The following is a 72,089-nucleotide window of genomic DNA, read 5'->3' on the forward strand; positions in this document are numbered from 1 at the left end:
GAATGCCCAGGAACTATGTTTGGTTCCCAGTGTACAAATACCTGCTAAATTCAAGGTCCCTGACTTTGAGAAGTACAAAGGTAGTTCTTGTCCACAAAGCCATCTTGTGATGTATGCTAGGAAGATGTCTACTTATGCAGATAATCATCAGTTGCTTATCCATTACTTTTAAGACAGTTTGACTGGTACCGCACTGAAGTGGTACACAGGTTTGGATAGCACCAATATTCGGACTTTCAATGACCTAGGTGAGGCCTTTGTCCGACAATACAAATACAACTCGGATATGGCTCTAGACAGAGATCAGCTTCGATCCATGGCTCAGAAAGATCATGAAGCTTTCAAAGAATATGCCCAACGATGGAGAGAAACTGCTGCTCAGATTAATCCACCGTTAAAAGAGAAAGAGATGACAAAGATCTTCTTGAATACTCTTGGCCCGTTTTACTATGAACGCATGATTGCTAGTGCTCCAAGTGATTTCACCGAAATGGTAAACATGGGGATGTGTCTAGAAGAAGGAGTCCGAACCGGACGTCTAACTAAAGAAGGTGGATCTTCAAGTGGAACCAAAAAGTTTGGAAGTGGTTTCCCAAAGAAGAAAGAACAAAGTGTTGACATGGTATCCCAAGGAAAGCCAAGAGGAAACGTCAATCATCAACGTCAAATTGCTGCTATTGCGCCAGTTGTTAATACAGCACCAAATCCGGGATTTACCCCGCAGTTTCAACAACAACAGCCTCGACAGCAAGCTCAACAGTTTAACAATCAGAATCGTGTGCAAAGAGCTCCACAGTTCGATCCGATTCCAATGACTTACACATAATTGTACCCTGCTTTGATTGAAAGAGGTCTTGTTCAAACTAAAGCACCACCACCCGTACCTGAGAAACTCCCATGGTGGTACAAAGCTGAGGTCTCATGCCCTTATCATCAAGGAGCACCTGGCCATGATCTTGAGCATTGCATAGCCTTGAAATATGAAGTTCAGAGGTTGGTTAGATCTAATCTCCTCTCTTTCAGAAATTTGAATCCAAATGTGCAAGCAAATCCGCTGCCCAATCATGGAGGGCATGTTGTAAACATGGTGTATGGATGTCCTGGTCCATATCGAGTCTATAATATCAATTTCTCAAGAGCAGATTTGGTACAAATGCACGCTACTCTCTGTCAAGGGAAGAATTTTCGCCATCATCACTACAGTTCCTGTAGCATATGTTGTGTAGATCCTCACGGATGTTCGATTGTGAGAAGAGATCTCCAAGTTTTGCTAGATAATGGTACTATTCAGATCTACAGAAATAGGAATGAAGATGAAGTTAACATGATAGAATGTTATCCGCATGAGCTTTTAGTCTCAGATATCAACTCGGAAATGCCTAAAGTTAACGTCATCGTTCCTCATTTCAACATGCCCGGGCGCATAGAAGTTACTTACAATAAACCAAAGGTTCCTATTGCTCCTTTGATCATTTGTCTACCTGGACCTGTTCCTTATGACTCTGACAAGGCAGTTCCATACAACTATAATGCAACAATGATAAAGGATGGACAAGAAGTTCCTTTACCTACTCTTTCATCTGTCGTGAACATCGCTGATGTGAGTCGAGTAACAAGAAGTGGACGTGTGTACACTCCACTACCTCCAAAGCAGCCTATTGCTCCCGCAACCAGGCAAAATCCTGTTAATACACCAGTGGGGAATCCTGTGGAAATTCCTATCAGTAATACAAGCACTGATGTTGGTCAATCCAGTGGAACCAATGTCAATCCTGTGGAAATTACTGAAGATCTCGGATTCAATGCATCTACCAAGATTTATAATCCTGAAGATGGTTATTATCACATAAACGCCATTTTTGAAGATGAAGGGGAAGATGGCCCCGCAGTTGACTCGGAAAGTGTCTCTGACAATGAGTCTCTTCATCTTGAGGATTGGGAATTACATCCTGAAAATTCTGAAGATTGTGATTCATCTTATGCTCTTCAAGAAGTAGAAGAAGACCGTTTCAACTCTACAAAGAACAAGGGTGACAAACCAGGACCTTCAAATCCTGCTCGACCAGCGGTCAATGTCAATACTGAGGATAATTCTGAGGAGAACTTTCCTGAATACATAATACACAGAGGAGTTCGTTGCTACTGGAAAGCTGTCGACGTTCCAAATGTTGTTCGCCGCTCAAAGTAATCACCTCGCTGTTATTTTGACCTCCTGCCTTGCCCAAAGCAGAGAGATGTTTTATAGGGCTTTGCTTTTAAATGTTCCGCCCAAATAACTTTGTGTATAGGGCTTTGTTTTAAAAGTTTCCCTCTTTGTCCTGCCCGAGACAAATGAGTTTGTGTTTAGGGCTTTGTTTCAAAAATGAATCATAAATAAAGTGTCATTTTGAATTCCCTACACTATGTGTTTTATTTTTTGCTTTTTTCTGGAAATGGTAATCCTAAAAAACCAAAAAAAAAATTTCAAAAAAAATCTGCATACACTCTTGCATTCATAAATTTTCTAAAATAAATATAAATCATATGTGCAGATTTATTATTGATGAACCCATTGAATGCAATAACCCTATGCCCTCTCCCAACTTTGAGTTTCCTGTGTTCGAAGCCGAAGAAGAGGAAGAAGAGGAGATCCCGGACGAGATCTATCGATTACTTAAGCACGAGGAAAGAGCCATTCTGCCTCACAAAGAGCCTTTAGAAAGAATCAACTTGGGTTCTGAAGAAGACAAAAAAGAAGTGACCATTGGATCGCTGCTTGATACTGATATCAAGAGTAAGTTGACAGACCTTCTCAAAGAATATGTTGACGTGTTTGCCTGGTCCTACCAAGACATGCCTGGGTTGGATACCAATATTGTTCAGCATTACTTGCCATTGAAGCCAGAATGTCCGCCAATTAAGCAGAAATTGCGAAGGACTCACCCTGATATGGCTAACAAGATCAAAGTGGAAGTTCAAAAGCAACTCGACGCAGGTTTTCTTGTCACCTCAAAATATCCTCAATGGTTGGCCAACATAGTGCCAGTTCCGAAGAAAGATGGAAAAGTCAGAATGTGTGTTGACTACCGTGACTTAAACAAGGCCAGTCCAAAAGATGACTTTCCATTACCTCATATTGACATGCTGGTTGATAACACCGCTAAGTTCAACGTCTTTTCCTTCATGGACGGGTTCTCCGGTTATAATCAGATTAAGATGGCTCCTGAAGACATGGAGAAGACATCTTTCATCACCCCATGGGGTACCTTTTGCTATAAAGTGATGCCGTTTGGATTAAAGAATGCAGGCGCAACTTACCAAAGGGCAATGACTACTCTCTTTCATGACATGATGCATAAAGAAATTGAAGTTTATGTGGACGACATGATAGCCAAGTCCAGCATAGAAGAAGAACATATTGAATACCTTTTGAAGTTGTTTCAACGACTGAGGAAATATCAGCTTCGCTTGAATCCTAACAAATGTACTTTTGGGGTTAGATCTGGAAAACTCTTGGGTTTCATTGTCAGCCAAAGAGGAATTGAAGTAGATCCCGACAAAGTCAGAGCTATTCAAGAGATGCCTGCACCAAAAACTGAAAAGCAAGTAAGAGGATTTCTCGGACGATTGAACTATATCTCCAGATTCATCTCTCAAATGACTGCTACTTGTGGGCCAATTTTCAAGCTTCTCCGCAAAGATCAAGGGGTTGTATGGACTGAAGATTGCCAGAAAGCGTTTGACAGTATCAAGGAATACCTGTTAGAACCACCAATATTGATTCCTCCAGTTGAAGGAAGACCACTAATCATGTACCTTACCGTGTTGGAAGAATCCATGGGTTGTATGCTTGGACAACCAGATGAAACCGGTAAGAAGGAGCATGCTATCTATTACCTGAGTAAGAAATTCACAGATTGTGAGTCTCGTTACTCCATGCTCGAAAAAACATGTTGTGCTTTGGCTTGGGCTTCAAAACGTCTCCGCCAATACATGATCAACAATACTACTTGGCTAATCTCCAAAATGGATCCAATCAAGTATGTCTTTGAAAAGCCTGCCTTAACAGGAAGGATTGCCCGATGACAGATGCTGTTATCTGAGTATGACATTGAGTACCGTGCTCAAAAAGCGGTCAAAGGAAGCATTCTCGCCGATCACTTGGTGCATCAACCAATTAATGAATATCAATCTCTCAAGTTCGACTTTCCTGACGAAGATGTCATGTACTTAAAGATGAAAGACTGTGACGAACCATTACCTGAAGAAGGTCCTGATCCTGGATCAAGATGGGGCCTAATTTTTGATGGAGCAGTAAACGCTTTTGGCAATGGAATTGGGGCAATCATCATCACTCCCAAGGGTACTCATATCTCGTTCTCTGCTTGATTGCTATTTGATTGTACCAACAACATCGCAGAATATGAAGCTTGTATCATGGGTCTCGAAGAAGCCATTGACTTAAGGATCAAGATCCTCGACATATATGGAGATTCATCCCTCGTGATCAACCAAATCAAAGACAAGTGGGAAACTTACCACCCTGGCTTGATTCCTTACAGAGATTATGCAAGACGTCTGTTGACTTTCTTCAACAAGGTGGAATTGCATCATATACCTCGAGATCAGAATTGAATGGCAGACGCCTTGGCTACTCTATCTTCCATGTTCAAAGTCAATCATTGGAATGATATGCCTAAAGTCAGAATTACGCGCCTTGAAAGGCCCGCCTATGTGTTTGCAACCGAAGCAGTCATCGATGATAAACCATGGTTCCACGACATCAAGCGCTTCCTTCAAACTCAAGAGTACCCGCTTGGGGCATCAAACAAAGATAAGAAAACTCTAAGGAGGCTTTCTGGCAGTTTCTTCCTGAACGGAGATGTGCTATACAAAAGAAACTTCGACATGGTTTTGCTCAGATGCGTGGATAGACACGAAGCAGACATGTTAATGCATGAAGTGCATGAAGGGTCCTTTGGAACTCATTCAAATGGGCATGCAATGTCCAAAAAGATCTTAAGAGCAGGATACTATTGGTTGACAATGGAATCTGACTGTTACAAACACGTGAAGAGGTGTCACAATTGCCAGATCTACGCAGATAAGATCCATGTGCCACCGACTCTACTCAACGTTCTATCATCTCCGTGGCCTTTCTCCATGTGGGGTATCGACATGATTGGAATGATCGAACCGAAAGCTTCAAACGGTCATCGTTTCATCTTGGTAGCAATTGATTACTTCACCAAATGGGTCGAAGCAGCATCTTATGCCAATGTTACAAGACAAGTGGTTGTGAGGTTTATCAAGAATAACATCATTTGCCGATATGGTGTTCCCAGCAAGATCATTACTGACAATGGTTCAAACTTGAATAACAAAATGATGTAAGAATTGTGTGAGGAATTCAAGATTGAGCATCATAACTCTTCTCCTTACAGACCAAAAATGAATGGCGCCGTTGAAGCCGCTAACAAGAATATTAAGAAGATCGTCCAGAAAATGGTCGTCACTTACAAAGACTGGCACGAAATGCTGCCATTTGCTTTACATGGGTACCGTACTTCAGTGCGTACTTCAACAGGGGCAACTCCCTTTTCTCTAGTATACCGCATGGAAGCCGTGCTCCCCGTAGAAGTTGAAATCCCATCAATGAGAGTCCTCATGGAGACTAAGTTATCAGAGGCTGAATGGTGTCAAAGCAGATACGATCAGTTGAACTTAATCGAAGAAAAACGTATGACTACTCTATGCCATGGACAGTTATACCAAGTAAGGATGAAACAAGCCTTCAACAAAAAGGTTCGACCTCGTGAATTTCAAGAAGGCGACCTCGTGCTTAAAAAGATCTTGTCTTTTCAACCAGATTCTAGGGGCAAATGGTCTCCTAATTACGAAGGCCTGTATGTTGTCAAAAGAACATTTTCTGGCGGCGCCATGACTCTTGCAACCATGGATGGTGATGAACTCCCACATCCTGTGAATGCTGATGCAGTCAAGAAATACTTTGTCTAAAAAAGAACAAAAGAACAGCTCGCTAAGTCGAAAACCCGCAAAGGGCGACTTAGGCAAAAATGAGCGTCTCGGTGGACTGAAAACCCGAAAGGGCGGTCCAGGCAAAAATTAGAGACAATAAACAGAAAAAAATTCATCCTAGTAGATTGAAAACCTGAAAGGGCAATCTAGGCAAAAATTAGGGATTTATGACAAAGTAACTGCATCAGTCCGTACTTCGTCACCTGAGGAGTCTTTTTCATCAAAGGATCTTCAATCAAATCATCGCCAATCTGAAGCGACAAGCACAGTTGGAACTTAAAGTTGTTAGGGAAAATAGTGGTTATTGCTTTCAATGTAGCCTTTTCCGCATAATTACCATTTCTAACTTTTGTAAATACTCCATGGAATCACGCCTTTAGCTGATTACCATCCTATTAAATAAATTTGAGCCTTGTGCCCATTTGTTTGCATTCTCTAAATTCTTTTAGCTTGCAAAATGACGCTTTAATTGTGTTATTCGTTTTTTAAAGAAAAGAAAAAAAGTTTTAAATGAATTTACTTTCCTTTTTTCAAAATAAAAGCGAAACTTTCCTTTGAGTTGTGAACAACAGAAGGAACATCAACAGCTATCTCCATAGGATGAATCAAATATTATGATAGGAAAAGCTCTTCTATCCCCAGTGAAGAAGGTCTTTTATCCCCAGTGAAGAAGGTCTTTTATCCCCAGTAACGAAGATTTTCTATCTCCAGTGAAGAAGTTCTTCCATCTTAGTGAGAAAAGATGCTCGTCTTCCCCAGAGAAGTTTAAAGCATGCAACACCATTCATCACCTGTGTTATCTACACCGTGTTGAAGAACATTTGCCAAGTATCTGGTTATATTGCGACGTCGGTCCCTCTCCAGTATACTTCTTTGTCAGTATTGTTAGCATGCATGCGACATTCATGACATTCATCATTCATACATATTTGCATCATTTATGCATCATTGCATTTTTCAAATGTCTGCCTAAAATCACTTGTTCAGGATATATCTATCCCAAAAAAAAGAAGGAAAAAAGAAAAAAGAAAAAGAAAAACGAAACAGGTATGGGCGTGTCATCTCTCTAGTAGGTTGTCACCCATAAGCAGAAAGAACATCTTCTTTCTCCATTTCCCCACTGAGATTATTCCTCGTGGAAGAAGGTTGCTTTAGTTTCTCCTCTCAAAACAAAGGAGAAAATTCCCAGTTGAGTTCATTCCTCATTGGGTACAAAGTCTTGTTTGACTGTCTCTTTCCAATTCATTCTTGGATAGAACCTTGTCTTTACCAAAGATTCAAGTTCCGATTCCTCAAACAGAGTCGTGAAAAGTGGAACCATAAGCAATAGCCTCATCATCTGAGCAGCTTATGTCTCTTTTAAAAGATTTTTCCTTTCTAGGAAATCAATCGTGAAGACCATTTGACAATCAGGGCCTTATTACTATTCACAAGGCTGAATAACCAGTAATTTCCCTAACAAAGTCTCCAGGATCATTTTATCACTCGGCTGATAATTGATCATGTCTTCAAAACCACTATCACGAGGCTGGTAGTTGGAAACCTTCTTGTTCTGGTTATATTATTTAACATGTCTATCACAATGCTGATAGTCGGTAATATTAACCGAACCTTTGAAACTCTTTTACCTTGTCAAGTCTATCACCATGCTGATAGTCGGTAATACAGTTTCATACCTTTCACCTTCGCATTATTAACAAGTCTATCCATGTGTTGATAGTCGTTAATGTCGATAGGTAAGCTTTTCTTACAAAGCTATCATTCCCCGGTGAAGCATACACTTGCTTTCCCGAAAAGAAAAAACGGATTCTCTTCCTAAAACGGATTGAGACATCCTTCTCGATCTCTTGTCCCCAGTGGAGTCAGTTTTGATATCCCTCGGTAAAGATATCCTTGCATCATCCGCAATTTTGGTATCTTAGGTCCAAAATTCGCGTCTTCTGATATTTAAGTCTCTTCCACTCTATCAAAACGAAGATTTTCAATCTTCATGTCTCAGGTTGAAGAAACTTAAATAGGGGCATCTGTCATACCCCAATTTTTGACCTAAGATACCACCTCATATCATAGCATATGCATCATTTGCATCTCTAACAAATTGCATAGTTTGTGTTTGCTACTTGTGACTCAGCAGGATTAAATCAAGAAATCACTCATCAGTACAAGCAACAATCAATTAGGGCTTTGTTCTCACTTCATCTCAAATGAATGATCTTCATCAACAATCAACATTTGGTCCTCAAAGATTCATTTCAACAAGCTCAGGGACTTTGAATCAACCAAATTAGGGTTTTGACTGAAGATAGCATACCCCTGATTTTTGCTCAGGATTTGACCTAATGACTTGGGACATGACCTCAAGACCCCAAGTGCATCATTTTGACCTAATCCATTGGCTCAAGACATCTCCTACACAAGGATTGATCAACAGTGAAATTTCAAATCATCGGAATAGGGTTTTAAACTATCAGGGACTGAAATCAGGGATCACATTTGGGAAACCCTAAAAATCCCCAGGAAGTCAATCAAAGATTTCAATCATCTTCAAATAATCCCTATGACAACATCCAATGGAAATTGTGTCTCAATTCAAGATCCACAGTCATCAATTTCATCAGGTTGACAATTAGGGTTTTTTGACCTAAATCACCTGAACAACTGACTTTTTAATCAGAACATGGTGCCACAACTTAAACCATGGCTCAAGGTCTTCCAATAACTCAATGTGATCCATTCATACCACTCATTTGATGGGGATAGCTTGATTCATTTGAAATCTCCAGAAACGCGATTCGTCTGAAAAAGTCAACTGTACAAGATCACCATTGACTTTTGGGGAATTTTGGTCAACCTTGACTTTTGAAGTTTTGAATCATCAATATATGATATATGAAGTCATTTGATCAAGAAAAATCAAGAAAATCAATCAAGAATCAAAAAGTCAAAAGTTTGACTTTCCATACTTATAAAAATTCTAAGTGTTTTTCAATGGTTTTTTCCAAACTTTGGAAGGGAATTTCTCAAAATTTCACCTACAAACTGAAAAAAAACTTCCAACATGAAAGTTGTAGATTTTGATCCAATAAACAACTTTGTCACATATGATGATTTTCCAAAAGATCAACCATTTAAGAGATATGGAGCTTCAAAGTTGGCATCTTTTGAAAATTTCACTTAAAATCTCATTTTCTTCAAAGTTCATGGATCTTTTTCACCCATTTCCTTAAAGGTCTTGAAGAAACTTTCAACTAGGGTTTTGAAGTACATAAAATGAGCTTTCCAAAATGTCCAATAGCATGATAAAATATGGAGTGTAGCTATGGTTTTGAATTTTGACATTAGAGGTCATTATGCATGAAATTACAAGCCATTTTCACTAAGTTCATACACTATATGGCCTATAATACAAGTGATGACACACCAATGCAATAATTGGAAGATATTTTTTTGGTTTGAGATCAGAATGGAAAGAGATAAGAAGCTTGGCAAAATAACCATGGTTAAGTCACTTTTAACCATATGCATTAAATGTGAAAGATTCCATTTTATCTCTTAAGCCAAATCATCACTCTTTGATCCACTTGCAAGGGCTTTGTATTCAGAAAGCTTGGCCTATAAATAGAGGTCATTTCCACTCTCCAAATCACACCAAAACCTCACAAATTATAGGTTTTCTCTTTCTTTCTTAAGTTGCAAGTTTCATGAGTTTCAAAGAGGTAGAAATCTCAACCTCCAAACCCTTGAAGTTCTGGCCAAAGTAATGATTCTAACATCTCATAAACATCATATGTGATATGTTTGATCCATTCACACACCCCAAATCACCCCAAAACTCAGAATCATCATCTCACCTCCATGTTTGCATAAAGTGAACCTTAACATGCCAATTCTCACATCAAGCCATATCTGCCCAAACTATCACTTCTAACACCCTCCATATACTTCATATGAATGATCCAAACACTCACATATGACCTGTAACCTCATAATTTTCAAATTCGATTCACACTCCAAAGGCTCTGCAGATCGGGTTCCATAGCTTAGCACAGGTGAATTCAAATTGCTCCAAGCATCCAGACACCTTCCATAATCATCATTGAAGCTATTCAGATTGATACAAAGCACCTGTAACACCTCCAGATCAAAATTCAATTCTCAGTTTGGCCGTTTTTGAGGTAAGTACACTTGAACTTCAAACTCTATGAATCATGCATCATAAATGAAATATTGCTTTGCCATCTTGTTTCTGCACTATCACTGATCAATAACCCTCAATCAATTTCATAATTCATCAATCATACACAATTTCAGATTGAATCATAGAATTAGGGTTCTTCGTGTTCATCAGAAAATTGATAGCCTTAGAGTGAAAATAAATGAAATTAAAGGTCACCATCATGTTCCTTATGAAAAAACGAGTGAGATGGACCCTTTACTTGATCAATTTCATTCAGTTTCGAAGATTTTCAAATTCTTGTTGAGGGTTTGTTCTTGGCGCCAAATTTTGTTCAAAGGTTTTTTTGAAATTGATTGAAAATATATTTAATTGGGCGCGTGTTATTTACAAGCCACAAGCTTGGCTCAGTTGGTTGTTGTTTTGGCTGGTGAGAGTGAGGGCGTGAGTTCAAGTCCTTGTATTTTTCTTATTTTTCTTCACAACTTCATCAATTAATTTAACCAATCAAATTAACTCATTTTTTATTCATTTTTTACACACTTCTTATTTTATATATGTATTTTATGAATATCAAAAAAATCACAAAAATATATTTATTTAATACATTTTTAATTAAGTTTAAAATGACATATTTTTAAGTGTTTTTAAATACTTTAAATATTGTTTTTTTTTATTTTGATTTTTCAAACTTAATCATTTGTAAATATTTTGTGATCAAACCCTAATCATCTAGGTGTTAATTAAGTATAATCTTTGTGTTTATTAATTTGATTTCTTTCAAAATTTCAAACCGTTTCAAAGCGAACGATCACCGTTTTTCAAAATGATAAACCATTTCTTTTTGAGTTTTTCTTTTCAAAAGAAACTATTGATTAAATCTTTTTGGGTTGATCAATTGATTTCAAAAATACCATGGGCCTCCATGTAGGTATAAGTCCCAAGCCCCTTTTTGTACATACTCTTTCCTTTTGCTTTATACAATTTTTCTTTAAACAGAAAACTTCTTTCAAAACAAACTTTCAAACAGTTTTTCAAACGACGCATCTTTTAACAAAACAATCAACCATGTTTTATAAAATAAAACATGGGCCTCCACATAGGTATAAGTCCCGAGCCCTCTTGTAAATATTTGTTTGTATAACTTTTGAATAAACTCAATGGGCCTCTCCGCGAGTATAAGTCCCCAGCCCCCGTGTATACAAATGGATCATGCTTACAGGTATATTTCCTTCATAAACTCCATTATATACACATACTTTGTCATATATATGTATAACTGTTCATATTTGTTCATGTTTGTCCATGTTTGTTCATACTTGTTCATATTTGTGATTGTGTTATATATACTTGTTCAACTTAGTACAACACTAGGTTCCCCATAGCCTCCTATTGGGCTTCGTGCAAAGAATCTCCCTAGTTTAGGTTAGGACATAGAGTATGGTTTCCCGGTGAAATCGCTCTAAGAGCTCAAACCAACTATACCACGCCTCCTCTTGGGCTTTGTACAAACGACTTGTCCCTCCCATAGCCTCCTCTTGGGCTTACAATGCAAGGACCCTCGATAGTCCCTCCCATAGCCTCCTCTTGGGCTTACAATGCAAGGACCCTCGATAGTCCCTCCCATAGCCTCCTCTTGGGCTTACAATGCAAGGACCCTCGGATAGCCTCCTCTTGGGCTTCGTACAAGGACCCACGGGCTTCTTATAAGCATCCCCAATATCCAAATCAAATACCCTAGGAGATTAGACATTTATCATCTCTATGATAGGAGTATCTCATCTATATCATCACAAACAATCAATCAATCAAATTTCTTTTTTTGCCACAAGGCTGGCTAATCAATCAAACCTTTTTGCCACCATACTGGCTAATTAATCAAAGTTTTTGTCACAAGGCTGACTTCATTGAAACTTTTGCCACAAGGCTGGCTGATTAATCAAAACTTTTTGTCACAAGGCTGACTTCATTGAAAGTTTTTGCCACAAGGCTGGCTAAAAAGCATCTTTATCATTCTAAGCACCATAAGTGGCATGGCCCAGGGCTTATAATGAAAAGATTTTCAAACAAAAAACAAACAGATGTATGTGATGATATAGATTAGATACATCGAACATTTAGATGACATTTGTCTCTTATCCTTTGCTTCCATTAGCATAAGTGGGAACTACGATTGCTCTGACTTTCTCAACATCCCTTTGAGAATACGTAGGCACAAGGTCGTATCCTTGGCGAGCAAAACTTCTCCCTCAAACCACTCAAACCTTAGCACCCGTAGACCCCGAGCTACAGATGCTCTGATTCCCTCTAAGGGATATGTATGCAGAGGATCGCGATGATCTTTGCGAGCATAATCAAACAAACACCTTAGGTCCCACCTATTTCACAAGAACCTCTCAATAACAAGGAATGAAAAACATAACAAAGAAACCTATAGAGTACTATAGATACGTTGGGTGCTAATACCTTCCCTTCGTATAACCAACCCTCTTACCCAAAGATCTCTCCCCCCACTTTTAAGGTTATTGCATCTTTTTTCCTTTTCCTACTTTGGAAACAATAAAAAGTTTGGTCGAAACAAAGAAAAATCATTTTTTGAGCACTCGAGCCCAAAGAAGGCATCAGGTGTCTCATCCCGAAAAAAGATACGATTTTTTCCCGCGACAGCTATCAATCTTCTTTAGCACAAACTTTGGAAGAGGGAAGCAACTCATCCAATATTGTGCAATGGCAGCTATGATACTCTTTACCAGTTGAACTCTTCTTGCATATGTCAACAGTTTGCTGGTCCAATGGTGGATACGAGCCATAATCTTGTCAATAAGAGGCAGGTAGTGTTGGAGACTCAGCCTCTTATGGGTCAGGGGAACTCCAAGGTATTTAACAGGGAAAACACCTTCCTTGAACCCAGTAATAGCATGAAGTCTTTGCTGCATATGAGTGTCAACACCACAACAAAACATAGTGCTCTTGGTGGGATTAGCTATCAGACCAGTGGAGTCAGTGAAAGTCTTGAAAGCCTTCTGGATCTTCTGGGTCTTGAAAAAAAATATTTTTGATATTTTGATGATTAATTAAATAAATTAAAGAGAAAATTATTTTTGTATTTTGAATTAAACCTAAATATATGATTTAAACTAAAAAACATAATTAAAACCTAAATGGAATTGACGTAGATGAAGTTAACTTAAGTGAATTTAATCTAGTCCTAAATAAAATTACACTAAATGACATTAGCTTAATATTCTCCTAAAAACCCTAAATAAAATTAATTAAAAGGGGACTAAAATATGAGAATAAATGAAAAAAGATTAAATTAAATAAATAAATTATTCAACTTTATAGAATAAAAAAAAGTCATATTTTAGATTTTTTTTAGTAAAACGAAATAAATGGTTTTAGTTACTTTACGAAATGAAAAAAATCTAATAAAATCTAAAGTTATTAACCAAACTTAAATAAATAAAAAATGAAAAGAATATTTTTTGATATTTTTAATATTTGATATATTTTTCTAATGTTAATAATAATAATAATACTAACAATAATAATAATAATAATAATAATAATAATAATTATTATTATTATTATTATTATTATTATTATTATTATTATTATTATTATTCTAAATAAAAAACAATTAAAATAAAGAAGATGATTAGGAAGCGGTAGGTTAGTAAAAGTGTATAAATCCCAAATTAAATAAAATTCTAATTTTAATTCATTTTAATAATAAAACAATAATTTAAATAATAATAAAAAAGTTAACAAAATGGGGATCAACCCCTCTTGTCTCACTTGAAAGAAATTGGCACTAAATATGACTTTTCAAAGGTTATGGCTTCCCATAAATAAATGACACACTGGATAAAAAATAAAACAAGAAAAATAAAAATAAAACAAAAATGAATTTTTATTTACCCATTTTAAAGAGTTGAGTAATTTTATCCATCTGAGTTGAGTAATTTTATCCAGTTGAGTAATTTTTATTTACCTTAGGTGTTCTTTTTGATGTGTCATATTTTTATTTATAAATAGTAATATACTTTTATTTAATTATATATTTACCCCAAATATATTTAATAGTAATTTTTATTTTTTAAAATAAAACAAAATCTTTTCAACTTCTGTATCAATTCTTATTACAACTTTTTTCTATTCTTCTCCACTTTGATTCCTGAGAAAAGAATTTTTTTTTATCTCTTCTCTCTCACTCATATTTTTTATTGATTGCTACACTTATACTTTGCTAGATCTCTACTCATTCTCATAAGGTAATTTCTCTTGTCTTTTCTTTAATTTTGTATTTGCTTTCTGTTATTAGTATTCATAGAAATATAGTTTGTTGGACGTACCTAGATTTTTTGGAAGGAGATTTTTTATTCTGTGATTTGATTTCTACATTTTTGTTTTTGTTAAATGTACCTGTTATTAGTTTTGTTTTTGTTGAAATATAGTTTGGTGTATTTGATTTCTACTCTCTCATATTTGTATTTGATTCCTACTCATTGGAAGGAGATTTTTTGTTCTTAGAATTTTATAAACATTAAACAATTAAAGATGGGAAAAAACAAATTATTCTGTGAAATTATTTTTGTTATGTGAAATTATTAAGATAATCAATAGGAATAAATTGGGTCACTATTATTTTCTCTTAATCACGTGGAATTACTAAAACAATTAATGGGAATAAATTATGTTTAATATAATGAAGAATATGTGAAACAAATAATTTGGGTTTAAATGGCAATTTGGGTGCAAGAGGAGTTAGGGTCCGTTTAGTTCAATCGAAGGGAGGAAAGGGAGAGAGATTTTTATAAAGATGAGGGGAGGTGAGGGGAAGGGAAGGGAGGAGAGGAATTTTAATTACATATATGTTTGGTTCAAAATATGAAGGGGGAGGGGAGGGAAGAAATTTTATTTACAAATATGTTTGGCTCACAAAGGGAGGGGAGATATTTTTAAACTAATTTACATTTTTATCCTTGTAATTTTATCATTAGATTCACGATACTATTTATAATTTAAATATAAATTCATTGACGAAATATAAATATTCAATTCGATAACATAAAAAAAAATTATAAAAACGTAACATTTATAATATACAATTTTAAAAATATTATCGAATGCAATAAAATCTAAAAACATTACAATAATTAAAAGGTAGCACAAAAATAAAAAAATAAAATAAAATATTTAAATACATATAATAATAATAAGATAAATTTATAAAAATACAAGAAATATAAAAAAGATAAAATTTGTTCAAACTAGAACTTTTAACATTTTAATAAGTTAAACTTATATTTAAATAAATAAATAAGGGTAAACATGTAAATATAATTATAACTAAAATGAAGCACCTCCTCATCCCTACGAATCCCTCCAAATTAGGGGAAGCAAAAGTGGCTCGGGAGGGATTTTGGTCCCCTCCATCTACCTCCCTCCCCCCTCTTAAAATCTGAACCAAACACATTAACCATTAAATATTCCCTCCCCTCCCTTTACCCCAACCAAACAGACTTTAATGTGTGAATTTATATGGAACAAATCATGTGAAATGTACATTTAGGCTCTGTTTGGTAAGACATGTTTTCGAGCTTATAGCTTATGTTTTATGTCTTATAAGCTCATATGATAATTTAGTCCCGTTTGATAACGGTCTTTTCATCACGAGCTTATAGCTTGTTTTACTAGCTTATAGCTTATTTTTCAGACGCTATTTCATATAGCGTTTTAGCTTATGTCTTATAGCTTATTGTTTTTTCTTTCTTTTTTATCCTTATTATTTTAGTAAAAATCCATTTTTAATCCTTATAATTTATTTTAATTTAAAATAAAATAATTATATATTAAATATCTTTTATGTCATTTTACATTTATAAGTTAATTGAACCGCTAATTTTACCAAGCACTTCAATTAGCTTATAAGCTATCGGTCCCAATCATCTGCTATAAGCTATAAGCCATCAGTCATCAGCCATCAGTCATAAGCTATAAGCTATCAACTAGCTTATCAGTTAACCGCTATTTTTACCAAACAGAGCCTTAGATGTCTTTCAAACCTGTAGAGGCATTCTGTCAAACATAGATGTAGTTTGTAACTATACTTTGGTGGGGTGAGTATGGTTTTCTTGAAGTATTTATGATTGTTGCATTCTATTTCAATGTTATATGTTGTAACATTTCTAATTTGTTTACTTGATTTTACACATGTTATGTCAGTTTAACATTTATCTCACAAGCCACATAACAATTTTATAGCAAATACTTCAAAATCTAAGCAGTGAAAAACTTTCTACTTCTAAAGGAATGATAATTGGTTTCATTTTTGCCTATTTGTTACTTTCTGCTTCGGAACAATTGGTAATTGGTTTTGTTTTATTCATTAGTCTCAAACAAATTCAATATCTATTTATTATTATTATTATTATTATTATTATTATTATTAGTTTTTTTACGACTTTGTGACTTTAGCGTAACATTTTTGTGATGTTGGCTTAACGTTTATGTGGCATATAATATTTACATTTGCTTGAATATTTTTACTAGATTCAAATGGATGTAAACTCTGGAGATGTATATTGTGAAGAATTGGCTAGTTGTAATAATGTTGGTGATGAAGAAGGAATACAGGATATAGATATTTACAAAAAGATTAATGACCTAACATATGATGATATAAGAGGTTTAGAATTTTCTTATGAGGAAAAAGCAATAGATTTCTATGAAATATATGCAAAATGTCACGGGTTTGCAATAAGAAAAGATGATGTAAAACGTGATTACGAAGGGTATAGAATTATTCGTCAATTAGTTTGTAACAGAGAGGGTAAGAGTGATAAGAAAAGGGGATGATATAGAGGTCCAAGGCTGATGGCTAACCGATTTGTAAAGCAGCCATTTTTTTCATACTTTGATATAGTTATGGAACTTGTGATTTATGATGATAATATAGAATAGAAAAAAACAAAATTACAAGTAATATTTGCTTTTGGGCAAAATTGAAACAACAAAAGTTTTAGAAATAAATTGATGGAAAGGGATAGAAATGAGGCGCCACACTCTTTCTATGAATAAGAAAGGATGATAAACCTTAGTGAAGATCACCACAAGAAACTTGGTTTCTTGATAAGATCAAAATATGGTCCAATCCATAACCAAAGGAGTAAAGCTCTAAAAACCACTCAAAGTGTTTAACAAAATTCAACTTGCCTCTTTCATTCATATTTAGCTCCCTATTTATAGGTAAAAGGTAGCTTACAATAATAACTCAAGAAATTCTACAACTTCAGCCCACTAACTAGTCAATAATGGTTTGGAAAAGAAATGTCACACACTTAAAGGTAGTGGAGAAAGTGGATATTAATTACCTTGATGAATAATAGCTATTTATAGCCACTTTTATTAATGCATCCCACCTTTCTCTTTCTCATTCCTTAAATTCTTGACCTATTGATTTCTTGAGCCTATTATTTACTTATAAATATAAAGACCACGAAAATTCTAAGCTTTAAGATCTTTAGACTATTTAAAAATATACTAAAAATTAAAAACAAGTATTTTAGGCCAAAATTTGACAAACTGGGCCCTAACACGTTTTATTTGGAGCACTTTTTTTATATGTTTCCTTCCACATGCTTAGTGAACTCATGATCTCATCAAGGCTAACCCCACTAATGGAATGTCCTGCGAGGTTTCGAGTAGTTCTATATCTTGTGACTGAAAAGTGAAGAATTTACGTATTTGAGCCCTCTCATAACCATGAGTTAACTCTAACACACTATATATTCATTTGATTCCTAAGTATCGTCGATTGAGTGAACCATATAAAGCTCTTGTAGATGGCCTGCACACACATGGTGTTAAAACTTGTCATACTTTAGGTTTTAAGATGGCTCAAAAAGGTGGTCATGAAGGTCCGGGATTTTGTAAAAAGGACTTATATAACTACTTAAATAATGAAGGAATGGAAAGAATGGAAGGGGGGATGCTTTTGCTTCTTTGAGTTATTTACAGGCTAAAGTTGATAATGATCCAATGTTTTTTCGAAGTTTACCACAATAGGAGAAGGGCGTTTAGAAAACCTATTTTGGTCGGATTCAGCTAGTCAAATTAACTATGAATGTTTTGGTGATATGATTGCTTTTGACGCAACTTATAAGAAGAACAAGTACAACAAGCATGTTATTTTTTTTTTGGATTCAACCATCATGGAGAAACTACAACTTTTGGTTGTTCTTTCGTTTATGATGAAAAAACTGAGACATACAAGTGGATTTTAAATACTTTTTTGGAAGCAATGTATCATAAACATCCTAAAGGAGTGGTTACTGATGGAGATCTTACATGACAGAAGCTATTCGAGATGTATTTCCAAACTCATTGCATCGTATTTGTTCATGGCATTTACATCAAAATGCTTGTGAGAATGTGAAGAATCCATAATTCTTGGAAGATTTTAAGTCATTGATTTATGCTACTTATACTGTAGACGAGTTTGAAAATGAGTAGAAGAGGGTAGTTGATGACTATAGTTTATTAAACAACAAATGGGTTAAAAACATATGAGATGAAGAGAATATGGGCTAGTGCATACATGCGAGACAAATTTTTTTGTTGTATAAGAACTACATTGATCTTTGAAGTCGTCAACTCTCTTATAAAGATGTATGTTCAGAATAAAAGCAGTCTGGTTGATTTCATGCACGGTTTTGAAAGAGCTGTAAAAGAATACGAACATAATGAGTTAATGTCTAATTTTAAAATGTTCTATTATGATCCTGTGTTAACAACTAAATTGGAAGGGTTAGAGCTTGAAGTTGTAAAGATCTTTACTAGGAAAAAATTTAAGGAAGTTCAAGATGAAATAAAAGATTCGATCACGATAAATGTTATCGAATAGTCTGAGCTCGAAAATGTTGTGACTTTGAAGATGAATAGATTTTGCAACAAAAATTCTACATATCTAGTTCATCTTGATTGGGCACATATTAAATTTTTATGTGATTGTAATTTGTTTGAACGAGTAGTAATTCCATGTTCTCACATCATTTGTGCCATGAGGCATGAGCACATGAACATATTTCTAAATTGTTTGATTTGTAAAATATGGACCAAATCAGCAAAGCATGATTACATATCGTCAATGTCTTCTTAAGAATATGATGATGAGAAAATGTTCATGTTTGATCGAGAGACCATGTATTTTGCATTCAATAGTCTATATGATATTTCTTGTAAACATTCAGATGATTATAAAGAGGCTATGAAGGGGATTTATATTTTGTGTGAGAAAATAAAAAGACGTCGTGATACCAATGAAAAACATAAGACTAATGCAAATGTTATTAATGATTCCATTATGACCAAGGCCAAAGGTGCTCCTCGTAAGAAGAAAGACATCCCTCGGAAGTAGGGATGGCAATGGGCAGGGTATGGGCAGGGTACTATAGTACCCGTCCCCATACCCGCAGTTTAAAAAAATCTCCGTACCCGAGCCCAAACCCGCGTGGGTATCAATATTCATGCCCGTACCCGTACCCTGTGGGTACCTCAATGCCCATACCCGTACCCGTTTACCCGCATTTACAGTAAAATTAAATCGTTTAATTACAAAATATCATATAATTTAAGTCTTTTTAACAATATTAAAAAAATTATGTATGTTATTGTTGAGTAAAGAAACAAATAAACACTTTTATTAAAATGTGTAATGATTTAATAGCGATATATTTAAAAAAAAATTAGAATCATGCATTTTTATATAATAATATAAATGACATTATAGAAATATGTGGTGTGGGTATGGGGCGGGTTGGGTAGTAAGGTACCTGTGCCCGCACCCATACCCGCATATCTTAATGGGTAATTACCCGTGCCCGTGCCCATACCCATTTTTATGGGTATTTACCCTACCCGATATGGGGTTTTTTGTGGGTACCCACTGGGGATGGGCCAAATTGCCATCCCTACTCGGAAGACCAAAGGTGTCCCTTGTAATATCAATCATACAAAGCATAAGTGTCCAGATAATAACCTAAATTTTTCATCGCTTTTGTATTCATTTCCTTTAGTTCTCAATTGGTTATATATAGAAAATCATATCAGATATACTAAAGTAAAGACATTTAATTCACTTTGAATTTTTGAAATAGAAGACAAGAAGGTCTAATTTTCTATAATACTATTTTTTTAAATAAAAATAAACATTTTGTATTCATTTACTTAACAATCTCAATTTTCAAAGTTTGTCGTTACACATTCCATAGTAATGCTACTCCTTTTACTACTCCGACCTGATTTATAAGTAAAAAAGACAATTTTCACGCTTATTAAGAAGGGTGGGCTAAGTGCATTTAATTTTTAATTTCATGTAAGAGAGACGACACAATTACTATTGCACCTTCAATTAAATTGTCCTTCCACCAACAATATTAAATAATTAATGTAGGGAGAAACTTGTAATAAATGTATTAAATGCACATAGATTTGTTAATATTTGCTTATATTTAAGGCCAACTATTTTAGCAGACTTTTGCGTATAAATAAGGCCGGAGAGAGTATGTAATAACGTTTTGCATTCATTTATTTAATTGAGATTTCTCATATATGGAAAATCAAATCATATAATATGACATTTAATTCTCTTTGGTTTTTTCAAATGGAATACAAGAAGGTCTAGTTGTAAAAAAAGACACGATAATCCTAAGTATACTTAATTATCTTAAATCATAATTAAAAACATCTTTATTTATAAATATCAATCAGACTAAAAAATTAAATTAATTTAATTTTTTTTATTTAAAATTATCAATCAGACTAAGAAACAAACAAAACTCAAATCGTGTAAAATGTATTAAGAAATTGACTAAGAAATAAACATAGTGTAAAATGTATTAAGAAATGAACTAAGAAATGTTCCACCATCACAATTCACATAATTTTTCATTGGAAATAGTCCTTCTTAACATGCTCCTTCCTTTAACGGAAGGACACCGACTGTAATTTTCAATATCAGACCGTCCACATCATGTAAAATGGACTAGGAAACAAACAAATTCAAAAAATTTACAAATCAGACCATCGGAGGTCCACCATCACATTCCCAAATCACAATTTACTAGTCTTCCATTGGAAAAAGTCCTTCTCAACATGCTCCTTCCTTCAACGGAAGGACATCGATTGTAATTTTCAATATTAGATTGTCCACACCGTGTAAAATGGACCAAGAAACAAATAAATTCAAAATATTTATCAATTGGATTATCACAGGTCTGCCATCACATTTCCATATCACAATTCACTAGTCTTCCATTGGAAATGGTCCTTCTAAACATGCTCATTCCTTCAATGGAAGGACACCGATTGTAATTTTCAATATCAGACCGTCCACATCGTGTAAAATGGACCAAGAAACAAACAAATTCAAAAAATTATCAATTGGACCATCGGAGGTCTGCCATCACATTCACAGATCATAATTCACTAGTCTACCATTGGAAATGGTCCTTCTCAACATGCTCCTTCCTTCAACAGAGGGACACCAACGATAACTTTCAATATCAAGACGTCCACTTCGTGTAAAATGGACCAATAAACAAATAAAATTCAAAAAATTTATCATGAAACATACAATATTAACTAGAATAGATACCATGAAACACACCTAACTAGAATAAGGTTCCTTCTCTTATGCCAATTGAAATTTTGTTTAGTTAGTAACACAATAATACACATAATATTAAAACAACGTGCAAGACAAGATGATATGAAATAATTGATGAATAAATAAATGAAGGGTAACTTACACTCACCCCCCGAGAACTATTAAAATAACATCGACATCCCCCTATAATTTTAATATATGCACTAACCTTCCATGAGGTATAGTGCATATTTTTAAACTAGAGGAGATGCCCGTGTCATTTTAACACAATTCAAGGGAGGTGGGTGTAATTTTCTTTAAAATTAATAATATGTACGAGACAAACAATTGATAAACCAGTTAAGTGCAATTGTCACCTAAGTCTGGATGATTGTAGCCCACAAGAAAGAAAATTCACTAATTATAAGTAGTCAAAAGTACACGATTATCTCATGTAAACTCTCCCTGTTCAGTGTATTTTCTTATTACTACCCGTGAATTTCAACTCACGCTCCAATTGAATATGTGACCCATTCACTTTCATTTAAACACCCTCCCAAGTGTTTATAAGAATCAATTGTTTAGGATATGAAACACTTCCCAAATACAGACGAAAAACTCTATCTTTTTCTTAATTAGAAACGACTAACAAAATTAAAGTTTTACACTCAAAACACAGTACAAAATACTCAACTCAAAAACTTCATATCTCCTAAGAAATCTCTCTTCAAATGTATTTTAAAATAAGGAGAACAATTTCTTTATATAGAGAATACGACCCAACCAAAATCCCATTAGGATACAACCAATAATCGAATCCAATCGATTATTTAACAAAACAAATATTTTTACTTAAATCTTCTTCATGCATATTTTGTTTTAATTAATTTATTTTCATACAAAATCTTTGCAAAGCTATCCAAAATGATATATTGAATTAAATCTAAACCAAATCTTTTAATAAATCCAGGAAATAACTTTTTTTTTGTAAGCAAGGATATATTGATAGGAGAACCCAAGTTCTCAAATTTGATATAAAAAAATCCGGATGAAAACCACTAGAAGAAAATTACACGCCAATTGCATCTTACGATATATAAAAGAGAAGGTTTCTACTAAACTCGTAAAAATTACAATTGGGATGGATAATTTTCCTAACAAAAGTCCATCTCCAAACCAAAGCATTCTCCTCCCAAACAATGTCGGAAATGTTCCACGAATCTCCCCTAAACATGACCGTTTCTCACCGACCATAGGAAATAACCTAAGCGAACATACAACTTTCTCATCAACGCAAATCACTGGAAAAAAACTAGAGACGAAATGTTCCTAACATTATTCAAGATATCTTACTATACGAATTACCTACAAAAATATGCTAACCAACATAACTTATATATCTCCAATATTGTTTTTCTCTCATTCAAATTTAACACCAAACCTAAAGAATAATAACCAAATTTTTAAGTTATAATACCAAGCTAACTAATCTTTTCCCATAATTTCCAATATAATCATGTTTCAAATAAAAAATAGATTACAGTGATGTCTCCTTTGTATTTTTTATTTTTTTCTACTTAATTGTGAATTTTTCTGCTGATTTCATATTGCTTGCGGATTTACTTGCAGACCAAAACTTAAAATTCTGCAGGTAAATCCGCAGGTATTGTCAAATATGAACGAAATTCCACATAAAGCTGGAAAAATTTAAAAAGTATAAGAGGCGCTAAGGATGACAAAAAAATCCATACCCGTGGGTTTCTGCGAATAAAATCTGTCGCGGATATGAATTGGATGGCTTAATTGGTATCCATGGATAAAATAAACATATATTTATTTACCCGTTTTCTTACTGGCACGAGTACGGATTTGGTGGTATCCGTACCCGCAGATATCCGTATTCATTAATATTATCAAAATTACTTAAATATTAATTTTTTAATATAAGTTATTATTATTATTATTACTATATATTATTAGAATTATTTAGTTAAATATGTAATAATTATTATTTTGTTGAATTTATTTATTTGATAAAAGAAGAAATAAAATAAATGTGATTTATTTTTGTTATTATTATCATTATGGGTTAAATTTAAAAATATTTTTTTATCTTTAATACGGATAAAAAATTAATTAACTATATTCCCTTTGTCTCATAATAAGTGTCTCATGTGCACTTTTTTTATGTCTCAAAATAAATGTCTCTTTAGAATATCAATGTAACATTTATTATTTTTTTTTCCATTACTATACCCCTATATATTAACTTTCACGTTTTTCAACAACTCTACTACCTATAATAAATAAGGGTACTTTAGTAAATGATATTAATTTAATCATTAAAATCTACACATCTACAGTAATTATTTTCTTAAGAACCACACAAAGTTCAAATAAAACACTTATTATGAGACGGAGAGAGTATTACTTTTTTTAAAAAAATATTTAAATAATAGTATTCATGAATATCCGTTTAATACTCGTGGGTATCTCAAAATTCACGGATACCCGTTTGCTGGATACCCACACGAATATGAACAGGTACGGATATCATATTTATTAAATTGGGCGGATAGCAGGAGACTAGTACCCGCATTCACGGGTACCCATTATCATCCCTAGGAGGTGCCAATTCAATTGTCGTATTTTTTAATCCATTTTTTTAAACATAATTATATTAAAAATTATGGGAAAAGCTAGTTAAATAGTTTGGTATTAAAACTTCAAAATTTTGCAATTTAATTTTTTTTCCCAAAACCACCCTCAACATATTAAAATGTTCTTTAATATATATTTTTAAATCAGTAGCCTTTATTTTATTAGATTCTATACATACATTGATATTGAGGGCATATCATATGAGAATGCATTTTTTATATGAGAATGTGAGAATGAATCTGAACCATCAGATTTTAAAATAAATGGTGAAGATTATGTGAGAATCTTTTTTTCTCTCTCATCGATTATTAAAATAAATGATGTAGGAAAGAGAAAAAAAGATTCCCACATAATCTCCACCATTTATTTTAAAATCTAATGGTTCAAATTCATTCTCACATCTATAATATAAGAAAATTTACTGTTCTGGATTTTACCAAAATACCCTTTGATTATCTTAGTCTAAATTAATATTCTTGGGCAAAAAAATGTCTTTTCTTGACCATATAATATTTTCAGTGGGCCAACGTTAACATAAACCACATTGTATCCAAACCCCTACCGCCTTTATCTCCTCTTCCCCAATATTTCTTGAAACCCTAATTTGTTCTGCAAAAAGCCTGCTCTTCTTCTGCAGACATGAAAGATTTCACACGCTACCCTTTATCTTTTCTTTCTTCACACACAATCCTACCATATCTCTTCACAAGTTTTATACTTCTCCATCTCTCTCCACAACTGCTTGTCTTTTCAACCAACAACAAATACCTCTTCCAATAATCTCAAACTCTGAAGTTCACTATGACAAGATCTTTTGAGAAATTGAAGGACATCAATGAAAGTAAGGAGCTCTGAAAAATTGTCGTCATAATCCATCACAAATGGATAGTTTTATCAAAGACCAAAGAGCACTTCGAATTGATTTTGGTTGATAAAGAGGTTTGTTTGTTGTTTTTCGGTTTCCCCTTTAATTTTAGGGTTTCGTTTCATATGCTGCTGTTTGTGTTTGATTCCAATTTTTATATTTAGTGTTTAGTTCTACTTCTACTTCCTCTGTTATAATTTTGAATGCCTGTTCATCGATGGCTGTTTTTCTGTTTTCACTTTCATTTGACGGTTTCGTTTCGTATTCTGGTGTTGGTGTTTGATTAGCATTTTTTAGGCTTCATTCGTTTGTTTGCGTTTGATATTACATGGTTTCCATCAATGTTAATTTGTTACTAACTTTTCTGCTTATCGACGAAGTGCATTAATCTGTTTGCTTACCTTCTAAGCCTATTGTAAGTTTCCTAGATCTCTGTGATTGAAGCTTGTGTTATTTTTTGTTATTCTTTACATAACTATTTCTGCTACAAGCTAGAAGATTCAATACTTTTGTGGGTGAATCTATTTTATAAACTGAATTCTATCGACTATCACTATAGTGTGAGTGTGATTTATCCATGGTGAGATGAGGTTGTCTAGAAAGTGACATTTGACAATCAATGTTGGTGCATAAGCAAGATGTGGAACAACTCTAGACATGGTGTTGTAGTTGTTAGATACATCGCACTCAAACGTAAGAACTACCAAATTTTTGTTCATGTCAAGTGTATTGAATTATTCTACATAATTTTCTTACATTGTCATTTTGTTTTTTAGTAATTGAATGCTTTTTGTTTTCAGGATTTAAAACACTTTTTAAAAAAGTATAACATACTTTAGATGCTAAGGTAAAGACACTAATCATGTAAAGTTCATCGAAATCTAAGATTTTCACTTTTATGAAACTATCACCCACATCAACTTTATCTTATATTTACCTTGATCCTTGTAGGAATCAGGAAAATGGGGTTATGACCAGGCTGGTTGTAGCTGTTTGTGACTACCTCTATTGTGTTTTTCTGGGATAGCTCAAGACAATCCGTGAAGGGTTACAAGAAATTGTTGGATTATTCCCTTGCAATCAGGTGACATTTTCTAATTATTTACGTCATTGTATTATCAATATTAGCTTCCTTTGTGAGTTTTGTTACTATTTGAGCTGCTAGCTTGCTTAACATTATGGTTTCTATATCATTTGGGACGATTTGGGATGTTAGCCTTAAGTCATTGGTTTGTTATGAGAGAGTGAAGAATATGTGCCGATGATGGAAATTAAGATGAGAAGTGGATGGATAGATCATTAACACTGTAAGGTGGATAATGTTTACTTCACCTCAAAAACTTATATATATGCAATTTATATTTAAATATGTGATTATCATAAAGTTGTTGTTCTTCTGTTTTCTATTGTTGGATTGCCACTCTTTTCTTCTTCTGCTGAATATGTGATGATATTCAAATAATGGCTCTTAATATTGTAGGTCACTTTTTGCAGGTACTTTATTAGAGATTATTCAGACTCTTCTAGGACTAGAACAAATGCTAATGGATGAAATCATGATTTTAGGCTGTAACACTCTCACAATTGTATTAAAACTGATTGTCTCAAACTATATTGGAAAAAGAAGGAACTAGAATTTGAATAACTATCAAAGTTGAAAAATATATGAAGGTGAAAGTTAATGGAAAAGAAGGGAGAGCTTCAAAAAAACAGTGTCCCTACTTAAAAGCTCTTGCTTTCTGTAAAAATGAGAGGTATACTGGCACAGAGGAATACATTAGGTGGTGATAGTCTTTCGGATCTAATATGGCTTCATGTGAATAAATTTTCACTTTCATTGCAACTTGAGGTATTCTCTCATGGGAAAGTAGTATACTATTTTTTTCTTTGTTTCAGATCATGTTATGTCATTCACGTGGTTTCTACTTTATTGGTTTAAACTATCTATTATTCATAAGGTTTCTTTCTTTCTAATTTATATCACTTATGTTGGTGGCTTTAATCAAATAAAGACCATAGCTACCATAAATTAATGATATACTTTTCTTTCTAATGTAACTTCCTGGAAGTGGTTTAGTTGTAATATCATATTTTATTCAATAAAGCTAAATTGATTTTCATGACTTATCAAATGATATCCAAATAGTGAAACTCAATTGTATATGTATAATTTGTTACAATCCCAATCTCACTATATACTAATTCTTTTTGATACCATGATCCATTTACTAACTTGATTAATGTTTGGGTATGTTACTTGAAGTTCCTAGATATATGTAGTTGATAAGGATATCCTTACTTGCAGCAGAAACTGAGAAAGGATTCAAGGTCATCGGTGATGAGTCCACGTGCATCGTTTCGACTCTCAACATTGGCGAAAGTCTTTCGGTGAAAACTTTTTTTAACATTGGTAATTACTGTCATTTATTCAGCAAGACTTCAATCTTACTGTACTTGAAATTAAACACAACCTGAAATTACTGTCACCGTAATCACTGTTCTCTCTTGGTGAACATATGGTAGGCTTTCTCAATTCCAAAAATTTAATTCATAACATTAACTTTATATTAGTTATTAGTAAAATATGAGGTTGGTTTTCTCCACTTAACATTGAGTGTAAGCTTGTCTCGGTTTTAGCCGTGTTTACTCGTATGGCAACGAATGAGGACACTTTTACCACACACATACATACAGCTTCAACTATAGTTTATGAACTACAAATATTGCTTTATCACTGTGTTTATTTAGCCAAACAGTTTCTTTTCTTAATTCCCATTTTCAAGTACTCATATAAGACTTAAGTTTCACATTTAAAAAATTGAGTTTCTTTAATAATTAAAAATAAAGATATGTCAATTATGGTAAACATTTGTCAACATACTCCTATGAAATAATTATTTTATTTAATATTTTTTGATTAAGAGAAATATAAATTGAAAAAATTAAAGAGAAACATGATATAAATTTTCACACGGGACTATCACAACAATACATATTTTATTGAAGTGACCATGTTTAATTTAATATTTTATTGTCTTGAGATGAAATAACTAAGAGAAGTATAAGTTGAAAAAAATTAAGAGAAATATGATATAAGCTTTCACACGGGACACTAAGCTATGTTTGATAGTTTGGAGGAGAGGGGAAGGAAGGACTTCAAAAATTGATTTTTTTAAAAAAATATAGAAAAAATTTAAACAGTTTTTGAAAAAAAATATTTTGTTTAGAATGATAAAATAATGTTTATCACTAATATATATTTACTTTTTGAAATACTATAACAACAAAAATTATATTTGATCATTTTGTCAAAGCCCTCCAAAATCCTCTCTTAATACAAATTTTGAGTTCTCCAAATTAGGGGGTTTTTGGTGTTATGAAGAAAATCAAATCCTCCAAAACTCTCTAAAGTAAAACCTTTTTATTTTCTCCCCCACCTCTCTTCCTCTCCAAACTCCCAAACATAGCCGAAGAGAAGTATAAGTTGTATACGGGAACAAATATATTGATTAAAATATTTTTATATACAAAAAAAATACTATTATTATAAATGGAAAATACTTTACTACTACTGATCCAAATATTGTTATAATCAGAAAAATGTATTATTGATCTAAATATTTTTATATATGCAAATTTACTATTGATCTAAATATTTTATATACGAAAAATCTATTATTGATCTAAATATTTTCTAAACTTTCTTTTTAAAATAAATATATTATGTAAATAAATGCGCGTATCAAACCAGAACCCGTGCAAATGCACGGGTTTGTTACTAGTTTTCATATAAAAAAAAGACATTCTCATCTGATATGCACTCCATTGATATATTATGATAAACAATACCTAAGAATAGCTAGGTAGGTTGTATAGGGGGACCCGTAATCAATCTACTGGTCATTTATCTCCCTTCCTTCTCTATTATTTTTCTCATTTTATATCATATACTTTTACTAGGGTTTCTATGATACAAGCTGTGTTTGCTTCCTTGAGTTGAGAGTTGAATTATTTTAATATTTGAAGAACCCTTTAATGGAAAAGATATGATATATATATACACAGAGATCAGTCATATCTAACAACACTATGCATGACCGTACTTGTACCTTTAATTAGCTCAGTTCTTTCTTTCATTTCAATTCAGCAACAAAGGAACATTTAAGAAAGAAATTTTATTAAATATTGTAGTAATAATTAAAATGCAGTTTTTTAGATTATAAGAGAAATTTAATTGTATGTTTAGAATGTTTAATGAAATTACAGTGCAACCGTAATTTTATATATATATATATATATATATATATATATATATATATATATATATATATATATATATATATATATATATATATATATATATATATATATATTTTGTAAAAATCACACATAGACATCACAATTATGTCCAATTTGTGGTAAATCCAAACAAGCACTTCTTAATTTACCATCTGAGAATCTTTTGATGAACATAAAAATAAGAGCCTATTCTTGATTAATAAGAAAGTACTTGTACTATATTAATTATAATAATATGTTTATATTGTTTAATTATATTTTAAAAGCATTGCTTCTCTTTCTTGAGCTCGAGCATAACCTGTTGGAAAAAGTTAATCTTGTTGGTGTAAATGAAAGAAAAATAGAAGGTACGGTGTAGAAGAAATGAATCGAAACCATAAAATAATAAAGTTTTTTTTAGAGAAAAAAGTTATGTTGTTTTATTGCATAAAGCTGAAAAATACTACAAAAATATATAGAGCCAAACAATAAGTTTATTGGTTGGAGTGGAAATAAAATCCAAAACAAATATATTCTAAATAGTAGACATTATTAATTTTGGGAGTAATGCTATTTAGTACGAAGGAAATTGGAGAAGAAATGCAAGAATGTCCACATGTCACTATATTATAGAAAAAGTTTTAATTTATTTTTAATTTAATTTCCTTTTTAATAGGAATCATGGGGTGGTGGTGATAATGAATGGTTGAGATTTATTCTTGCCTTTCTTGTTTTTATGTTTTCTTAACAATTATCATTTTCCTAATTTTGGTCTACTTTTACTATCTTAACAAGCAAGAATCTAATCATTATAGTAGCAACAATAAGTAAAGTAACACAACAAGTAAAGTAATTGATATGTTAGAAAATTATCATTTTCTAACACTCCTCCTTGATATTTTTCTTGAATACTCGAAGCATTGATCTTAATTCTTCAAACTTTCCCTTAGAAAGAGCTTTGGTCATTATATCTGCAATCTGATTTTCTGAATTGCAATGCTCCAAACTGATTTCTTTTGACTTTTTAGCTTCTCTAATAGCATAATATTTAACATTGATGTGTTTGGTTCTTCCATGCTGGACTGAATTCTTAGCTATGGCTATAGTAGATTTGTTATCCACCCATGTGACAGTAGCTTTATTTTGAAATTGACCCACATCTGCAAAATCTTCCTTAGCCAAATAGTTTGATTTGCTGCAGTAGCAAAAATATACTTTGCTTCAGCTGATGATTGAGTGACAATTTCTTGTTTCTTTGAACTCCATGAGAACACAGCACCGCCAAATGAGAAAACATAATCAGAGGTACTTTTTGCATCATCTACACTTCCACCCCAGTCACTATCTGCATATCCTTGGAGGTCTCCACTCTCATTTTTCAAAAAACACAAATCATAATCAGTTGTACCTTTTATGTACCTCAATTCTTAGTTGCACCAAGATGAACTTGACTTGGAGAATGCATGAACCTGGAAAGTAAGTAGCAGCCAACATTATATCAGGCCTGGTCGCTGAAAGATACAACAAACTTCCAATTATACTTCTATAAATAGAAGCATCTGCATTATTATCACAATCATTCTTTGATAATTTTTCATTCACAATTAGAGATGTGGAAACAGAGTTGCATTTATCCATATGAAACTTTTTAATACCTCCAAAGCATATTTCTTTTGAGAAATGAAGATTCCAACACTTGACTGAAAAATCTCCATTCCAAAAAAAAATTCATTTCACCCAAATCTGTCATCTCAAATTCATTCTTCATATCTTGCTTGAATTGACTTAGAGAATTGGATTCATTCCATATGACCAACAAATCATCAACATACAATGACACTATTAGTTGTAGTTCATTCTTTGACCTCTTAACGTACATAGTAGCCTCATTTTCACTTATTTTAAAACCTTTTTGCAAAAGATAGCCATCAATTCTGCTATACCATACTCTTGGTGCTTGTTTTAAGCCATAGAGGGCTTTGTGAAGCTTATAAACTTTATTTTCATTTACTGCAGTCATAAAGCCTTCAGGTTGATCGATATAAATGTCTTCATCAAGCAATCCATTTTAAAAAGCTGATTTAACATCAAAATGATAAATTTTTCATCCCAATTTTGCTGCTAAGGAAACCAACAACCTAATTTTATCATGTCTTGCAACAGGTTCAAAAGTGTCTAAAAAACCAACAGCGTGTTGTTAAAAATAACCTTTTACCACCAATGTGGCCTTAAGCTTATTTATAGAACCATCAGAATTGAGTTTGGTTCTACAATCCCACTTAACACCAATAGTATTTTGATTTTTGTGTTTGTCTACAAGCTTTCATGTTTGATTTTTCTCTATCATCTTCATCTCCTCCTCCATGGTAGCTTTCTATCCCTCAACATTAGCAACTTCATCATACCGTATAGGCTCTAATATAGCTATATTGTTTCTAGCATAAATATCATCCAAGATTCTAGTACCTCAAGTTGTAAATCAGCATCATTATCATAATTTTCTCCTTCATCTTTTGAATTTTTATCCTCCAAACTATCTTCCATAAACAATACCTTATTTGAACCTTCAACTTGACCTTTATCCCAATTCCATTTAGAGAACTCGTCAAATTTCACATTTCTGCTAACCAGAAATTTTTTGATCTCCAAATTATAAATATGATACGCTTTGGAGCTACTGCTGTACCCCAAAAATATACCGATCAAATACTTTGTTTTCAATTTATTTCTTTTCACATTTGGAACATTGACGTAGCGCTCACATCCAAATATCTTTAAATATTGAACATGCGGCTTTATTTTATAGCATGCTTCAAATGATGTTTTTCCCTTCTAGGCTTTGGTAGACAACAAATTCAGCAAGTACACTGAGGTGTTGACAGCCTCAACCCAAAAGGTTTTAGTAATATCTTTCTCAAAAAGCAATCGAGCCATCTCCATGACTGTCTTGTTCTTCCTTTCAATCACTCCATTTTGTTGAGGAGTGTAAGGAATAATAAATTGGTGTTGGATTCCAGCTTGCTCACGAAAAGTTTTAAATTCCCGTGTTGTATACTCAGTATCATTATCCGATCTGAGCTTTTTAATTTGAAAATCAGCCTCTTTTTCAATCATAAGTTTGAAACTATGAAATGCAGCAAACACATCTGACTTCTGCCTTAGAAAAAATACGCAAGTCATCCTTGTAAAATCATCAATAAATAGAAAAAAAATACTTGTTGCCATTTAAAGATGTCGTTGGCATCGGACCACACACATCAATGTGTATGATTTGTAACTTTTCAAAAGCCCTCCAGGTTGACGCAGCAGGGAATGGTAATCTACTTTGTTTTCCAAATTGATATACATCACACATGTCAACAACATCATCAATGATTGGTAAATTTTCAATCAAATCATGAGAACTCATTTGTTTTAAGATAGAGTAACTAAAGTGACCCAACCTTTTATGCCACAAGGAGGAATCATGAGCAGTACTTGTAAATGCATGCATGGTTGTTTGCTTCCATTCTACTGGAAAACTTTTACCCTCATTTCAATCGCCATTAACTTAGAATATCCAGAAGGATCTAGAATAATGCATCTCATGTCTTTGAAATGCAATGAATAGTTCTTTTCCATCATTTGCCCCACACTTAAAAGAATTTGATTTATTTCAAGTACAAATAAAACATTTGAAATGTATTTGATACCCGTGGGATTTCAACAGCTACAACACCTTTTCCTTTGATATCAACATGTTCTACATTGCCTATAGTAACTTTATAGTATAATAACTTATCAAGTTCCTTAAAAATGCCAATATTATGAGTCATGTGATTGGTGCACTCACTATTTATTAGTCATGTTTATTTGCTACTATTGACTGAATAGCAAGAAGCCATGAATAATTGCTCATCTTGTTGGTGGTGTTCAATAACTTAGGCTTGTTGTCCCTTCTGGTTTGCTTTGTTTTTGCAAACCTTCTCCACATGACCAAGTTGATTGCAAGATCTACATTTAACTCTTGGCCTGTACCAATTATACTTCTCTAAATGAATATCTTTTTTGCAATGTTGACAAAGTGGAAACTTCTTTTTCCAACTCTCTTCTTTGTTGTTGTCTTCCTCCCTTTTTCCTTTTCCTATCTTCTCACCAAAAGACTTTTCCCAAAACGGTTATAGCTTTGGTTTTTAACTTTGGTGCTAGCCACAAAAGCACCTTCAATATAGTCTTCCATCCTTAAAGATCTTCTCTACTCAATAGCATGCAAAACATTGACAAGCTCTGCAAGTGTGATTTGAGAAAAATCCTTAGTTTCTCCGAGAGAGGATATTTTTGCTTCAAACCTCTCTGGAATACACACCTGAATTTTTTCCACAACTCTTGTTTCACTGGGTTCCTCTCCCAGTAATCTTATTTGTGAAACAACCTTCGAAATTATGTCAGAAAGTTCTCTAATAGTTTCGGTTTCTTTCATTTTAAGTGCTTTAAAATCTCTTCTCAAGTTCAACACTTGCATCTTCTTTGTTATTTCACTCCCTTGGAACTCCTCCTTTAGCTTTTCCCAAGCTTCTTTTGCAGTCTCAAGATTCAAGATCTTGATAAATATATCATCATGTAGTGTTGCATATATTATGGCAAGTGCTCTTCCTTCTCTTGCCACTTCCTCATTGTGATTTTTTATTTGAGCTACTATTAGAATATTTGGAAGTGGTGGTGAGCTGCTTCCATTTTCAAAAACATCCCATAAACTTTGAGCTCTCTAATAAGCTTTCATTTTTGCATCCCACAAATTATAGTTTTCTCCTACGAACATAATTTGTGGGATGCAAAAATGAAAGCTTATTAGAGAGCTCAAAGTTTATGGGATGTTTTGGAAAATGGAAGCAGCTCACCACCACTTCCAAATATTCTAATAGTAGCTCAAATAAAAAATCACAATGAGGAAGTGGCAAAAGAAGGAAGAGCACTTGCCATAATACATGCAACACTACATAATTTGTTGTTGCTACTATATGACGTTTCAAGGTTTTTTGTGATTTTTTTCTTGTTGGTTTTCTTTTCTCACATACCCGTTAAGATTAATGAAGCTCTAGATACCATGTAAGAAAATAGAAGATATAGTAAAGTGGTGTGGAAGAGATGAATGGAAACCACAAAATAATAAAGTTTTTTAGGTGAAAATGTTATGTTGTTTTATTGCATAAAGCTGAAAAATACTACAAAATATATTGAGCCAAGCATTAAGTTTGCTTGTTAGAGTGGAAATAAAATCCAAAACAAATCTACTCTAAATAGTAGACATCATTAGTTTTGGTCTACTTTTACTATCTTAACAAGCAAGAATATAACCATTATAGTAGCAACAACAAGTAAAGTAACACAACATGTAATGTAATCGATATGTTAGAAAAATATCATTTTCTAACAATAAATATTTTTCTTGGACTTACAATGTCTTCTTCACTTAAAATATACCATAATCAAATTTTGGGGGTTTTCCTTTTGTATCTGTCAAACAATTGTGGAGGTATGAGTAAGTACTTACAAATTAAAACCAATGGCATTCTTTTGTGTGATGGATGATTTTGATATCTGAACTATTTGTACTACTAATCATGTCCATTAATTATGGTAGATTTGAATGATGTAATTAGTTTAACCAAACTTTCTAAAAGGGATTGTTTTATCTTTAAAATGGATTTTGAGAAGGCTTAAGACTCGATTAGTTTGTTAATCCTTGATTACATCTTAAGGAGATTTGGGTTTAATGGAAAGTGGAAGGCCCTGATGAAAGCGTGTTTTTTTGAAAGTTTGTCTGTTTTGGTGGGTGGATGCCCGACGGAGGAGATTAACATTCAGAGAGGGCTTAATAAAGGGAATCCTTTGGCTCATTTTCTTTTCCTTGTGAGGAAGGTCATAGTGCTACTGTTACGAGGGCGATTTCTATTGCTGTATTTTCTCAGTTTAAAATGGGTTTGGCTGGGTTACTGGTGTCTCACCTTCAGTGCGCAAATGACGCGGTTCTTTTAGGGAGACAAATGTGGGCAATTTGTGGATTATTGAGGTGGTCTTAGGAGTTTTGAGTTGGTCTCGGGTCTTAAAGTGAGTTTTTCTAAGAGTTGTATCTTTGGTGTTAATGCAGGGGGTCATTTTTGAAGGTTGTAGAGAGACTCTTGAATTCTAGAGTGAGGTCGATTCCTTTTAAGTACTTAGGGCTTTTGATGGGAGAAATCCCTGGGAGATATTACACTTGGGAGCCCCTGGACCACATCATGGAATGTTAAATCATAGTGAGACCAATCCTAGACACACCCCTAACAATTTAAAGACATAAAAAACAAAGAAAGCTCCATATATAGAAAGGAAAAAAGACCTCTCATGCCACCTAATCTTATACCATAGACTAAATAACTACTATCTAACATGTCACAAAACTGTGAGAAAACGATTCCAAAGGACCACGACACAAATTACAAGAAGTATCATCATGTTTGGGTAAGACATATAATGATTGAGAGTGTTCTCACTCGTGGGGAATCTTTCTTGGAGGATTTTTAAAGATAAGAATTATAGAGTCTAACTGTCCAAAATTAAGGGCACGATCACATCATCTCAAGTAGGGGTGATGGAACCACTAAGATTAGAAACAAAAAGGGTATTATACTCGGAGGCAACCAAATATACTCCTCTCATGACGCCAACACCAATCGTATTTATTTGAGAAATTCAGTGTCTCGATATAGCTAAAACCATAGTTTTAAATTATAGTTGTGGATGTGGCTATTGCAGCGGTTGTGTTTGTTGGGGGTCAAATAAGGGGGTCAACATAACGAAACATTTTTATTTTGGGGGGTTTTTTCTTTCTAAGCACCTCATCTTGTGAGAGACACAACACATACTCACCCAAAACCTTAAGGTGATAGGTGTGTGGGTTCTCCCACTTATAAATGCTCAAGTTTCCACATTTTTAACCAATGCGGGACTTCCCCCACATTACTCTCACTTGTTTTTCTCATCACTCCCCTTTAAGTATGAGTCTATCCATGATGCTTACCCTCAAGCTGAAGATCTTTCATCCACATATAATTGTACAGCTGTTGATACTTTTTAACGGGCCACCTCCTACCATCACTCTATGGCTAGGGAATTTCGATAGACGTGAGTCGGTCCCATCACTGGATCAATTCGGGAAGTCAACACGAAAGAGCATTTTGATTTTTGGGCTTTTCCTTATAAGCATCACACCTTATGAGAGACACACCACATGAACACCTAAAATCTTAAGGAGATAGATGTGGACTCTCCCACTTATAATGATTCTTGTCGAATAATTAATTAGAAGTTTGTTGTTTGCTGTGGTCTATGAAAATGCTTCAGTATAAACAAGACAGTGGAACGCTATCAACGGAAAGTTAAGGACTTGCCTATCAGCACCAAAGAAATTCAAGATAATACACAGGTTACTAGCTCCTTCATCGAACTTGCAATTCTATAAAAGGAGACATATGACAAACAAAAATATATTTTAATACAAATATGCACTGTTTTAATTTATTTTTGTTTACATGCAGAACCTAAAGGAATGTGATATCATTACAACGAATAAGTTGGATCAACTAGAACACTGCAAAAGGTTTTCAGAACCACCTTTATTGAATTTGAGATTTTCATGTATCATTATTATTCTTAGAGTTGGTGATTTTCATGTATTGTACGTAGGAAGCTGTTGGTGGGAGATGAATTGGATACATGTGGTATTGAAGAATTACAACAGATTGAAAATCAACTCGAATGCAGCTTAAGCAAAATTAGGGCAAGAAAGGTACCCTTCAAAAACGTTTCACTAAGTTTTAATTAATGCAAAACCAAGACTCCTAATTGAAGAACTCGGTGTTGTTTATACTCAGAATCAACTGTTCAGGGAACAAATTCAAAAGCTTAGAAAACAGGTAGATAATAGTATAATACTGACAATTTCACCCAAATAATTTATATATCAATTTCACACAAACTAAGCAATTTTAATGTTTCATTGATGTTGTATTATTCGTTGCTCCATCTTAATTCAGGAAATGTATCTACTTCAAGAAAATCGATGCTTACACGAGAAGGTAATTAATCTTAGGCAGTAACACTTGACAATATTATTGCCTTCAGTTACTGATATAATAAAAATTGTACAACTAATTGTTTTGATGAATAATTTAATTATTTAGTCACTTATTTGGAATCTCTAAAGAACATTGGTTAGTCGTTAATATATGAATTTCTGGATAATGCTAAGTTATCTTTCCTATTATTTTCTCCTTGATTAAAACCTAATTTCTAATTTTTTTTAAATAGTTGTAGTGTGGAATTGAAGAAGGTGGTTGTTTAAGTGAACAAGATATGGGACTAAATACAAAAAGTGTGCAGGGTGGGGAGGTGGAAACCGAATTGTTCATAGGACGACCTGGGAAACAAATGCACTGAGAGTTGAAAACTTGAAACCAGCAGTATAAATCGAATAACATCTTTATATAAGGAAGCGGAATCTAAAATTAGAAGTTAGTAATAATATCCAATACATAGATGAATAAAAAATAAAGTTGAATTTCGGCCATTAGGTTATGACAATATATCATGAACAATTACAACTGTATGCTTGTGACGTGTCTAGTAATCAAATAATTTATGTAACAGACGTATTGTTTTTTTTAAATAAGCAATGATATTAAACAAAGGGAGTATAATGGATACTCCGTCCAAAGATACAAACGGAAAACTCTACCTACTCGAAACAAACAATGATATTTACCAGACGTATTGTAAAGATGTTGATCGGATATTTTGACACAGATTATATCAATTTTGTATTGGTGAATTTTCAAAATAATAATATATTTTAGAAAAGATATAATAAGAATAGATACATATTTTAGCATTTGCATTGAGTTGATTATAAAAATGTTCTATTTTTTTTATAAGCAATGAATGTATTAATGTCATTATAGGGATACTCTACCCTAATACAAAAGGAGATCAAAGGTACCGGAGGCTCGATTAAACATTAACACATTATTACAAAAAAAAAATCTATTACTTCCATCACGGATGGTGGTCCATAGTAATGAAGAGCGTGATAGTAAGGACGCTACTTAGATAACACATTATATTTCACATCGACTAAAAATTCTAACCATGGTGAAATGTAGTCCGCCTACTTTTTACTATGGTTGAAAGTTTCAACTGTGGAACAAAGTCAGTCAGCTCAAATTTTCATGTTTGTCATATGCTTTGATCGACCACATTGAAGATTTCAACCACAATATATAATATTAAATATTTCTAATACAACAACAACTGCAAAAACAACAAGAACAAAAGCAATAACAACAAGAACAAGAAGAAGAACAATAACAACAACATCACCACCATCACGGCTTACAACAACAACAACAACATAACAAAATCAATAGAATCGTAAAACTTTAAATCTCAACAACAATAAGAACAAAAACTAAATCAATAATATTGTTAAACATTAAATCTCAACAACAACAACAATAATAAAAACAACAACAAGAAAAAACAACATTATTGTTTAAGTTGAAGAAGAGATGATGGAGTTCTAAAACTTGTTAATGAAAGAAATGATATTTTTAAGTTTCGTTTATGAAAGAAATGATGCTTTCGAGTTTAGTTTAATGGAGAAATAAAGTTTTGTACATGGAAGATAAAGTTTGTAGGTAGAAGATGAAGTTCATCTAGGGAAAAAGTGAATGAACATGGAGCTTTATATATCTTGAAAATATAATTAATTTTTAATTTAAAAAAATAGGAAGGCGTCACTTTTCACCATAATTGAAATTTCAACCTGTAAGTATAAGAGTGCGCCTAAGAGGGGGTCGGGGGTGAATTTTATCCGGTTTTAGAAACAAGTTGTTATTTTTCTTGTTTTGTGCAAGAGTTTAGAAATGTGTTACTTTCTTTTCTGGTTATGATTTGTGAAAGCGGTAAATGCGAAAAAGTAAAGAACACAATGTTGTATATTGGTTCCCCTCACAGTCCGAGAGTACTCCAGTCCCTTTTCAACATGAAAGAGATTTTACTATTGTTTGTGACTTATACAAGACCTACACAAACACCAAGAACAATCCCCCCTTAAAGACTCACTTGTTTCCGACAATCCTGGACAACAAGATTTCAAACACCAAGAACAATCCTCTTGGATTTACTAACTTGATTATGAGAACAATCCTCTCACTAATAAAAAACCCTTGCTTCCAACAATCATGGATAGCAAGTCAATAATAACCAAAATCTAGAAATATATTTGAGTAGTAAAGTTGATGAACATATATCAATCACTAGGAGTGATCTTTTTTTCAAGTAAGACAACTTACAATGACATAATAGTGCTCAAGTGTTTATGTATGAATGAGAAACTTTTCTGAATTGGTATGGAACAATGTGCGGAAAAAGTTTCAATAAAAGTTCAAGTATAAAACACTTGTATGAAAATATATGACCAAAAAGGTGGTAAATTGTAATGAAAGAGGTGAGATTCAAATCTGAAAAAATATAGTGTTTATATTGTGCCTTAACATCCTTTTGAAAGTGTGTAAAACAATGAAATAATGCAACAATTAAGAGATGTTAAAACAAATTTGTTCAGATTTCCCAACAGCTATTTTTGCCTCTGCCAGGCGGGGAAACCGGTTTCTGACAAAGGGTGAACCGGTTTTTGTGAAACGCTGCCAAAAAAATTTGAAAAGAGCTCCAACTTCTGTGTTTATCAAAATCAATTGCATTGTTATACCTTTTATCAATCAATGATTTTGCTAAGTCTTCAAAGAGCTCCAACATAGTCATGAATACTTGATGTTAAATTTTGATCAATGAAACTTGGTCACTTAATTTGATAATGGTACTCTTGATTGCTTTTTCCATTCCTTTTGATATTGATATAGTTGAGTGCACTTTGTCTTCATCAAAACACATAGGATGGATAGTCTTGACTTCACACAACCGTTGTGAAAAGTGGCTTAAAAATTAATAAAAAACAAAATTCATGGCACTAGGATTTGAACCCATGACCAAACGTCACTTTTCACTACGGTTGAAAATTTATACCGTGGCTGAAAGTGGCTTTAAAATATATAATAAAACAAAACTGTTCGTTCTGAGGTTCGAAGCCATAACCAAGCGTTACTTTTCACCACGGTTGAAAACTTTGATTGTGGCAAAAAGTTGCTTAAAATGAAAATGAAAGAAAACGCCTATATAAATATATATTACCACGGTGGAAATTATAGGCGAGATGAAAGTGCATTACGAAATGTATATTTTGTAATTGTTGTTAGAACAAGATTGAGAATTTATGTTCAGAATATGGTTTTGATGATAACGAACATATATTTTGTGAGTAACAATTTTATTACTAATGGTTTCATGTAGTGTCACTACAACATTTTGGCCTATGGCCACGCTAAATTTTTCCACAACTCAAAAACTGTGGCCACATACAAGCTTTGGCCAGGGTTTTCAAATCGTAGACATATGTTTTGAAATATTGAATCCGGAGTGTGAAACTGTGGCATTTTCTTAATTTGCCACAGTTAACAAACTGTAGATATTTTAAGCCGCAAGCAAAAACCGCGGCATTATAATTTTCACTTCAAAGTGTGACTCAAGCCCAAAAACACATACCCCGCCAGAATTTCCCTCTTTTTTTTTTGTTTCACTCTCATTAATTATTTTCTTTTCTAATTTATTTAGCTTCCCTCTCATTAATTATTTTCTTTTCTAATTTTTTTAGTTAAAAAAAGGAAAAAATTTTAAAAACGTAAATACAATGCGTTTTCCATCTCTTAACTCAAAGTTGGGTTCTGAAAACCCTAGAAGGAAAAGAAAAGAGGTGGAGCCTCTCTCCCCCGTCCTCACGCTCTATGCTCTCTTCCGCGACGAACAACAAAATCAGCAGCGCTTACTAAAGCTCAACCATGGTAGCTTTTTGTTCTCATCATCATCTCTCTTGCGAGCGACAACAACAACGATGGTCTTCGGTTCTCTCTCTCTCTCTCTCTCTCTCTCTCTCTCTCTCTCTCTCTCTCTCTCTCTCTGTCTCTCTCTCTCTCTCTCTCTCTCTCTCTCTCTCGCGCGCGAAAACGACGACAACAACAGAAAACCCCTCTCTCGGTTTCTCACGGCGGCCATGGAATAAGCTCGAAGAAGCTCACATACTCACGAACCCAGGTATGCTTCTTCCTAAAATTTTCATTTTCCTCTCTTACGGTATAAGAACAACAGCTCAATTGATAGCTCACTCTCTGTTTTCGGTTTCCTCTTTTTTTTATTGATGTGGATGTGATTTTCACTCTTTGAATTCAGGGTTTTTCATATTGATTTGATTGTTTTTTGCGTTTTTTTATTGGCTGAACAAATGGGTTTGATTTGGTTTGGGGAAAAACGGTTTTTTCGGTTTGGTTTGGATGGAGGTTTTGATCTGATTGTGTGTTATGAGATCTGGTTTTGGTGAAAAGTGAGAAAACACCCGTTTGAACTTTTCAAGTATGTTTTAATTGAAAACAAGTAAAAAGTATTGAAAAACCACGATTCAACATGCAAAGACCAAGCCAGAGAAAAACCATGAAAGTCCAGGTTCACTAGACCCAGCCATAAGCGCGTTACCGTAGGTAGAAGGATAGATGGCACATCCATATGCAAGTACTTCTTGATGAAGCAAGGAACTGTGTGTTAAGCAATGGTGGTGCGCCTAGCGAGGTCTCTAGAATTTATCCTATATATAGAAGTTTTAGATTATTGCAAAGAAAGTTTCGGAGGAGTGAGGTAGTACATGATTGGAGTAGGCTCACCTGTTTCTACAACATGAGAACAAAAGAGGAAACCTGAAGGCAGAGGCGCTGCTCAAGTGACAAGGCAGATAAACTTCCAAGATCAACTTCACTGAACTACTGGAAGTTAAGATGTGTAAGCATAGATAAAATATCTTTATTGTTCGTTAGATGTAGTCATTATATTCATGTATTAAATAGGTCATGGCATTCTATGTAATTTCGTGCTTTAATATTGATAACTCTTTAATCTTAATGCTTGTTTTAGATTTGCTACCTAAAATTTGTTTTTTTTTTACCTAGACATCGAAAGGTGTTAGTCATTATTAGATCCAAGATAATCATATATTGGATACTAATGTCTATACATAGGGTTAGGTTTAATCTCCGCAGGTATTATAGTATGGATCAGTGTGAAGTCAAGCTGCTTTATAATTGTTGGAACTTAATGCTCTGTGTTGATTAATAGACCGGTCTATCGGTTATTGGGTATTATACTAATCTTACAGTGTTCGAACCAAAAGGAGATATAAATGAGAGCCACATGTTGTAATATTAATAGCTGAGTAGAGAAGTATATTACTGACCTTTAGATGTGCACGACAAATATGTAATAACGAAATCTAATTTTAGAAAAATTTCTTATTATTAACACCAAAATCTCCATTTCACGCATCACAACAAATATACAACCCTTATTTACTTAAAGTTTTAAATACTTTTCAAGAGTTTTTGAAATCACAAATCTCGGTGGATACGATAATTATAAAAGTTACTTCTATCTCATAGGGAACAATATCTCATAAATCTAAGACCAAACTATTCATTTAAAAATCTTAAAGAAAATTGTATGCCAAGAAACTGTCACAAGTTTTTTCTCCTCAAGATCTCCTTATCAAATGAAATTTATAAACATTTTATCCACCTCTTTGATTAAAGTGGTGACATGGCCACAAGTGATCATGTAAATAAAAAGTTGATCCACGCAGCTTTTTGTTGAGTATCGGTTTAATATATGTGTGTGGATTACTTGAACAATTGAAAATATAACTCTAGTTTATACTGAGATTAACAGTTTTATAAAGCCTTGAGATAGTGGCTTCTGATAATGATAGACCATATATTAGTATTTATTTATTACGGGTATAAGTTATTAAAGATCGGACATAACTTCTTCTAAGTGGGCATATAACAATGTTTGTAATTAAGTATTATTTTATAAATAAAATGTTCTCAAGAGGCTTTAATATTATATTTTAAAACAGTAGCCTTTATTTTATTCGATTCTATACATACATTTTTTTTTTTTTAATAGGCCGATTCTATACATACATGATACATTGATACATTGCTTAAAAAAATACCTAAAAATAGTAGCTAGTTAGGTAGTAGTATAGGCGGAACCTGCAATCAATCTACTGGTCATTTATACCCCTCCTTCTCTCTCTTTTTACAGCTTATGTTTTTGCTAGGGTTTCTGTGATTGAACCTGTATTTGCTTTCTTGAGAGATGAGATAATAGAGATTCTATTGTTTGCTTCGAAATATTTGTCAGGTTTGATTACTTACTTTCAGTACCAACTTTCTATATTTGGTAAACAACATTAGTTTTCACTCTCTTGGTTAACTAGATCTCATTTTCTGTCTGTTTCAATTTTCAATTCAGATCTTCCCTTCATAGAGTTGATATCAGAATGGTGAGAGGAAAAACTCAACTGAAGCTAATCGAAAATGAGTCCTATAGACAAGTAACTTTCTCAAAGAGAAGAAATGGGTTGCTTAAAAAGGCTTTTGAACTTTCAGTTCTTTGTGATGCTGAAGTGGCACTCATCATCTTCTCTACCACAGGGAAACTCCATGAGTTCTCCAGTTCAAGGTATGTCACATACTTATTTGCATAGTATTTTATTTTGAGATTTTATGTATTATTATTAATTATTTTAATATTTGAAGAACCCTTTAATGGAAAAGATATATGATAAATATACACAGAGAAATCAATCATATCAAACCTGTAAATATAGGACCGTACTCGTACCATAAATAAGCTCAGTTTTTTCATTTCTGCTACAAAGGAACACTTAGGTGAGAAAATATGTTTACTATAGTTAATAGAATATTTTGCAAATAAAGAAGATAAGTTTAATGGATTAAAACTACTAGAGTTACAAAAGGATTTATTAAAGAATTAACAGATGATAAATTTAATGGATTAAAAGGGCTCATGATGGGGAGTGAAATAAATTTAAAGGAATAGCTTGCTAATTAGTATATTGATGGTATGTTAATTCATTTCAATACAGAATTTGTGGTTTTAAATTGCAGCTTGTAACAGTAATTATAGTCGAAATATTGTTGATGCATCTGCAATTGCGGTATGAAGTAAAATAATGCGTTTGTCTGCCATTACAAAGAAACCAGACAATTTCGTTCATGTTTCTTTAAGTATTTTCATCAAAAGTCAAAATTTTAGAACCTAAAAACTCAATTTATTTCTTATGTAATGAAAAATTTTAACACCGTGTATTTCTTAATAGTATATTTCAAGTACCTCCCAATTAAAATTCACGATGCAGCGCCTGCAATGCAATTCACAGTGTGTAGTTTATCTAGAAATAAAGATATATATAGTGAGAATTGATAAGTTATATGAATGTAAAAATGAATAAAAATCATCTTATCTAAAGGAAAAGATTGAAATACAATCGTAGCATTCATAGAATCATGGGTAAAAGAATTTAAAAAATTAGACGTTTTTACGAGAAAAGAGAAATAACTAAGTAAATTTTAAAAAATATATTTTAATCACGACCTTTAATTTAAATTCAATAATTATTATTAAATTAACATATTACCATATAACTTACTTATTTAATATATATATATATATATATATATATATATATATATATATATATATATATATATATATATATATATCAAACTATCGAACTATTTGACACCTTAACATTCCTATTTTTTGTAGATTCAAGACTCTATTTGATACCTTAATTTTCCTTTTTTGGTAGATTTAAGAAGTGGAGCCCTACTTTAAAATATGATACACAATATTTCTTGACAATTAAAGAAATTGTATTGCTTGTTTAGAAAAATTATAAGTTTATCAAATTTGTTGCATATTCAAATGTTGAAAATATAATTGACAACCAATTAGGAATCTTTAGATGAACATCAAAATAAGAGCCTATTCTTGATTTATAAGAAAGTACTTGTACTATATTAATTATTTATATTTTTTAACTCATTTTTAAAGCACTGTTTCTCTTTCTTGAGCACGAGCATAAAATGTTGGAAAAAGATAATGTGAATAGTACTTTCAAAAACCAATGCCATTCTTTTGTATAATCTATGACTTTCATATATCTGAACTATTTGTACTATAAATCCTGTTCTATGTGTTCTTAGCTGTAAAATTTCGTCCTCTTTCCTATACAAACTCTCTTGTTGGTTAGGAATCGAATTGACATATTTAGTTGCCACATAACATGAGACTTTGTAGAAACAATTTAATTCAGGACGGGTCCAACGTATTATGAGGCCTAAGACGACTATTAAAATAAAGTTTTTTTCATCCACTATGATATATAAGTTCTAATTAGTTTTAATAAAAATCACAGTAAAACTTTTTCTTTCGTAGCCGTACCAGATTAGAACAGAAGATCTTCAAAATAAAACATCATTTCCTTACCAACTAAGCTAAGTAAGTATCTATACATGATTTTCGTTTTCGGACAAAAATACTGAATTTAATTTAATTTTTTGAGGCCAAAACTATGTTTAAGAAAAAATAATTTTTCAGGCCTAAGGCGAGGGCCTAGCCCGCCGTACCCTTGGGCCGGCCCTGATTTAATTAAATACACAAGCTTTGAATCTAAAGTCCCACAAGTGGAAGCTTTTTCATCCATATACACTTGTACGATTGTTGAAATCTTTAACACATCATGCGCACTTCGAAGGAACACGTATCTTAACCACCACGTTGTCAGGAAGACTTTTAATACAAAGAGCCGGTCCCTTACTCGAACCATCGCCTTTGGTTCCACTAAAGGATCATGAGGAGAACCATCCACATTGAGTTAAGTGCAACACATAAAGTGAAAGAGATACCACATATTCCCCCAAAACTTAAGGCATTAAGTATATGTGTATTCTCACTTATAAAGTGCTCAATCTCCATTTTCCAAGAAATGTGGGACTTTAAATTCACACTTGTATCTCAACAACATAAGCCATTCCACCAACTCACCAAGGGAGATAAACAACTATATTCTACCACCAAAAAACCACCATCGACAGAACCAGATCGTCAATAGTCTCAAGAACACTCATCTCCAAAAGTGAGATCATAATCACTTTGGTCGTTATTAACTCAAGTAGAGATAGGGTTCTCTAGCCAGTAAGACAAAAGTAGACTAAAGAGCTTCCAAGATATCGTTTCTAAGAGGTTAAAATGTTTTTATCTTCCAACTTCTCCACATTATAGACAGTTAAAAAATCACATCTTTTTAGGAGTTCCATAATGATCCCTACCACTGAATATCAAATCAAAGTTAGACCACCTCTAGTCTAATACAACTTTCCCACAAAAAAATCCTAAAAAGAGTAGACAAATTTCTTAGGAGCGCAAGCGTCCACCCAAGCCACCTAAAAGTATTATAGACTCAACACGCGTCCCACAAGAAGTAACACTATTAGCAAATAAGACATGCCTTTTACTAAGTTTTCTTTCGTTGGAATTTAATCATGGAGAGGGGGCCAATTGGAGACAATCACTTGCAAAGGGGCCTAACTATACCAAATTAAGGAGGTGATCATATCTTCCTTATACAAAATAATACCAACACCAAGATTACTTTTATAAAAGCATTATAAGTTGAGGCAACCATGAAAGCATTGTCTTTCTCATATCTCCACTACCAAGTGTCGACATCCAAGGATGAGGTAATACCTATAATTGTTTGTAAAAGGCCAGAAACAAACAACTGCTCCCAAATGAAAGGAGTTTTCCTCCATTGAAGTTCTCAAACCAAAGCCCCATTAACCCAACAACCAAATTCACTTACTTTCGTACCTTTTCGGTTAGAGATGAGGTACAGCCAAAGAATCCTATATTTAAGTGGAGTACTATCCCATGCCTAGGGATCATCCCAAAAAGAGATGAGAACCTAGTTACTAGTCTTTTTCGGAGACCATTTATAAATTAATTAGAGAGGATGCCTCTGCACTAGAGCCAATAAGAAAGTAGTATCTTCCAAGACTTATCCTCCCTAATGGTGGGCACAACCTAAACCTCGCATTTAACCAAAAGGATACTGTGCAAGAGACTTATATCTTCCACACTATTACAAAAACACATTTAACCTCATACGTGAAATGCATTTAACCTCGACTACATAAGCGAGCTAACAAATGGGGCGCATGAAAAGATGTCACTTTACCCCTCAAGTATTTAAAACCAAGGGGTAAAGTTATCTTCACATGGGTTTGAACTCCAACATCTTCATTTTTATTATTTTCAGAACTGGATGGCGCACCCGATATTAACTCTCAGTGTTTTCTAAAACAGAGGTAATAGCCCAATCTTGTTACCTCAATTATTTATAAAAGTCGAGGGGATAATATTATTATTATTTTAAATACTTTCGTTTGTACTTGTATTACAGAACCATTTCATAGAATATTGAACTATATTTTGTAGATTTTTAAAACAAAAAAATTGTGCATTTTGCCAATTTCTCAAACAAAAATATTATATCATAAATATTTTTATTTACACCAAATGCAAAGCAAAAATGACATACACCTTTTAATTTTACAACAAAACTAAAATAAAAGATTAACCAACAAAAGCAATAACCAAAATGGAAAGTTTTGTAGGTTGTCCAAATGTTATATGCTACGATTTGTCACTGGCCGTTAAGCACCTGTAATTTGAACATTTGAAACCAATTAGGATAATCAACAACAATTTTAAATATTTAGTAAAAGGAATAAAAAAGAGTAAAATGAGTAATTATAAATTACTAAGTGATATAAAATATTTACTTACTAGTTTTTTCATATTTCCACTTTATGATCATGACTAATAACGTGTACATCACCTGAATCATATTCTTCCGATGAATGACATACATGTGTTGCCGAAAAAGGGGTCTTATAGTTAAAATCTTGATTTTCATCAATACTATGAGGATGATATTTTCCGTGAAGAACAATTGACCATCTAGTGTTAGAAGGATCAGTGTCATAAAAAAAACTTGTTTTGCTTGGGTTTCCAGAATGAATTGTTCGTTCTTATGAGTTGCCTTTCGAATATTAACTCGTTTGAATCCTAATTCATCGGTTTCTACACCAGTATTAATGTCAATTCACTTTCACTTTAATAAAGGCACTTTAAAAGCAGCATAACCAATTTCTAAAATCTCCTTAATGACACCCAAAGTACGCTCTAGATGCTAGAATATGTTTGTTATCTTTGGAACTATATAAGTACATAGACAAAATCTAGAAACAAGGAATCAATTTTCTTCCATTGCAATGAATCAACTACATGGCCAATTTTTCATCACACACATTTTCATATGCATGTCATTAGCAAACAATCTCTTGAACCTTTGAATTATCGGTAGGTACCACATCACCTTGGAAGGAACACCCTTTCTTGTTACCCATCATCGTCTTCAGCACCATTATCCTTTTGCTTGTAGCGTGACTCCCCACACCTCGGACACTCCTTCAAGTTTTCATACTCTTTCCTATATAATATGCAATCATTGCGATATATGCATGTATTTTGACATAGTCCAAACCCATTGGACACAATATTTTCTTGGCCTCATAACTACAGTTTGATAACGTGTTACCTTCCGGGAGTATTTCTTTCATCAATTCAATGAAACTTCTATATCCGTCCACCCACCTCTTGACTTAAGATTAAATAGTCTTAGCACAAATGACAATCTCGTTAAACTTGTACATCCCAGATACAACGAGTTTTTCATGTCTCTTTGTAAAGTATCTACCACATTAGCTTTCTTGAAAGCATCAACTCCAATATCACGAATCATGTCTTCTAAAGTATCATTCATAAATTCATCATCTTCAACTGTATGTGACTTATGTCTTTTTTTTTGTCACCTCACCATGTCATATCCATTTCGTGTAATTTTGAATAATTCCATTACAACCTAAATGATTGAATATATCACGCTTTGAATGGTTTTGTATATTTTAGAAAATTTTACAAGGACACTAAAAAATCTTCTTATTGTTAAAAAGGATTTTTTTTGCCAAATCAAGAAATTGTATTACTCAATTCTCATACTCTTTACTTAATATATTGAATTTCATCCAATTACGACCCATAATTGCATAAAACTTATGAAAATAAAATTAAAATAGTATACAACCAACAAAAGTGAATATTCAATCTCAATAAAACAAGGATAACAACAAAGAACAACAACTAAAAATACATGAACATCAACAATATAGTAAATCGTATAAGTCTCAAAAACCATAATAATAACAACAACAACAACGACGGAAACAACATCAAAGACGGAAATAACAACAACAACAAAAAAAACAACAAACAAACAACAACAGCAGTAATAGAAGCAGAGAAATGACATTCTTTTTAATAATGCAGTTGTAGACACTGATGAAATTTTCTTCATGTCGATTTGGTATTCAAGGTGGTGGTTAGAATTAGGTGCAATTTCTATGAATTAGTTACAAAATTCGTTCCTTTGTTGCTAATTTTTAGTTGTTGGGTGGATTTGTGTTTCTATTCCTTGTAAGGGTTGGTGTACCTCTAGTACTTCATTCTTAATCAAGAGTTGCTTATTAAAAAAAACAACAATAATGGAGAATTCGTACATAGAGGAAATATGATAAGAGACTAAAATAAAAGTGTTGGTTTGAGGTTCGAGCTTCCTTCCTCCTTGGAGAATAATGGTGTTCTTTCATTCGCTGAATAGAATGTTATTCTTTCGTTCGCTAGGGCTCAAAAAGTGAAATGAAACTTAACATTAATTTTGAAGGAATAAAAAATTTAGAGAGTGTTTATATCGGTTTTCTTAAAATCCGAGGGAACATATCTGACATAAAATCTATAAAAAAAATTAAGGCGTCTTTTTTATTATAAATAAATAAAAAGTTTAGAAACTTATTATCTCGATTTTCTAAAAAATTGAAGGAAGATATCAGTCGGAAAATCTATTAAAAATAAAGACGTCTTTTTTATTCTAAATAAAACATAAAATTCTAGAGTACTGATTTTTTTTAATAAGCAAATTGGATTTAACTAGAGCAAAAGGGTTGCTCTACCCAAATACAAAACAACAAGCATGGAACCGCTAAACAAAACAACTAAGCGGTTTAATATGCCAAGTGCTGAAATTACAAAGCGGAGCTCTCTTAAGATTCGACTCCAACCACAACCAAGACCGGAAAACCAACTCGGACTTGCACTCCAAGAAACTAAAATTAGCTTTGTTGAAAATAATGTTATTACGACACAACCATATGGACCAACACGAGGCTAGCCAAATGGCTCCCATAATCATTCTTTCGGTTGAGTTCCTCATCTTGTCGTAGAAGAAAGGGAAGTGCGAGAATTCTTCCAAGTCCACTTCGACATGTGCTCCGGTCCAGGTATAAACCTGCTGCCACAAACCCATCAAAACCTTGCAGCCACCAAGGAGATGCTCCAGATTTTCTTCCGCCTTCGAGCAAAAAACGCACAACAAATCATTTGCATCCAAAACCCCTCTTTTGTATAGCTGATCTTTGGTTGCACACCTGTTATGAACAATTCTCCAGCCGAAAAACAAACACTTCGATGGAGCATGAACCTTCCGCACAAAAGAAATTGCTTTTACCACTGGTTCGGGAAGAGGGATCCCAGACAGTTTGTCATAAAACAAACGGAAACAGGATTTTACCGTGAAAGCATCGTCCTCGGAAAGTCTCCAACTGAAGGTATCCTTCACACCGATTGAAGGCTGAATATGGGCCACAGTTTCCAAAAGCTGCTGCCAAGAAACCGCAGCACTGCTGCTGCCAGAATCAAGCAGAACAGCCGCTCTGTTCCACCGCCAGGAGCCGGCTTCAAAGAACCCAGCCTCAGCCACGGACATGCCATCGTTCCTTGCAGCCGCATATAACTCCGGAAAGACAACCATAAGAGGATGGGATGAAGCCCAGCAACCATACCAAAATGGAACGTCTCCACCGTCGCCAATATTGCAATGTAAAGCACCTGAAAAATTTTGTAACAACAATAGTTCATAATTGTCAGATAAGAGAAGATCCCTCCACCAAATAGAGTCCCTATTTCCGATCACGGATATATCTCCTATCAGTACCTTCCTCTTCACGTTTCCATATTTCGCCTCAATAATGCCTCTCCAAAGAGCATTTTCTTCCGATAAAATCCGCCATTTCCACTTACTAAGAAGCGCTATATTCATCACCTCTGCGTTTTTGATCCCCAAACCGCCATCCTCTATCGATTTGCACACGATATCCCATTTAACCCAGTTGATGTTTCTTTTATTGACATTGCCATTCCAAAGAAATTTTCTTTGAATAGCGGAGATCTCTTTAAGAACTTTGGTCGGAGCTTTGTAAAACGAGAGAGAATAGATAGGTATGGAACTTAACACGGCATTTATCAAACACACTCGCCCGGCTAAGTTGAGATGCATACCTTTCCACACCGCCAATTTATTCTTCATGGCCGAAATCAAATCCCTCCACATTGAATACTTCCTCGGACTATCTCCCACTCTCACGCCAAGGAATTTAAACGGAAGAGTATCAATCTTACAAGAGAGAAAGCTAGAAGCCGCCTCTAGAAAACTTTCTTCAACATTGACACCAAATAAATTGCTCTTGTGGAAATTAATTCTCAATCCCGACATAATCTCGAAACCCCTAAGGATAGCCTTCATGCTCCAAAGGTTAGAAATGTCTCCTTCCCCTATAATAATGGTATCATCCGCAAATTGGAGCAAGCTAACCTTCACATTGTCCGTTAACTTGAAGTCAATAAAATCACCGGTGTCTATAGCCTTTCTCATAAGAGCCGTTAGAACCTCCGTGGCCAAAACAAAAAGGAAAGGGGAGAGAGGATCCCCTTGGCGAAGTCCCTTCTCCACGTGGAACTCCTTAGTGGTACTACCGTTAACAAGGACGGCCATGTCACTCGAGAAAATCATGCTCTCCATCCATTTTAACCAAATGGTTCCAAACCCCATTTTTGTTAAAACATAAGACAAAAAATTGTGAGTTATTAATTAATTTGGTCGAATATTGTTATTTATAGGTTATTTTGTCACTGTATTATAAATTTTATTTGTGAAATTAAAACTTTTCTCTCCGGTAAGATCTTATAGTTGTATTATGATCTTAGTTTTATGATCTTTCATTGGCAAATTGACCGTCTTTAAGAACTCTTGTTTGACTATATTGAATTGGTCTCTTCTAAGTTGTTGTCGTCTTTAATTTTTGGAGTGTTGTTGCTTAAAGTTGGGGTTTTTGTTACCATGGCCAAGTTATTGCGATATTGCTTGTTGTTATTTTTTCTTTTGTTGGGTTTGTCAGTATTTGTTGTCTCCCTTCCTTCCGTTGTTTTTGTTTTTGACTTTTTTTTAACAATTTTTGGTTACTTTACTTCTGTTAGGGGTGGCAAAACAGGTGACTCGTTAGACATGTTCGTTTTGCTCGCATTTGTTTGTGGGACGTACTGATCAAGGTCTTATACCCACACTCTAATATGCCCGTCCTACACCGCCCTATTTCTTGCGGGTTTTTCCGGACGCAAACATTAACCTAAATTTTTGTAAATTTTACCGGCACCCTGTCCCGTCCCGCTTTCATTTTCACAAGGTGGGACAAGGTTTTAGGTCAGCTCTCTTAACAATACTCGTCCCTCTTTGTCCCGTTTTTTTTGTGTGCAGACTTTTATATGACATGCCTAAACGAGACAGAAATGTCCATTTGCCATCCCTAAGTTTTTCATTTATTTTTGCATAGTTTTCCTTTCATTTATTGAACATCTATTATATTTCCTTTATTTGATGTATATAAGTCAGTTATATGAATAAAATTTTGTCATATTATTATATCGAATATCATATTCCTATCCAATTTGTTATAATTTCAAGATCTTAATAATTTATCATATAGTTTTGTAAGATCTTTCTATATCAATTTGTTGAACTCCTTTATTAATCGTTCTTGTGAAATAGTAATGAATTAGAAGTTTAAATGTAATGTTTGCTCTTGTTTGTCTATGGAAATTCTTCAGTATAAACAAAACAGTGGAACGGTATCAACGGAAAGTCAAGGATTTGGCTCTCAGCACCAAAGGAATCCAAGAAAATACACAGGTCACTCCTTCATCGAGCTTGCAAATCTATAACATGAGACATATAACAAACAAATATATATTTTAAAACATATAGGCAATTTTGTAAATAATTTTTGTTGACATGCAGAACCTAAAGGAATGTGATATTAACACAACAATGAAGTTGGAGCAACTAGAACTTTATAAAAGGTTTTCAGAACCAACTTTATTGAATCTGAGATTTTTATGTATCATTATTCTCAGCATTGGTAATATGTATTGTAGGAAGCTGTTGGGAGATGAATTGGATAGATGTGGTATTGAAGAATTACAAAAGATTGAAAATCAACTAGAATACAGCTTAAGCAAAATTAGGGCAAGAAAGGTATCCTTCAATACTGTTTTGTTATGTTTTAATTAGTGTATAACCAAGACTCCTAATTGAAGAACTTGGTGTTGTTGTCTATTCTCAGAATCAACTGTTGCTGGAACAAATTGAAAAGCTAAAAAAACAGGTAATTAATAATGTTACTACAATGATTGCACATTTGTTCTTTCATTCAATTTATATTTATTTAAATTGTTTAATACAATTGTCATATTCTTTGCTACCACTTCAGGAATGGTGCCTACTTGAAAAAAATAGACGCTTACGTGAGCAAGTACACGCCCTCACTAACACTGTTTGTGCTGCATATTTTCTTTCTTGAAAATTTCAAGGTTATTTTTCACTTTGATGAAAACCTTATTTCTAAAATTTTCCATTATTGTAGTGTGGAATTGAACAACAAGATATAGAAGTCTTAGCGCAAAGTGAGCTCAATGAGGAAGTGGAGACGGAATTGTTCATAGGACGACCTGAGAAACGAATGAATTGTGAGCAGAAATAGCGACATAAATCTAATATACTCGGGAGGAAGCAGAATCTAACATTAGAAGTTAGTAATAATGTCCAATAATTTTTAGTCAAATAATTTCCATTACGGACATATTCTAAAGGTATTTTTCTAGATATTCAGACTCATATTATATCAATTTTGAATTGGTGAATTTCTAAAATTTATATTTAGAAAGATATAATAATAGAATTGTTAGATATATTTTTAACATTCACATTGTTATAATACACATTGTTGAGCGGTGTAGTAGTTGACAGCTTCGTCTCAATTTCTGTTACTATGTGTTCAAATCCAACTGTTTAAGCAATTTTGATTTTATTACTAATTGACACTACTACTGATTAGGGGTGGCAATAAAATCCATTAAGGGATTATCCATCCAATCCATCCATTAATTAATCCATCCAATCCATCCACCAAACAAAAAATTAGCTAATGGATTGGATATAATCCATCCATTTTACTATATGGATGGATCCAATCCATCCATCTCATTTTATAAATCCAATGGATTGTATCTTATTATATATATATTTTTATATTTTGCATAAAATTTTAAATTATAAAATTTCATAAAAATTATTTTATCTTTTTTTAAAAATATTTTTATTTTAAAAATTGAAAAAAATATATATCTCTATCCCCTCCCTTTCTAGAAAAACTATCAGGTGATTTCATTGAACTATCACACTTACTAAAAATTGTGGATTCAGCAATGGCTTCAAAGATGACTAAAAATGGTAGCACTTTCGAAAATGAGAAGAAAAACATTTCTAATTCATTTACTTCTCCAACCATTTTATACGGTAAATTCTAAAGCTATTGTTGTTGCGAAATTAACATATTAACATGTTAAAATCTGTCAAAAAAAAAAACATGTTATTGCAAATTTTATTGTCAATTATTTGCTGTAGTGTTATTGCAATATGTTATTGCAAATTTTATTGTCAATTATATATATATATATATATATATATATATATATATATATATATATATATATATATATATATATATATATATATATATATATATATATATATATATTGAAATTAAAAAAAAATCATTTTTATAAAATTTTATAAATAAAACATATTATTGAAAAAAAATTAAGTAATATATTTTAATTAATTTTATGGATGGACGGATATCCATCCATTAAAAAGTATTAATGGATGGATTGGATGGATTTTTTTCATTAACGGATGGATTGGATTGGATTTTTTAAAGAGAATTTTAGTGGATTGTTAATGGATTAATGGATTGTTTTGATCCATCCATTAACAATCCATTGTCATTTCTCTTCCTTTACATGGAAAAAATGATGAGAGAGAAGCTCCAACATCTCTCTTCCTTTTGAACTTTCGTTCAAGCTTTATCTAGGGTTCGCAAGTTTAACCATGATCACGGCAAACATAAATGCAGGAGAATGGAGGAAGGTGCAACGGAGGAAGACGGGACATGGAGGTCACATCTCTTGGGATGTAGCGGTGGGAGAAGCCAAGAGGGGAGATAGCAATGTAGTATCCTCTTTTTTCATCACGGAGTTTGGAGAAGGTTGGAGGGCTAGCGACCTTCTCATTGAGCTGAAGGACTTTGGTGACATTGTGGAGGTTGTCATTCCGGCAAAACGAGATAAGAGAGGTAGGAGATACTGTTTTGCCCGTTTCGCAAACGTTGCTGACGTTCAACTCCTAGCAACCAAGCTTGACAATGTTTTCCTCGACGGAAGAAAAGTGCATGCAAACATTCCGAGATTCGTAAGGCAAGCAACTGTTCCATCAAAGGGTGTTAGGTTAGGAGATTCATTCAGGGGAAAAGTTAATGATAAGGAAGGGACTTCACTTCAAGGAGGCATTAGAGGTGGCTGGGTTGATAAAAGATCCTTTACGGAGGTAGTAACAAACAGAAATTTCAAAGAAGTTAACAAGGGAGAGGTGCCACAGTTTAGAACTTTGAAAATGGCTACAGAAGAAGAAGACCAAATCAGGTATGGGAGAGCTTTCACCGGGGTGTTAAAGGATCCGAACGATGCTTCGGAAATCAAGCGAATATTTCTGGAGGAAGGCATATTCTCTATTAGGGTCTCTGTCCTTGGCCCTTCTCTTTGCTTATTAGAAGATCTCGTGTTTGGGGAGGTGGAATTATTCTTGGCGGAGAGAAGAAGTTGGTGGGAACGGTGGTTTAGCAAGATTAAACCTTGGGATCCTAAGGATGTGGACACGGAAAGGATGGTGTGGGTGACTGTTTCGGGGATCCCTTGCCACGCCTGGGGATTCAAGATTTTCAACTTACTGGCTGATTCTTTAGGATCTCTTGTTAAATGCGATGTTTCGACTATCAACAAGGTCAGGTTGAGCGAAGCCAGAATCCTTATTAGAACAAATAAACATTTATTGATCAATGAGGAGTTCATGGTTTTGGTGGATGGCATACCTTTCAAGATTTTTATGAGGGAAGAGGGACCTTTTAAGTTTGTTCTGGAAGGCACGGTCAAGGTTAGTGAAGCAGAGGACTCGGTATTTTCCTCTTCTCCGGCGGAGGATTTCCAGTCAGGTGAAGAAATCGGAGAAGCCTTTGTTGCATCAAAATCCGTTTCGCTAGAAAAAGTGTTGAAAGAGACATATGAGGAGTTAGGGGCAGACTTAGGGGCAGGTAGAGTGGAAAAGGTCTGTTTGTCTGAAGAAGTGACCAGTAGGTTTAAGGAGAATTTCGTTCCCCTTTGTAACAAGTCTACAGCAGCAAAACCCGTTGAAATTCTGAACCACCTAGTTAACGTGCCTGGAGAGTCTCATGCATTAAATGCAGGTAATGATCTAAGTTGTGGCATCGGGGACTGTGCAGATGTGCTCAGCACTTCTTGTGTGAAAGATTCAATTAATAACGAGTTCGTGGGGGCCACGCCTAGTTTTTTGTCCTCTGGTTTTGATATTGGGCTGGATGAGCAGCTGGAAAAAGTCAGAGGCCCAATATCCTTCGATCTAGCTTGCAAGAAGGCCCAATCCACCAAAGTTTCGAAGGGGAAGAAAAAGAAAAAAATCAGAAAAGAAAAACCTCTGCAGAATCTGGGCGTTGCGGTGGACACCTACTCCGGCTACTTCGCGAGCATCGCACCCAGGAACTCGAAAAGAATGGAGAAGCTCAATTCGACTGTGCTCACTCCGGAGGATGAGGTCGAAGACATATCAAACGGTACGTTTTTTCCTTGTTCATCTCACACTGACTCTGAAGTAATCCGCTGCAACAGTAGATTAAAGAATCAGTCGTATTCGGAGGTGGGTCGGAAAATGTGGAATTCCATTATTAAGTTAGGAGTTTCTGGCTTAAAGGATGATCCGGTGGGTATTAAGAGATTGGAAGGGATTGAAAGGAGGGGTTTAGAGGAAGTAATTGAGCGGAGGGCGAAACAAAACAAGGAATTATGAATATTTTATCCTATAATATCAGAGGGGGTGGAGTTGCATCAAAAAGAAGAAGAATTAGTTTTTTCCTAAATTCCAGTAAGGTTGATATCTGTTTCTTGCAGGAAACAAAATTGGCCCAGTTTAGTGATTCTTTGGCTAGGTCTTTCTGGAGTGGGTTTGATTTGGAATGGACGGCTGGTAATGCGGTAGGGGCTGCGGGTGGCACTGTCATTTTATGGAAGAAGGGGTCATTGGTTGTTTATCACAGTTTCGTTGGTAACGGTTACGTTGGCATTAATGCTGATTGGAAGGGTTTGAACATTAATTTTGTCAATATATATGCTCCTTGTAGTGCAGTAGCTAGGAGACAATTATGGAAAGCCTTGATTGATGTTAGGGATAGAAATCCCAATTCTGAATGGTGTCTCGGCGGTGACTTCAACGAGATTCTTAGTAGGGATGAAAGAAGAGGTAGTGGGAATGTTAGCAGTAGAAAAGGCATGGACGATTTCCGAAACTTTATCGGTAACATGATGGTAATCGACATTCCGTGCGTGGGAGGAAAATTCACTTGGTACAAAGATAATGGGAAGGCTATGAGTAGGCTAGATAGGTTCTTCGTATTGAATAACTTGATTGATGCGTGGGGTGTGGTGGATCAAAGGATAGGCAAGAGGGACATTTCAGATCATGCGCCTATTCTCTTATTTTCCGGTGCTTTGAATTGGGGCCCAAAACCTTTCAAATTCAACAACGCGTGGTTCAAGCACGAAGACTTCAAGGCTTTCGTTCATGTGGAATGGAAAAAATTATCCATTAAAGGTCGGGGGATTTTGTTCTATTCGAGAAGCTTAAGAGATTGAAAGAGAGATTAAAGGAGTGGAACCGGGAGTCTTTTGGTTGGATTGACTTAAAGGTGGACAAGGAGGTGGATAGTATCAATGAGGCGGATGGCTTTTTGGTTGATAATTTTGGGAGTAACATCGAGGAGGTGGTCGACAAGAGAAGTAAAGCTACTAGTATGATGTGGAAAACTTTAAACTTGAAAGAAAGTATGTTAAGGCTCAAATCTAGACAATTGTGGCTAAAGGAAGGAGATAAAAATACGCGGTTCTTTCACAACTCCATCAAGAGTAGGAATCGCAAGAATTCTATTTCTATTTTGGAGGGTAGTGGAGGTAGGGTGGAAGGTGTAGAGGAGGTGAAGGCGGAGATCAAAAGCCATTTCGAGAACTTTTTCAAGGAAGAAGACTTTCATAGGGAGGTACCGGAAGGCTTGTCTCTTAATCGTTTATGCGAGGAAGATATGAAGTGGTTGGAGAGGAAACCGTCGGAGGAAGAGATAAAGGAGGCTATTTGGGATTGTGATGGGAATAAGAGTCCGGGCCCGGATGGTTTTACTCTTGAGTTTTTTCAACTTTGTTGGGACACACTAAAGAGTGATACCATAAAATTTGTCGAGGATTTCTTCAAAAAAGCAAGACTTACCAAAGGTTGCACATCCTCTTTTTTGGCGCTTATTCCAAAAGTTAGAAACCCTCAATCTCTTTCGGAATATAGAACAATTTGTCTTGTTGGAAGTTTATACAAAATTTTGGCTAAATTGCTAGCAAGAAGATTAAGAGGAGTGATAGGGAAGTTGGTGTCCGCTAACCAAACGGCTTTTATTCCGGGAAGAAACATTGCGGATGGGGTGCTTGTGGTGAACGAAGTGTTGGACTATGCCAAGAGGTTCAATAGAAGATGTGTGGTTTTGAAAGTAGATTTCGAGAAAGCATATGACCGGGTTAGTTGGAATTTTTTGTCTTATGTTTTAACAAAAATGGGGTTCGGAACCATTTGGTTAAAATGGATGGAGAGTATGATTTTCTCGAGTGACATGGTCGTCCTTGTTAACGGTAGTACCACGAAGGATTTCCACGTGGAGAAGGGTCTTCGCCAAGGGGATCCTCTCTCCCCTTTCCTTTTTGTTTTGGCCACGGAGGTTCTAACGGCTCTAATGAGAAAGGCTATAGACACCGGTGATTTTATTGATTTCAAGATAACGGACAATGTGAAGGTTAGCTTGCTCCAATTTGCGGATGATACCATTATCATAGGGGAAGGAGACATTTCTAACCTTTGGAGCATGAAGGCTATCCTTAGGGGTTTCGAGATTATGTCGGGATTGAGAATTAATTTCCACAAGAGCAATTTATTTGGTGTCAATGTTGAAGAAAGTTTTCTAGAGGCGGCTTCTAGCTTTCTCTCTTGTAAGATTGATACACTTCCGTTTAAATTCCTTGGCGTGAGAGTGGGAGATAGTCCGAGGAAGTATTCAATGTGGAGGGACTTGATTTCGGCCATGAAGAATAAATTTGCGGTGTGGAAAGGTATGCATCTCAACTTAGTCGGGCGAGTGTGTTTGATAAATGCCGTGTTAAGTTCCATACCTATCTATTCTCTCTCGTTTTACAAAGCTCCGACCAAAGTTCTTAAAGAGATCTCCGCCATTCAAAGAAAATTTCTTTGGAATGGCAATGTCACTAAAAGAAACATCAATTGGGTTAAATGGGATATTGTGTTTAAATCGATAGAGGACGGCGGTTTGGGGATCAAAAACGTGGAGGTGATGAATATAGCGCTTCTTAGTAAGTGGAAATGGCGGATCTTATCGGATGAAAATGCTTTTTGGAGAGGCATTATTGAGGCGAAATATGGAAACGTGAAGAGGAAGGTGCTGATAGGAGATATTTCCGTGATCGGGAATAGGGACTCTATTTGGTGGAGGGATCTTCTCTTATTTGACAACTATGATCTATTGTTGTTGCAAAATTTTTCAGGTGCTTTACATTGCAATATCGGCGACGGTGGAGACGTTCCATTTTGGTATGGTTGCTGGGCTTCATCCCATCCTCTTATGGTCATCTTCCCGGAGTTATATGCGGCTGCAAGGAACGATGGCATGTCCGTGGCTGATGCTGGGTTCTTTGAAGCCGGCTCCTGGCGGTGGAACAGAGCGGCTGTTCTGCTTGATTCTGGCAGCAGCAGTGCTGCGGTCTCTTGGCAGCAACTCTTGGAAACTGTGGACCATATTCAGCCTTCAATCGGAGTGAAGGACTCCTTCAGTTGGAGACTTTCCGAGGACGACGCATTCACGGTAAAATCCTGTTTTCGTTTGTTTTATGACAAACCGTCCGGGATCCCTCTTCCCGAACCGGTGGTAAAAGCAGCATCTTTTGTGCGGAAGGTTCATGCTCCATCGAAGTGTTTGTTTTTCGGCTGGAGAATTGTTCATAACAGGTGTGCAACCAAAGATCAGCTATACAAAAGAGGGGTTTTGGATGCAAATGATTTGCTGTGCGTTTTTTGCTCGGAGGCGGAAGAAAATCTGGAGCATCTTCTTGGTGGATGCAAGGTTTTGATGGGTTTGTGGCAGCAGGTTTATACCTGGATCGGAGCCCATGTCGAAGTGGACTTGGAAGAATTTTCGCACTTCCCTTTCTTCTACGACAAGATGAGGAACTCAACCGAAAGAATGATTATGGGAGCCATTTGGCTAGCCTCGTGTTGGTCCATATGGTTGTGTCGTAATAACATTATTTTCAACAAAGCTAATTTTAGTTTCTTGGAGTGCAAGTCCGAGTTGGTTTTCCGGTCTTGGTTGTGGTTGGAGTCGAATCTTAAGAGAGCTCCGCTTTGTAATTTCAGCACATGGCATATTAAACCGCTTAGTTGTTTTGTTTAGCGGTTCCATGCTTGTTGTTTTGTATTTGGATAGAGCAACCCTTTTGCTCTAGTTAAATCCAATTTGCTTATTAAAAAAAAAACAATCCAATCCATATCTATCCAATCCATCCATTTTGCCACCCCTACTACTGATACTACTTGTCTTAATAAAAATTAACCATTTATGAACCAAATGCTTTGGATATTACTTGGTAGATCCACACGATTAAGAAAACATAACTTTCACATGTCAATTTAGAGTCTTTGAATATTGAAGGATGTCATTTAGTTTGTGCAATTTTAGGACCATGTTTTAAAGGTGTATGATTTCTATTTTTTTTTTTAAATATGATTGAAACGTCAATGGAGGTATTTCTAAATGACATCTCAATTTTTTGTGAAACTTTTGATTGTTGTTTAAAAAATCTATAAGAAGTGCTAAAACAATGTATTGAAACAAATTTTATTTTAAACTAGGAAAAACATAATTTTATATAACATAAGGAATTGTTTTGAGGGAACAAGATCTCAACTAAGAATTGCCTAAGTTCCTTTACACTTTAATTTTAAGATTAAATTTGTAGCATTCCTTATAATTGTAGCCCCAAATTGAAAATTACTGTTTGAAAGTCCCTATAATTGTAGCTCCAAATTCAAAATTATTGTTTAAAATGATGGATGACCCTAGTAACTATGCCATAAAAGTTGTGCTTGAGAAGATATATTCTAAACTCTTTCATACCTTAAGTAATGATGACATTTTATGGGAATTTGTCTCAAATGATCGTTCCTCTCCTAAGGGTCTTCTCTATTTAAAGCTTTCAGTACTCGCTTTTATTTTAAATTATCGGTATTCTATTTGGAGCACTCATGTATCCTCTCATAAGAAACCCTTGATTTGTCTCCATGCCTGGATCCACAAGTATCTTCTTTACCCCTTCACTTATTTCTTTTTCACACTCTTGTATGACTATAGTCATACAAGAGTGTGATAGTGAGAGAAACATTTTGAAACCCAAAAATGCCGAAGAAAGAAAAGAACTGTGGGATCAATGCATGAGGGAACGTAAAGAGGAATTCAATCACGTTATAAAAGAGGTTTAGGACGATATTTACGCTTCTTCTAGTGACGAAGAAGTCATGAGCTATGAACATAGCTCCATTGACGACGTGGAAATCGCCAAACTCTTCTCCTTGAAAAATATTTTCTCTACCGGGAATGAAGACGACATCCTTTTGGAGCCCTGCATCCCGGGAGACCGTGTTTGTATCTCCCGTTCCAAATGCAAGAAGGACGAGTTCTTTCATTTCTACACCGGGGTGTTGGAGAATTTCAAGATTCGCCTACCCTTTTCCGACTTTGAAATTGACATTCTAAAAAATATAAACATCGGCCATTCCCTGCTTCGCCCCAATAGTTGGGGGTTCATAAAAGTCTTTGAAATAATTTGGGAGGCAATGCATATAGTTCCCACCATAGGGTTATTTTTCTTCTTCTTCGAAGTCAAAGAGGTTGAAAAGGCATCAGAGATCACGATTAGCAGGATCCTTGGAAAAAGCTTTCTCCAAGTATACACCACCAACTACAAGGGTTTCAAAGACTGGTTTCTCCGTATTAGATATGGACCTAGATGTTCCCAAGTAATGTATGCTATGGATGCGCATCACCGCTTTCCCATGTACTGGACCGGAAACCCTCTGCCCATTTCCTGATTCACCTATTCACCACTGAATCATTAATTGAACAAAGGAGAATCAAATTCTTAACTATTAGGTTGGGTTTAATTGCTACAAGACTTTGATCCAAAGATTTTGGATAAGAAATAAGTTGAGAAGGAAACATATTGGGTGAGAATATGGAGTAGAGAAACAATCTACAAGGGGGTCAATAGTCCCTTATTAAAAATTCTACTGATTTTCCGAAAAATAGAATATCAAAGGTTTTTAAAAAACGTACGTAAGTCTTAAAGTGACAATATAGATCTTATGCTTTTGTTAATTAGAAGTTAGCCACATTTATAAATATACAATTCACAAACCTCACAGGTTGTTCAATTACAATGATTAATTGAGTAATTGTAGATTACATGAGATAAGCACTTGACAATTAGTTAATGTACACAATCCCTTTCCCTTGGATTTAAACACAAGCATAAAAAAATAGCATTCATTAACACATAGCAAAGTAATCAACATCAATTACCATGAATAAGACCTAATCATGCATTAATCTCTTATCACATCCAACAAAGAACCACAATTTGCAAAAATAAGGTACCAAGTCAAGTAACATGGAAAAGTCACAAGATTAACTCCAAAAGAGTTCATGGAATTACGGTTTTAAAGTCAAGACAATCATTGCAAACAAACAAGCAACCATCAAGTGCTCATGTTCAAGTACTCACATGTTATCAAAGATCAACAAAGAAAAGACTTCAAAGAAAAGTAGGTAACATCAAGACATGACATGACCTATGATAAAAAAATATAGCTCAAAGCATGTGGAAGTCTTAAAAAACCATGATCACAAATTAGGTCAACATGTTTTAGGCCAAGCATCAAAAGATAAACCAACAAATTGATTCAATAAATGCATGTTAAAGATTGATCAAAGCATGGTAAATGCTTCATTCATGTGTCAAGAGGCATCATCAAACAAGTTGTACAAAATATCAAAGCATAACATATTATTGAAACTCATGACGGTTGATAAAAAGCATGGCACTTATATGATTTAAAACACTACATAAAATAAAATAAAATATAAAAATAATAAAATGGAAGACCTAACAAATCATCTATATATTTTGTCATTTTTTAAGGTCAAAAGAAAATAAAAATAAATATAATAAAGAAAATAAAATAACAAAAGAGAAGAATAAACAAGTAAAGAAATAACAAAAGAGAAGAATAATTAAGTAAAGAAAGGTGTAAAAAAGGGAAGGTTCCCCATGGGTGTTGAACCCAAGACCTCTTGGTTACCACCCACATGCCTTACAAAGGCGCCATGATTCATTTACTTATTATTAGTGTCATTCATAAACAATAAAAATAAAACACAACACGCTGATTGTAACGCCCCAGACTGCTTTCGGAATTATCGACTGACCCAACAAACCAATACGAGTCTTTTCAGCATGCTTTGACCTCACTCACACGCTTTCTGGGAAACTTCCCAGAAGATCACCCATCCCAAGATTGCTTCAAGTCAAGCACGCCTAACTGTAGAGTTCTTATGGAATGAGCTACAAAAAAGAAGATGCATCTAGTTGGTATAGGTAGTACCCATCAATCCTTATAATCTTCCCTTCAACAATGCATCCCTTCTCTGCATAGCCTCAAGACTCCTCTCATTCCAATGTGGCGACCACCCTTGTCCTCTTCGGCCTTAAGTGTTACATGTGGTTCAACCACCCCTCGTCTTCTTCAGCCTTGGGTGTTACACTGACAAATAAAAAAATTACTACACACATTTTTAAACATGGAACACGCGCAAAAGACTTCGTCTTCTCCAAAATTCTGACCATCACCCACCATTGACCATGGATGTTTCTGGACCAAAAATGAAAAGTGAATATACTATTTTGGTTGAAATTTAATAAGGAATGCAACCATGGTATTTGAATTTATTGAAACGAAGAGTAACTCACATAATCCGAGGAAAACCAGAGAAACCCTAAATTTTCAAAGTGAAATTAAATCCCATACATCAACCATAAATGCTCAAAAGGTTATGGCTTTCATTCACAATATTAAAATGAGTATGAGTATAAAAAGAATAAACAAAAATGATGCTTGGATGTATGACAACAAAGTTACTGAAATCTTACCAACCGAAGTGAGTCTGATACCTCTTCTCAGGGAGTTTTAGAGATGGAAAACGATGCCAATAGCTTCCTGGCACCTCCACGAATATGTTGCAATGCTCATTTTTCTCTGAAAAGTTCCATAACTCTCATACCAAGTTAAGTTACAGATGAAAAAGAGTGAGGTTAGGTGGCTCGGTTTAGAGCTTGCAGTGATGAGCTATTGCATACAATAAGTTATGTTTGACGTGTAGATAGTGTTTGTGAAAAGATATTGCAAGGAAAGTGAAGGAAATGAAAGATTCAAAATTTAAGCTTCCAAGTGAAAAACATGGAGTCCTGAATGGTGATTTCTATGTATAGAGGAAATAAGCTTGAGGTTGGCTCTTAAAGATGCTTGATCTGGGTTCAGAAATAGGTTTGTAACAAAGCCAAAGCATGAATGCATCTGATTGGCTTGATTGAAACAAAAATGGCAAAATGGTATACCTGTTAAGTGCCAAATTGTAGTTATTTTGTGTATGTAAATAGTGGCACTTATCAATGCTTTTTGTTAATACCGTTTGAATAATTCCCCGTTTTTGTGTAAATACGTATACTTTGTGAATAGATGTATTTTCATACACTTTAATACCGTTTGATAGTTTTGTTGTATTTTTGTAGGTATTCTTGCGTTTTTGGAGCCTGGAGGAATAAAGTGTCGAAGACACGGCTGCGAGAGCAAAGAGGAAATAATTCTGCTGTTCTGGTGCAGGGCGCTTCGCGCGCTGTAGGGCGCGTCGCGCCCTCTTTGAGTTTGAAGAACATAGTCTGGAAGAAGTTAGGGCGCGTCGCGCCGGATTAGGGCGCTTCGCGCTCTAGGGCGGTTTGGTAAATTTATACAGGGCGCGTCGCACCGAAGTAGGGCGCGTCGCGCCCACTGCGAAACTCAGTTTTGTATAAATAGTTAATAACAGATTTTTTAGGTTTTTTATCACCTCTTCTTGACAAGTTGAGCTCTGATCCTTTTTTGGTAGTTTAGAGGCTTAGGAAACACCATTGGGTGCGACGTCATGTGGATTGATCATGGATCTGACTCGATTTCATTGTACCGGTGAGATCTTTCCGGTTCATCTTCTCTCTTCCCTTTGTTTCATTCCAATGGTGGGTGTTGTATGTATGTTTCTACTCTTATTGTATGTATATTTGTGGATCTTGGGATCGTTTATATATTCGCTTTACAAATCATCATTGTTGTTGTTCTTGATCTTTTTGCTTAAATGCTCTGGATTTGTGTTGTTGCAGACATGGACACCATAGATCTTGATTAGGAATGATAACTGTTAGTTTCTGGGTTGCAGACATGGATTCAGGACTAACAATCGTAGTGGGTATGAGTCTAATGCCTCCGTGTTGTTTGTGTCGGTGGAGAAACCGCTGATGTGAATAGTACGGTTGAGCTTTCGTCGGTGTTGCAGACATGGACACCGATGTGGCATCTCGAGTGATGCCCGGTGATGTTGATGCGTATTGTGAGTGTCGAGCGATAGATCTTCAGATTTAAGTATTCGACGGGTAGAACGAAATGCAATTCCATAACTATTTCTCTTAGGCTATTGAGATCGTTTATCTGCTTTTATTTACTTTTCCAGCATTTACCTTTCCGCACCCAAATCATGAAACTTAGAACGCGAGATAGTCGAACGGCAGTTCTTCTCACCAATCTCTGTGGACACGATAAATTCCCGGATAAATATTTCCAAATCTTTTGTTGCTTGCCGCTATACCGCTCCAACAAAATGGCGCCGTTGCCGGGGATTGGTTGAGATTAATCGCATTGCGATGGTTTTATGTTTTAAGTTTCGTATAGTTTTGATTAAGTGTTTGGGCAGGTCATTTTCTTTAGGTTGCGTTTGAGGCGAAAGCATTGGCGTACCGCGAGGAAGTTTCTTACCATTCGCGAAACAATAAAGGCGTCGAGCTAACGACGTTAAACGAGCGCTTGTTGGGAGGCACCCCAACGGTTTTATTTTTCTGTTTTTCTGTAATTGAGTTGTGTAGGTGTTAAGTGGTGGCTCACTGGAAAATCTGTCTTTTTAGACTGGTCTGGTTTTTCTGGTGTAGCGCGCGTCGCGCGCTCATGGGTGCGTCGCGCGCTGGGTTGCTTTTGGCCAGTGACCTCTTTTTAACGGGTCACTCGGCTCGCCTTTTTCCCACTTACACCAAGGCTTTATAGTATAGTATTTTATCGATTTATTTTTAATTCTTTTGTTTGTGTTTAGACTCAAATTTTGGCCCGATTACTTGGAGTCGCATTTGGTAATTCTTTGATTTTGATTGATTCAACAAGCCGGTTGTGCGGTAATGATTGATCGAATTTGTACGTTGCAAGGTACTCGTTTATCACTTTCTATAGCATAGCATGTTTAGGAGACTTTTCATTTGTACAATTTTCATACTATTCATTCTTTTTGCATAACTTGCTCATGACTTGAATCACAATTAGTTTCCCCTTTTTACCATAAATGTGAGGTGGCTTTCCATTGTGTATATATGTGAGTGACCGACATTTCTTGTTTTAACTGGATATTATTATGTTTAATCTTTCGTCTGTATCGATTTTGTGAATGCACGAAAGTGATCAAGGCACTTGTTTGATTTTGAGCACAACTACCATAAGCCAAATGTCATTTTACCTTGTGAGTGTGTGACCATTCGTACCCCCTTTGAGCCTTTTTGTCATTGTCCATTTTGTTTTTGAACTTGAGACATAGTTCACCCTTTTTGATGGATTTTGATTATCTTTGTTTTCTTGACCTTAACTATGATGTTTAGTTGGATTTTTACCTTGCCTTAGAAAGTAGGGAGTATTCACTTTATGTTATGGTTGAATTCAAGTTGGGGAGAAGGTGTTTGCCTCTTTATTTTGTGATTGATGTGAGGTTAAGAAAAGAAAAAGAAAAAGAAAAAAAAAAGTGAGAAAGAAAGAAAAGAAAAAGAAAGAAAAAAAGAGAAAAGCTTGAAAAAGAAAAGAACAAAAAGAGTTTTGAATAAGAGTGTGCTAATAAGTTTTGTGTTTGGTGTGAAATTTGTGATGAAGAGAAAAGTTGTATTGGAATTGTATTGTTTGAAACTTTGTGGAAGTAATTACTCCCTTAGGTTTAGGCAAGTTTTTGTTTCGATTAGCTTTAGGACTTATCACTTGTTTGTTAACCGAGCCACATTACAACCTTGAAAGCCCTTGTGATTCGTGTCGTTGCATTTTCAATACTATTTTTAGATGAACGCATAATTTTGTCTATTGTTTGCAAGATTGTTGGATGAGTGTTCAAAGTCCTCACCTTTCTGTGTTTTTCATCTACCGATGAATTTTTGCTAGACGTGATTCATTATTGAGCTTGTTTTTGTTTAGAATGTTTTGTATGATTTTTGTACTTAGGAATCGTTTCATTTTCATGTTGTCGTTGTAGGATAGTGGTAAGTGTTTACTTTGTTCGTACGTTTTTGTTTGAACCGTACAATTGTTTCGTTTTTCTAAACTTTGTTGATTCTTGATTCTTTGGATTTTTACTTTTGCGATTTGAGTGTTTAGCCCTGTTTGAGGACAAACAGATTCTAGTTGGGGAGAGTTGTTAAGTGCCAAATTGTAGTTATTTTGTGTATGTAAATAGTGGCACTTATCAATGCTTTTTGTTAATACCGTTTGAATAATTCCCCGTTTTTGTGTAAATACGTATACTTTGTGAATAGATGTATTTTCATACACTTTAATACCGTTTGATAGTTTTGTTGTATTTTTGTAGGTATTCTTGCGTTTTTGGAGCCTGGAGGAATAAAGTGTCGAAGACACGGCTGCGAGAGCAAAGAGGAAATAATTCTGCTGTTCTGGTGCAGGGCGCTTCGCGCGCTGTAGGGCGCGTCGCGCCCTCTTTGAGTTTGAAGAACATAGTCTGGAAGAAGTTAGGGCGCGTCGCGCCGGATTAGGGCGCTTCGCGCTCTAGGGCGGTTTGGTAAATTTATACAGGGCGCGTCGCACCGAAGTAGGGCGCGTCGCGCCCACTGCGAAACTCAGTTTTGTATAAATAGTTAATAACAGATTTTTTAGGTTTTTTATCACCTCTTCTTGACAAGTTGAGCTCTGATCCTTTTTTGGTAGTTTAGAGGCTTAGGAAACACCATTGGGTGCGACGTCATGTGGATTGATCATGGATCTGACTCGATTTCATTGTACCGGTGAGATCTTTCTGGTTCATCTTCTCTCTTCCCTTTGTTTCATTCCAATGGTGGGTGTTGTATGTATGTTTCTACTCTTATTGTATGTATATTTGTGGATCTTGGGATCGTTTATATATTCGCTTTACAAATCATCATTGTTGTTGTTCTTGATCTTTTTGCTTAAATGCTCTGGATTTGTGTTGTTGCAGACATGGACACCATAGATCTTGATTAGGAATGATAACTGTTAGTTTCTGGGTTGCAGACATGGATTCAGGACTAACAATCGTAGTGGGTATGAGTCTAATGCCTCCGTGTTGTTTGTGTCGGTGGAGAAATCGCTGATGTGAATAGTACGGTTGAGCTTTCGTCGGTGTTGCAGACATGGACACCGATGTGGCATCTCGAGTGATGCCCGGTGATGTTGATGCGTATTGTGAGTGTCGAGCGATAGATCTTCAGATTTAAGTATTCGACGGGTAGAACGAAATGCAATTCCATAACTATTTCTCTTAGGCTATTGAGATCGTTTATCTGCTTTTATTTACTTTTCCAGCATTTACCTTTCCGCACCCAAATCATGAAACTTAGAACGCGAGATAGTCGAACGGCAGTTCTTCTCACCAATCTCTGTGGACACGATAAATTCCCGGATAAATATTTCCAAATCTTTTGTTGCTTGCCGCTATACCGCTCCAACAATACCATGGGTAAGGTTTGGGTTTTGGCTCTTATGGACATTTTCAACTCTCATTTTAGGGTCGGATAACTTATGTTTGAGGCTGGAATCATCTGATACCAAGCTGCAACTTATTAAATAGGTTTTGAGGAGTTTCACCTTTTAGGAAAATCTTGAAAACCTACTTTATGATGATCGCTCTTAGTTGCACCTTTTATGGAAAAGTTTGGAGACATTGCTTGGAGGCTTGTGATACATAGAAAATGAGCAGGTTATGGAGCAGGGGAAGTGAAGGAAAGCACACTTGCACATGATTTGGTTGGTTTGTATAGAAAACATGGTTTTGACATGGTAAAATGACCTATAATCTGATTTTCTAAACAACCTTACCATGGTCACTTTGCCTCAACATAACTTCAATCTCAATCATAAAAATTCTTGCCCTTGGAATCAAATGAAAGATTGGATCATGATCTTCAACTTTGATGTTGAGCACTTGAATGGAAACACCTTGCGTCATGGAGAACTTTGGCCATTAAAATTGAAAGTTGAGACTCTTGACACTTAGAAAAGTTTCTAAGTGTAAGGCGATTTCAATAACTTTGACATCTCATTTTGCCACGATCTCATAATCAGTTATGGAATGCTTTTTGGACCAAAATATTCATCATGAATTAGTATGATATGTAACCTTGATTTTCAGCCCTTGTTTGCCCAAAATGGATGCTTGAGGAGAAAGTTACAAACTTGGAAAGTCACTATCATGAACATGGAATTTTGACACTTAGAATTTTCTCAAATATATCCATCTTCCATATTTTCTTGAAATTTTACTTGACATGATCATAGTTGACCAAAAATCTCAAAAGTCAAACTTTGACTTTGATCACTTGTTACCTTTTTTTAGTAATTGAATCAAATATTTCTAATCTTCATTAGACCAAGCTCCTAAAACCAATTGAGGCAAATTAGTGCACCACAAAGAAGTATTTGGAACCCTTGATTCATGTCTCAAGCCATAAGATCACATTTTGGTCAAAAAGTCAACAACAAGCTGACTTTGACGAAAAACCATAATTTGGAGTACATGATTAGTTAGTTCTTGATGAACTTGAATTGATGCAAAATCAAACTTTTTTATTGATGAGAGGGAATCTCTTGAACACCACGAAGGGATGGAGGAACTTGAGACATTGAGGCACATAGAAAATCCTGATTAATCCACTACTTGACCTTATTAGTTCAACAACCTATCTTGTACAAGAAACAAAACCAACAAGGCATATCTTGATATTTTCATGAGATTAATGATGTATAATAGTAAGATGTACACAAGGGTGCTTGATTCTCTTTATATAGACAAGCCCAAAGACGAGAAGGTTAAGAGCCAACCACAACTTGTGACCTTGATGCTATGCAATAATGAAAATGAAGGGGAATCTTAGGAGTAAAAATTAGGGTATGACACGGTTCCCCCTAAATGTATTAGGGAAATGCAAATTCAATCTCCCCCTTTTTTTTTATACTTGGAAATCTTTCACTTTGAATTGAG

The 72,089-nt window shown here is 34.6% G+C and overlaps 2 protein-coding genes and 1 long non-coding RNA gene across 4 annotated transcripts; all 3 read left to right on the forward strand.

Moving 5' to 3' along the window:
* Positions 1-24,936: 24,936 nt before the first annotated feature.
* Positions 24,937-27,950, forward strand: LOC131605766 (uncharacterized). The gene is made up of 4 exons (XR_009284694.1): positions 24,937-26,061; positions 26,169-26,215; positions 26,320-26,452; positions 26,863-27,950. It is a non-coding gene; the product is annotated as an uncharacterized LOC131605766 (long non-coding RNA).
* Positions 27,951-35,600: 7,650 nt separating this feature from the next.
* Positions 35,601-38,103, forward strand: LOC131631681 (agamous-like MADS-box protein AGL19). The gene is made up of 6 exons (XM_058902474.1): positions 35,601-35,695; positions 37,009-37,090; positions 37,203-37,264; positions 37,351-37,453; positions 37,701-37,742; positions 37,981-38,103. The coding sequence occupies exons 1-6, from the start codon at positions 35,601-35,603 to the stop codon at positions 38,101-38,103; spliced, it is 507 nt and encodes a 168-aa protein (XP_058758457.1).
* Positions 38,104-43,815: 5,712 nt separating this feature from the next.
* Positions 43,816-55,273, forward strand: LOC131637189 (agamous-like MADS-box protein AGL19). 2 transcript variants are annotated; one of them, XM_058907777.1, is made up of 8 exons: positions 43,816-44,022; positions 44,134-44,343; positions 53,806-53,887; positions 53,996-54,057; positions 54,133-54,232; positions 54,321-54,362; positions 54,468-54,530; positions 54,621-55,273. In XM_058907777.1, exons 2-8 carry the CDS (start codon positions 44,162-44,164, stop codon positions 54,735-54,737), a joined length of 648 nt encoding a protein of 215 aa, XP_058763760.1. In that variant the 5' UTR covers positions 43,816-44,022; positions 44,134-44,161; the 3' UTR covers positions 54,738-55,273. The 2 variants fall into 2 exon arrangements, with proteins under 2 accessions (XP_058763760.1, XP_058763768.1); XM_058907785.1 differs by having other exon boundaries at positions 54,468-54,509.
* Positions 55,274-72,089: the final 16,816 nt, after the last annotated feature.

Source organism: Vicia villosa, linkage group LG1 (genome assembly GCF_029867415.1).
Source record: "Vicia villosa cultivar HV-30 ecotype Madison, WI linkage group LG1, Vvil1.0, whole genome shotgun sequence".
NCBI classification, from domain to species: domain Eukaryota; kingdom Viridiplantae; phylum Streptophyta; class Magnoliopsida; order Fabales; family Fabaceae; genus Vicia; species Vicia villosa.

Bases quoted from the DNA above. Each gene is read 5' to 3' on its own strand.
- LOC131637189 (XM_058907777.1), top strand. From the start codon at position 44,162: ATGGTGAGAGGAAAAACTCAACTGAAGCTAATCGAAAATGAGTCCTAT. The intron at 54,363-54,467 runs GTAATTAATAAT...CTACCACTTCAG, and splicing joins TTGAAAAGCTAAAAAAACAG to GAATGGTGCCTACTTGAAAA. The intron at 54,531-54,620 runs GTTTGTGCTGCA...CCATTATTGTAG, and splicing joins TACACGCCCTCACTAACACT to TGTGGAATTGAACAACAAGA.
- LOC131631681 (XM_058902474.1), top strand. From the start codon at position 35,601: ATGGGTTTGGCTGGGTTACTGGTGTCTCACCTTCAGTGCGCAAATGAC. The intron at 37,265-37,350 runs GTTTTCAGAACC...TATTGTACGTAG, and splicing joins CAACTAGAACACTGCAAAAG to GAAGCTGTTGGTGGGAGATG. The intron at 37,454-37,700 runs GTACCCTTCAAA...ATCTTAATTCAG, and splicing joins GCAAAATTAGGGCAAGAAAG to GAAATGTATCTACTTCAAGA.